General features: G+C 28.8%; 1 protein-coding gene across 2 annotated transcripts; it reads right to left on the reverse strand.

Annotated features, from left to right (window-relative positions):
- Positions 1 to 14,137: 14,137 nt before the first annotated feature.
- LOC100207144 (neuronal acetylcholine receptor subunit alpha-7) lies at positions 14,138 to 49,543 on the reverse strand. Of its 2 annotated transcripts, none has more exons than XM_065816938.1 (9): positions 49,452 to 49,543; positions 42,682 to 42,758; positions 27,543 to 27,682; positions 27,080 to 27,124; positions 26,892 to 27,001; positions 23,765 to 23,997; positions 18,308 to 18,520; positions 14,942 to 15,164; positions 14,138 to 14,833 (listed from the first exon to the last, which is right to left on the reverse strand). In XM_065816938.1, exons 1-9 carry the CDS (start codon positions 49,454 to 49,456, stop codon positions 14,353 to 14,355), a joined length of 1,527 nt encoding a protein of 508 aa, XP_065673010.1. In that variant the 5' UTR covers positions 49,457 to 49,543; the 3' UTR covers positions 14,138 to 14,352. The 2 variants fall into 2 exon arrangements, with proteins under 2 accessions (XP_065673010.1, XP_065673011.1); XM_065816939.1 differs by having other exon boundaries at positions 14,784 to 14,833; positions 15,064 to 15,164; positions 49,452 to 49,533.
- Between the last annotated feature and the right edge of the window lie 22,546 nt (positions 49,544 to 72,089).

A 72,089-nucleotide genomic window follows, 5' to 3' on the forward strand; every position in this document is an offset into this window, starting at 1 on the left:
AGTTTACAACCCCTCAAAAAAAGAAATTATACCTAATTGAAAAACCCCTCAGAGGGTTGTTCAATTAGGTATAATTTCTAAACAAATCATTATTTTTCAATGAAATTTTTGTTACCTTAAAGAAATTTCTACCTAGTTTAGGATATTAGAATTCATATTTCAAAAAATAAATTTCCCCAACGTTTTAGATTTCTAATTTTTAGGGTATTTTTGTTCCCAGGTTCTTTCTAGCGCAAATTTTTGCAAAACATCAAGGTTTGGAATATAGAACTTAACTGGAAGTTATTTAACTCAAACACCAAAAAATTGTGGATCCGCTCCTGAATTAAACGTGTAGTTTTTATTTCTTTTCCTAAGAGTAATTCCATGTCAAAACAACCAGGCCATACAACCCGAAATTCTCTGATTTTTTTTTCAATGTGGTTCTTAAATTATGAAAGTTTTTTTAATGCATATTTTGTTTTATTTTTGCTCCTTGGTTCCTTGTCTTTTCCAATTATCAAAGTTTAATTGCTCAATTCAGATATATTCATCTAATTTAAATGTTGTAAAATTATCAAAATGATTTTATATGATATTGGTAAGTTTGAAGTTAGAATGCCATAAAACCTCATATTCTAGACATAAAGAGATTTTTTTACTACATGACCTAGACACTGATACTCGTCAAAACATTTTATGGAGATCAGAGTTGTGTGCTTGTGAAGAACTATTCAGCATTTGTAATCACCATTTTCACTTCTTTGGAAAAAGATTTGAAAAGAAAAATGTCAATTGTTGTAATGTTTATAAAGTGCATAAAAAAAATAATAAAAGGTAATTTGATTTCAAATATATTTTATGATATTATATTGAAGAAACCCTTCTTTAATTTTCAAATTGTAGAAATTGAATACATCAGAAGAATTGTTTCAAACTCTTCTGATGTATATAGAGGACAGTATAAAAATTTCGAAGTTTCGAAAACATCTATGATATTTAAAAAAACTAGTAACGATATAAATCCAAAATCTATTAATATAACTAAAAAATCGAGTTACCAAAATTTAAGTTTAATTAATTTTGAGCTAATGCAGAAATACAAATATTAGGCATGTACATATGACTCGTTTTGGTGGATTGCAGTAGTCGAAGAAAAAGATGAAGAATATAATGATATAAAAATAAAGTTTATGCATCCACACGGTCCATCTGAACAGTTTTTCTGGCCGAAAAGGGATGATTATTGTTGGATACCAATCACCAATGTAACATCATTAATAAGTGCACCAAAAAAAATATCAGACAAATATGAGCTTTCAAAAAAATATTTAAACAAAATTAATAAGTATGTATTTGTAAATCACTCATTTTTAATGGATGTATTATAAAAAATTGTATATCAATTCAAGTATGCATCATTTTTATATATTTTGAATACTACGATAAGCGATATATGCAATATTTGCTTTTTTTGTAATATTTTTCATTTAATTTTAAAACTATGTATTTGGCAGAAATGATTTTTTCACACAATGTTCTTCAAACATATAATGATCTAATTTGAAATTTTAAACATAAAAAATTTACTGCACACCTAAAAATTTTACTGGGGCAGGTGTCCATTATTTTAACACTTATAATTGATATTTATGTACTTTTTAGTTATAAAATGAGTTTTTTATTTATATATTCAAATTTCTCACCTAGAAATTAACTAAGTCACTTATTTTTAGAACTCACATGTTTATAGACTTGGTTTTATAAGGAGAAATGTAAATTTAAAAATGGCGGAAAATGACCAAAACAATAATAGTAACCAAAATTAAAACAACTATTACTCACGAACCGTTGGGAGTTAGACCTTGAAATTTTGGGATTTATCTTATTTTATAATGTACTAACTATGGTAAAAATATAAAAAAAATCCAAGGACATAGGGTTGCATTTATAAAAAAAATTGGTTGTTTTGACGTGGAGTTACTCATGATGAAGTGGGAACAGTATATGAAAAAAGGTGATTTTTTTTTATTAAGTCTTTAGTTATAAAAGGTTTATTGTTACCTCTTAGGATTTTTGATTTAAGAGGGGCATGAATATTAAGCAAATTGCTGAATATGTTATTAAAAGTACTAATATCATAACAAGATTTTAAGTTGAAACGGAGTATTTTTGCAAAAATCTCACTTGAGAAATTTTTGAACGATCTATAAATAAGTTTTTTAGGTGGTAACTTAAAAAAGTGGATCTTAGCATGGTGTATACTCACACCCGTACCAAAGGTATTTGAATGTTGGAAGCTCAGCTTTCTGTTGGTAAGAATAAGGTCTTTTCTGAAGGTTGTATATTAAAGTCTCCTATTAGAATAAAAGCAAGATATGATTGCAAATAAAAGTCAAGCACTCCTTTAAGGTGATTGATTTAAGTCAAAATTCTGATTTGGGGGTTTATAAGTGACTATTATGAGCCATTTTTGCATTCTTAATTTAATTTCAAAAGTGATAATTTGAATGTCTCTGGGGAAATCCTTTTTAGCTAATCTTTTAGAAATGATATTTTCATTTATGTATACAAGAAGACCTCCACTATGTTGAGAAATATCAAGCCGATAAGGCGTTTTATAACCTGGATATAAAAATTGATTTACTGGAAAGGAGTCATCTAACTTGGTTTCACCTAATATAAGTATATCAACAGTTTTATTTATATAGGTAACAATATCTTAAAATTTATTACGAATTAAATTAATATTTAAAAATGCTAAACTAATATTTTTGGGATATTTGGCTCTTAGATTATCCAAATCAGAATTTAGACTAATTTCTTCAATAGTACTTGGTAAGGTAGATTGGTGATAAGAATCTATAAGGGAATGTCTATCAAATAGACTTTAGATATGCAATAAAGTTCATGGCAAGTCTACCTGATCCTCGTGTGTTTAGGTGAAGACCACGTAGCCCAAGGTGTTCATTAGACAAATTAGAGTTATCAATAATATTAAATTTAGTTAGTTTTAATTTTTCAGCTAAGTGTAGCGACGTTAATTGTGCTTTAGCAATATCGAAACGACGAATTGGTGTAGATAAAATTATTGAACATGAAGGGTTAGATTTTGAAATGAAGGAAACAAGATCTTTTAATTTTGCCAAAGCAGATTCAGACGAATAATTTGTACAATTATTTGTTCCAACATGCAGGATAATATTTGAAGGTTCTTTTTTCAAAAGTGGAACTAGGTTATAATGCATGTCTTCAATGGTAGCACCAACTAAAACCAAATGTCTTTAATGGTAGCACCACTAAATACTCTTACTTTTACTTTTCCAAGCTTATGCATTTTTTTTTCGTTAATCCCCATCAAAGTAGAGTCTCCACATATTAACGTCGTTCCTATTGGCCATTTATATTCATCTGTTTGGTTATTACGAGGATTGATTATTTTAGTGACATTGTTTACTTTTTTTATTTTGATTTTTTGTATTTTTTACATTTCCAACCGCTTTTGTACTAAGGTAACTTGAAGTCGAAACAACACCATTTGACGAAAGATTTTTATACTTTAAAAAGTCTGACTGATAATTTTTCTGACTGAGACGAGTTGATTTGTTACATTTTCAAAATTATTTATTGAATTACGCATTGTTTTATTATTGTTTGAGTTTGAGGATACAGCTAGTTCAGGAATATTATATTTTTTAAAATTTAAATATTTAATGTTTAATTGACGGCGAATATCTGCAAAGTCATTATTTAAACGGTCTTTAATCTCTATACTTTTACTATCAATAATTTTAATACTACATTCTTGTTGCCGGAAGGCGTTAACGGTTTTAGCTTTTGGTGAATTAATTGAGTTTTGGTTTAATGGGGTAATAAAATCAAAATCGTTTAAAAGTTTAAGTTTTGAGTTGATTTTAAAACAGTCACGGTTGATTTGACTTCTAGCTTCTCGATTAAAAGGGCAATAATTTTCCTGAACTCCGATAACTCCTTTTTTAGAAATAAATTTTCATCTTTTAAAATTGAAAGACTAATTTCACTGCTTTTTAAGTTATTTAATTCGTAATTCAAAATTTTAATTTCAGATTCTAAGGTTTTAACTTTTTTGTGATTAATTATACAAAGATCAGGTTCTAATTTTGTTTCAGGAACTATAAGTACTTTATACGACTCCTTTCAATTTTTTATTGCGCAACTTAAAAGGTTTTTTGATACAAGTAAATTAAGAAATTCACTTACATGTAATTTTTCAAGCCGATTTTCAAAATGTTTCAATACTTCTTCGTAAATACTTTCCGTATCTGCTCTTTTTTTTCTTGTATGGATGTTGTTTATGGCATTCATAAAGATTTTTGAGTGTTCCATTCTCAAGTTTACTTGTGGTTCGGCGAAATCTAGTAAAAAGCTTTCAAAATCATTTAGGTAACTAATAGTCTCTGTTTGATTTGCATTATTGTTGTTCTTAGTTTTACTTTCTTGTAATAATAGATCCTCCGTAAATTTAGCTGCCATCTTTTTCAATAAGCTAAAAATTCCAAATTCACCGCAAATGTTGCAAAAGATATTTTTCAACAACCTTTTGGAAAACCGATGGCAAATAATTATACAGAAAGTCAATTACATTATGTCAAAACAAAGGTTTAGTTTTATCTGTAGTCTGTTGTTTTTGAGCCGCAAAGGTTGCGGCTCAAAAACAACAGACTACAGATAAAACTAAACAATCAAAATTTGGATTTAAAGAAAAACTTTCAAATATTGATAATAATTCAAATAGTTTTATTTTAGTTGGCAGAAATAATAAACCTGCCCGCCAAACAATTATTCTACTCTTCGAAAAAAAACTTAAATTATTGGAGCCTATATTTGGAACAAAAACTCCGGGGAATGAAACTATTGCTGGTAATCGAATATTTCGTAATTTTGAAGTTTTTTTAGGTGGTGTAAGCAACTAAATCAACAAAGAACAGCTTCAACGGTATATGAATCAGGTATCACACCTATATCAAATACATTAAACAGAGAAAATGAATTTAATAGATCATATAGAGTTTCTATAAGTATTTCAGAAAAATATAAAATTTTCAACCCTTCATTATGGGATAATAATATCATTATTAAACCGTTTCGAAAAAGGCGCATATTTTCTGATGTAGATCAACATTTTGTATCTAACTTGAACCAGAAAAATAATTCCTAATTAAAATGGCTTTAAATAGCATATTAAAGAAAGAAAATCTTCTAAAAATGTTTAGCTTGTGTACCTTTAATTGTCAGGGACTTAAAATATACTGAGACCCTAATAATTTCTCATGACATTACATTTCTGTGCGAACACTGGGTATCAAAACTCGAATACTCTATAATCAAAATCATCTGTAAAAACTCCCATTCATTATATTTCAGCCAGGCAAATAAACATGAACAGGGACGACCTTTTGGTGAAAATGCCTTTTTCATACGAAAACATCAATTTCAAAACATTATATCTGTTTACGAAGATGATAATATATTTGCAATAAAATTACAACAAGGTTATATCGACATTATTGTAGTTGGCATTTATCTAACCTCTTCACGAAACAATCAAACATCATTGGAAAAATACAAAAGTCAATTAGACAAACTTAAAGGAATTATAAATAGTCATGAGGGTAATGGCGAAGTAATTATACTTGGAGATTTCCAGTCATTTCCGCACGGAATATACGATCTATTAGAAAGAACTAGCTCTAAGAAAAATAATTATTCTTTGATTTTATCTGAATTTATTGAATCAAACGAATTAGAATTAGTCGATGTAAGTAAAGGGTCTGGTCCTGCAATTACTTATCGACATCTTACATTACCAAACTCATCGTATATTGATCATATAGCTATTTCAAAGCATACATCTCTTAATGTATCGTTATTCCTCCTTCAAATTCCTTATTCCTTTCATCCTCATTCCGTCCTTCCTTATTCCTTTCTTATTCCTTCCTTATTCCTTATTCTATTCCTTCTTTCCTTATTCCTTCCTTCCTTATTTCAAAGCATACATCTCTATAAATGTATTGTTATTCCTCCTTCTTTTCAAAATGTAAGTGATCACTTGCCGCTATCGATTTCAATTGGACTTAAAGGTCAATATTATCAAGAAAATATAAATAAAATAACAGAGGATTTTAGCATTCCAAGATATCTCTGGAATAATCTAGACTTTATAAACTTATATAAGGATCACTTAAATACAAGTTTTAATAATCTTAACCTTATTGGTAATTTCGAAAATGAACTTGACCAAATCTATACTACTATTACTAACAGTGGAGCATGGGCTCTTAGAGAACACTTAAAGTCAAAAAAACGATCTGATTATTCAAAATCCTGGTTGACTCCCGAGTTAACTCGAAGTAAAAAATTTCTTTCACATTATTTTCAAAAATGGAGGGAAACGGGATTCGTAAAAGACTCCACCTATTCTATCTTTAGTCGTTACCTCTTTGCTCGAAAGAATTTCCGCAAAGCCGTCAAAGCAGCCCAAAACAATAAACTATATCAACAATACATAAAAAGTGAAAAACTAAAAAACTCTTACCCAAAAAATTTTTGGAATGTTTTTAAGTGTCTAAAAAAAAATTCAAATCCAAAACTTTTTGCTATAAACAATAAAAAGGATAAAGAATTGATTACCGGCGAATTTGCTACTATATTTGAAAACAATTAAACACTGAAAGGTTAAATCATAGTTCTATTTATTGTCAAATTCCACCTTGTGAAAATCCCGATGAAATAGCTATTACTGATGAAAATATAAAAGTCGCTATTTCTTGCCTGAAATTAAATAAATGCCAAGATCATTTCAATATATCTGCAGAACATTGAAAATATGCCCAGTGTGATGCACTAACGCAATGGATAAGAAATTTTTTTCACTTTTCAATTAATCATGGCTGGACCCCTACATCTATGTCAACGTCAACTATTATACCGCTAGTCAAATCGTATAAAAAATCACTTACCGACCCAAATAACTACCGAGGTATCAGTATTATTCCAATATTTACGAAACTTTTAGAATACCTAATTTTACTCATCAGTCCTGAGATAAAAGAAACACATCCCTTCAATTTGGTTTCAATAGTAAGAGTTCGACCTTGCATGCTGAATTGTTATAAGCGAAATAATTAAGCATTACAACAACAATAATTCGCCTATTTATTTATATTCTTTAGATGCTGAAAAAGCTTTTGACAGCTGCAACTGGGACATTCTCTTTGATAAACTTTACTTTGATAAAAACTTACCTCTCCAAATAGTTAACACTATATCTTCTTTATCCCACAAAAGTAGTGCAACTGTCTCTTACCTAGGTTCCAAATCAGTTTCATTTGCTCTTAAGCAAGGAGTGAGACAAGGATTCATTCTGTCCCCCTACCTATATAACATATACACCAAAAAGTTACTCGAAACTATAAAAAATGATAACGCTGTGGGTTCTTCTATACATGGAAACTTCACAGGTGTTGTTGCTTATGCTGACGACATCATTCTTCTTAACTCTATTCTATCTGGTCTTGAAAGGCTGATTACAACGTGTGATATACAATAATATTGTTGCAACTACTGATACAATACAATACAATAATATTGTTGCAACTACTGATCTAGATAAAGCTCATCTATTCAATATTTGTTTTGCTGATACTTTTTCAAACAAAAAAATAACAGCAACACCACCATTTAACCTAACATATAAAAATGTAAATCCACTAACAAACAATATTGATCTAAGTCCGGAAAATATCGAAACATACCTCAAAAGTCTAAACTCATCTAAATCACCAGGCCCTGATGCATTACACCCAATAATATTTAAGAAAACTTGCTTTCAAATGTCTAAACATCTATCTACTATTTTTAACAAAGTACTTGAGAGTGGATCAATACCCCAAATATGGAAAGACGCAACAATTACACCCATATTCAAAAAAGGAGACAGATCAAAAGCACTTAATTATAGACCTATCAGTATAACTTGTACTTTAATAAAAATCTTTGAAAAAATTATAAAAAATCATATTATGACACACCTGATTAAAAATAACTTATTAAGTCCACACCAATATGGATTTCGTCCAGATCATTCCTGCTTAACTAACCTTTTAACTGTAATTAATTATTGGACGTCATCACTTGATAATAATATTCCCATCGACAACATTTATCTTGATTTTGAAAAAGCCTTTGACAAAGTTCCACATAATTTTCTTATTTCGAAACTTAAAGCTTATGGTATAAATGGATCAATACTATATTGGATTAAAAACTTTTTGAAAAACCGTAGACAAAGAGTTGTTGTTAATGGAAATTATTCAAACTGGGTACCCGTTAAAAGTGGAGTTCCCCAAGGCTCCGTCCTTTCAGCTTTACTTTTTATTATATATGTCAACGATATCCCTGAAGTAATCAAATCAAAAGCTGCTCTTTTTGCTGACGATACCAAAATCTTCCGTTCTATTGAAAATACTCAATCTGCGCAAGAATTACAAAATGACATCGACGCTCTTGTTACATGGTCTCAAAAATGGGGAATGAAATTTAACATTGATAAATGTTCTGTAATGCACTTAGGAAACAACAACAAATCCCATACTTATAATATGCATGATCCAGAAAAAAATATAAGAGTAAACATTAAAACCACAAATTGCGAACGAGATTTAGGTGTTCACATAGATTCGAACTTATTATTTTCCAAACACACAACTATTCAAGTCAACAAAGCCACACAAATAATAGGAATAATAAAAAGAACATTTACATCATATCCAGACTTATTATCCTTCAAAAAACTATTTTCAGCACTAGTCCGCCCTCACCTAGAATACTGTGGATCAATCTGTAACCCTGGACTTCTCAAAGACAAACGGCAACTAGAAAATGTGTTAAGAAGAGCTTCGAAACGAATCAATGGATTACAGGATCTACCGTATGAACAAAGATTGTTGGCATTAAATATGACAACTGTAAAATACAGGCTACTTCGTGCAGACCTAATCAACGTCTACAAATGGTGCAAAAACAACAATAGTGACAGAAGTCTTTTTGAAATAGATAGTAAATTTATTACTCGTGGTCATATATATAAATTAAAAAAACAATCTTCACGATTAAATTTACGTATGAATTTTTTTTCTCTAAGAATAATAAATAAATGGAACTCTCTTCCTAATCACATTGTATCAGCGTTATCTTTAAAAACGTTTAAACTGCTTCTAGACAATCATCTAAAAAATGAATGGCTTCTCTATGACTAATCCACATTTTATTTTCTATTAGTTATACAAACTCTGTAATTGTCAAGTATTATATAATTAGGTTGACAGGCAGTTTATGCCTACACAATTTATTGTAAAACCTTAATTTAAAAAAAAAAAAAAAAAAAAAATATATTTACAATAACTTAAACGGTATAAAGCTCAATGCTGTCAAAACGGAACTGTTGCTTTCGGGAAAAAGACAATTAACTAATTGCAAGATAACCCTAGACGACCATCAAATAATACCAAATGAAAAACTTAATTATCTAAGCTTTATTTGGGATACACAAAAATCTATTTTTGCCTCACTCAATAGAACAAATATTAACAATAGGGTATCAAATTTCCAAACAATAGTGCAAACTCTGATTCAATCTGGTATTGGGTTTCTACATCCATCTTCAATTATTTAGTTATATTCATCTTTAGCATTTCCGACGCTAACGCATGGTCTGGAACTCTGTGAAAATAGAGAGTCAACAATGCAAAGACTTAATAAACTTGGAAGAAATGCAGTTAAGTCATTTTTTAATATCTCTAAGTATATCAAAAACTATATAAAATCTCTATTTAAAGTTCGGGAGATATCAACTTACATACAACAAAATAAAATAAAACTATTTATAAATAATAAAGTAACTTTTGAAATCATTAATTCTCAGCTTAACAATTGTTCATCAAAATACTCATTTTTAGATGATATAAAGGAATTATGTAAGATCCATAAAATAAATATGAAAAACTTAATTCAGGATAAAAAGAAAGTGAAAATTAATATTTCAGAAAATATAATTCCTGAAGATACTTATCAAATTTTATTACAGGCAATTCAATGTTGGAATGCAAAGCAACAGCGAACAATTTTCAAAAATACTCTTGAAGAAAACATTCCCAAGTGATATAATTTATTCTTTCTTTACATATCTTAAACTATTTTTATGTATTTTTACCTTGTAAACACATTTACAGAGAGTGTTTAATAAAATAATAATAATAATATCAGAAATTTAATTTTAAATTAGACGCATTGAAAAATCTTAAAATGTTTTAAAATTTTTTTTTTTTTTTATCTCAGAACATTTATTTACATAAAAAGAATAAAAATGCAAAAAATTAGAACTTAATACATAATACTTTTTGAGATTTTTTTGTCAAAATTTTAGCATGTTTTTGACCTAAAACCACCTGTTTTTGCATAAAATTTATTAGAAAAACAAAAAGAATAAAAATAACTTTTTTTAAAAATATTTATCATCTTTGAACTAAAAAATTAATTAAAATATTATCAAATACAAAAATAAATTTTTTAATAGTCTACCCAGTGCCGTGGCTAGTGGGTTGGAGGCCTCCCTGCCCCATAAACCAGCTATTAGGGCCCAAGCGTCCTAAAAAGTTTTTTACTAGGTAATACCAAAAAAAAAACCTAAATTTGGGGGAAAAGGACCATCAATTTCCAAATAGAAATTTGGGTCTTTATGCAAATTTAGGGAGTCTGAGCCTACCACCTTAGTAGGGGAAACGCAGAGGAAATTTAAAAGTTCCTTTTAAACCGACAAACCACGGTTCACTTTGTTGTTTTTTTTGTAACCACTTCATTATCGCATTTTGAAATTTTTAATCGAATCGTCCATAAATTACGCAAATTTTTATCTTAAAATAAAAGTAGCAGATCATTTTCCTTTTTGTTGGTTTTCATTAGGGTTTCTCATTTCCCGTAAATTTGGCATCCCGGGATTCCCGTTGTGCAACTTATTTATTCCGGGATTTCCCGGCATTATTTTTAATATAAAAACAAGCGTCTGACAAATTTATCTTAGCACGCTAATCTATATTACTATTTAAAATAAAATATTGTTTTAAAAAACATAAGCAATCAATTGATTTGTCACTTAATCGTGAACGAATTTTTCCCATAAATTTATAAGCTATCAAATTTTTTTTCTCCGCCAAATCATCCAAGATGAATATCATAACATCTTCTGCGTCAAGTAAAGTAGCACTATCTCTGTCAAGTCTTTTTATTCCAACTTTTATCGGTTGCAGAGAAATTGTTTTGGCGTTCATAATCGCATATTCATCTTTGGAGATATTCAGAACTACTTTTAAATCGATCATTGCTTTTAGTATACATGTTTTTACTTTAAGGAATCTTTCTAGCATTGCAACAAGACTATTCTACCTTGTTTTGACATCTAAAATCAGCTTCAGTTCTTTATGAAACATAGATTTTATGTAGATTTTTCATTTTTAAGAGATGATTTGGGGAACATTCGAACCACTTTTCGAACCTTCTGAATTGTTAAGGCTATATTTACACTATTTTGTAAATCATCAATAAATGTAACGCCTGTTGAGCTGTATGACTCATCATTACAGTCAAAGACATCATCAAACTCATCGTATTCACTCAAATTTTCATCGCAATCTTGCAACTGCGATTCAATATATTTTGCTGAAGAGTCTGACTTTTTGTAAAGAACATAACATACTGCCAAATAAAGTCCGTGGGTATAACACAGATAGATATTTCTTTTGTTATCTCTAAAACCATAGTTTGCTTAGCTAAATCATATTGTTTTTTTAACATACTTATGACATGGGATGGATTTTTTGGTAATAACATGCCTTTTTCAAACAATGATTTTCTAATAAATTCACTTTTTGTTATGGCATTTATTGAGAAACCATTCACCGTTGCTAGCTTTGACACAATTTCCTCAATAGTCTGCTGTTTAACAAACAATGTGATTTTCTTTTGCACAATTTTAATTTCCGAACCAGTATCTTCATGTTGACGCTTCATATTTAAATCCAAATCTTTATGTACGTTTTTTAAATGACGAAGGAGCCCGCTTGTCGAAAATCCTTTGCACATTATCTTTACATTGTACATTTTGCAAATTGCAGATTCGCCAGATTTTTCTTTACAAAAATACTGCCATGCTTTCGATCCATTTACAATTGACATGGCATAACTAAATTGAATCGTAAAACAACTAAAGGTAAAGTTATAAATATTTCTTACATATGTATGTTATCTTACTTAAATACAAATACAAAAATTATTAAATATTTCAACACAGAAAAAGTTTAACTTTTCAATAATTTAGAAGTTTAAAAATCAAACTTACTGTTTTCGTTGCAAGAAATCTTTTTTATATTTTATAATAACGGGAAAAAAGAAAACATCGCGTTACGAATTGCCATGGATTTCTTGAGTTAGTTTAAGATAGTTTCGATAACATTTCTTGGTGTGCTTGGTTTTAATATAAGATATGAACACATAAAAATGTAACTAAATGCAATAATATTTTTCTTGTTTTTGGTTGAATTAGTTCAAACAGTTATCATATGTAAAATAAAATAAAATTTTGTTCCGGGATATAACAGTGATATCCCGGGAAATCCCGTTGCCTTTTTTATCCCCGGAATCCCGGGAAAACGGGATCCCGTTTGAGAAACCCTAGTTTTCATTGAAGTCAATTTTTATTAAAGAATTATTTTAATTTCATTTAAGAGCTTTTTTAATTTTTGGTTTAATAAAAGACTCAGCGAGGAAAAACTTGAAATCTTTTTTGCTTTGCTTTCAACTAAAGTTAAAATTGCGTTATTAAATAAAAATCATAAGTATTCTTTTATAATCGCACTTTCTAATTGTTTCATTCTATTACAAGTTCTTTTAGATCATCCATAAAAATGATGATTCGAAAGAACTTGTAATAGAATAAACCAATTAGAAAGTGCGATTATACAAGAATACTTATTTGCAATTTAACTTCAAATATTTTATCTCAGAAATTAAACTTATAAAAACGTTAAACTGCTATAGTTTTTTTGTTAATACTTTTTTGTGTAAAATATATATGTTTCTCTATTATCGGCAATAAGTATTTTTATTATTCGAATTTTCTATCGTTGATGCATTAACAATCACTTAGTTATGACCGTCGTTATATTTAAGCCAATAGTGGTTCTTGCTGTTTTTTAATAATAGATGTTTCAACTATTATTTTACCGCTTTACATTTGTTTATTTAATACATTTAACGAAATTACTTGTTTTTAAATTAAGCTTTATATTTACGGAAAGTTAGACAGTTTCTAGCACACAAAGTCGATGTTCACTGGCCGCTAAACTTATACTTCAATCCCCAATACGTTGTATCCTAATGTAAGCACTCCTAATGCAGTCACTGCCAACGGTCGTTTACAAATTTTACAACATGATGAGACTGTCAATTTGCATAATAATGTGCCTAGTTTGTTTCAAATTAAAAGTTTTGTAGTTTCAAACGCAACGTGGCTTCTTGCTTTCAAGCAAAAAGTGTAAAAACACGGCCATCATAAAGCAATTAGGGGTCGTCCATAAAATACGTACGCTCATAAGGGAGAGGGGGAAGGGTTCATTAAATATCGTACAAAAGCGTAACAATACTCTATTATCGTTGTCCATAACTCAACAGCTAACCAATAGAAAAGTTTATTTTCTGACTAAAGGTCCTAGTTTGTCAACATAAAAGTATGTATGGTATAGAGGAGTCGAGGGTACAGTCTTCCTCTATACACACACATGCCACCCCTTATATACTGGTCCTGAGTAAGGCGGACTTGTATTTTTGGCAACCCGTTTTTTGACTAATGGGTCGAAGCCCCCTCCCCCCCCTTCCCAAAAAAAAAAAACTGTCATTAGGGCCCAAAGTTCTTAAAAAATTTTCCGCTAGATAATTCTAAAAAAAACTCCTTGGATGGATGGATGGGATTTTTCGGCCGAAATTGTTTATAACTTAAAATTGATTTCTTCGGGTTTCAGTTCTTAAATAAAAATATTGTTATTTTGGATTTTGTAAATTAATTTAAAACTTTGTTATGGCTTTATTAAACGAACTATTAAAAAGTGCATTATTAAACAAATACATTTTTGAACTTATTTAAAATCATGCAATTATCAAATTAATATATTACCGAACGAAAAGTCATGTAATTGGATCCACTGGCACTTCCATTTTTGTTAATTTGCTAGCAAAAATTCTATTTTAATAAATGGTTTATTTATCAGTATAAAGTTTATTATATTACTATGATTTGTAACCTGGTGAAAGCGAAAAACATCCCACTATTGTCAGCACATATAACACCGCAAATCCAAAAAATGCGCATTTATCTAAAGTAATAGCCACAATTTTCCATTCGTTTATAAGTTTAACTTTCAGTTCATTTCTATGAATTTCTTCAGTAAAACAATCCATTTTTGCTAGTGTATTGACTACATTTAAGTAAATTTCTTCTTGAGAAGTCTTTTTACTTACACTACCGTCACTACCGTCACTACCGACACTACCGTCTCGTGTTTTTATTTCATTTCTACTTTCAATTTTTTCAAAACAAAAATCTTCTTGTTTAGAACAACTTGTAAGTGTACAATTTGATTGGTAGATTGAACTATTATAATCTTTGACTAGTTGATTACTTGACTTCGAGTTGTCTCCATTAGGTAAAAGTGAATCTCGATTATTTTTATGTATTTTTAGCAGATTTGCTAACCAATTCAGAATGTACCTTGAATATTGAATTTACAAATTAAAATAAAAATTTGCTTAAATTCTCAAAAAAATTAATGATAATTTGTTATAATTAATTACAATAACTCAATAAACGATGAATTACCTTCGCATCCAGTAAGGCATAGGAGGATCACAAGCAGCTTTATGATGCAGAGTCATTATGTAACACAATATCACAATCATGACAATTATTTCAAAAAATACAGAAAGATAAAATATGCTTACTAATGGCACGGAGTCACTTGTATCAGGAATAATACTGGAAACAATCATAGAATATACAGTCAAAGATAAAAGAAGCGCTATTACCAAAGAAATTCGTTCGCCTAAAAAGTTAAAAAATAAATAAACTTTCATATTTGATTGTGAGGTGCTGAGCTTTGTAACGTGGAGCGTTGTGCTATTTTAGTCGAACTTTTAAGTGCAAACTATGAGTATGGCAAATGAAACTAAGCGTTCTAGACTTTATCAATAATCACGCGCTTATAACATTGTGACAAATACGATAGCGCGCTTTTCACGATAAAAACGAACAAAACATTTTCATTTGAATTGCAATGTTGTTAGTTATAAAGATTTTCATTGTTGTAGTGGTAGCTTTTACTCCTACAACAATCTATTTTTATTTGACAATACTTTTTGCTTTTTTATATACATTCATACATACACACTAGGGTGTCCCAAAATAAAAAAAAAAAATACCTCTCAATTTTTTCCCATACTCTAAGGTCCAAATAGGCTAAAATTACCAAAAAAACACTTTTTGTTCCAGTAAAAATGCTGTAAAATTTCATTTTTCAAAAAAAAAGTGCAATTTTTTTATGAAAAATGAAAGTCTCGGAAAAAAATTTATTTCTAGTTTAAGAAGTTATTCTCTGGCAATCAGTATGAGGTTCTTTATTGTGTTACCCAACAAACTGTCTTTAAGAAAGTTCTGGGCCAATAAGATAATCTTTTCTGCACAGCCATTGGCACATTCAATTATTTTTAAAAACCTTTTAAATATTTAAAATGTCAAACAGTCGTTTCGCTTTATCCGCCATTTCAACTCCCCAACATGAATCTCAGCTATCCTACCAGCTCAATAAGTTCCTACTAGCTCAGTAAGCTCCTGCAAGCATGAATCACAACCTATTGAAACCCCGCTTAGTAAGCTCCATTGACCTGCTAACAACTGGTAGCTTTGGTTTTCCCATATGAAACTGCTCAGACAAATTAAAATGTGACATTTTTATAATCTTTTGCTTTTCCTGATTCATCACCTAGGTTACATTCTTAGTCATCCTATAAGCAAGCAGGAATGAAGCATTTACCTAACACCTTAAGAATGAATTATTATTAATATTTTTTAAAAAACTCTAAAATGTAAAACAACTAGTTCACATAACTTCTTGTAGCCCCCGTTTTAAATATCTCTGTAGTCAATGGCCTCTTGAGGTACTTCAGGACCTCCCTTTTAATGTTGTTTAAAAACAACCTAACTTGTTACCCATTCTAATCAAACCTGATGTGATAAGTCTTATCCACCTCGTCCTGAGTGACCATCCTTTATATAATCTTACATATAGTGCTTTCCTGTGCCATTTTAGTTTCTCATCAATAAGATCCTCCATAAAATAAGAAATGTGTACCTCCAACATGTGTTGCTCGCAGATAAATCAGAACAGGGAAGGTTGTGAAGGTGGTAAAAACTCCATAAAAGAATTTCACTGTTAAAATCAGTGATGTAAAGAATTTTAAAATAGTCGTTTATAAAATTGTATATCTGAGGCTTTCCAATGCTGAGAAGCTGGTTAAAATATTCTATCAATCAGCTGCCCATGACAGCTGGTTGATTGAATACTTTATAGGAAACGGTAGCTTTCTAGTATTAGTGTCTTCCTCTTTTTTTCTATATTTGCGTCTATTTTGACAGGACAACCATTGTTAGCCGCAAAACTGAACTTAAAATTGACCAAAGATGACTTAAATCCGCATGACATATTTTTTTTATAAGAGAATTATACATTTATAAACATATAAGGCTCAGGTTATGTTTAAAAAATAGGCGTATGATAAGCATTTTGTTGTGTGTTACTTTAAATCATGTTTATGAGCAGAATACTGAAATTTTCGTAGGTGTTTATTTGATGCATAAAAACCGATTAATGAAGTTATTGCTTTGCAAAACAAAAATATTTCTATAAAAGTATTGATGATTTTTTTTTTGACCACAAGGTCTTCGAGAATGCACAGCTTAAGAATAATTATTATGAACCTCTTCAAATTATTTAAACAAGCGTAACCAAGTCTGTTACAAAAACCAAATATTCATATAAAATAAAAGCATACATTACACAAATAATAATATTATTCACCTTACTATTCAACAATAAATGTTTAAAAAAATAAAAAATGAGAAAAATGTCCTTAGAAATTGAATAACATTGACAACAAAACAACGTTAATTTTCAAATAATTTAATTTTTTTAAATTTAACAAAAATCACTTTTTGACAATTGATTTTGTTTTTTCGGTTATTAATAGCCTCAGTGGACTTCAGAGAATGGCAAAAACTTGAGAAATGTCCTCAAAAAGGAAAAATAAAAGCTATTTCTGATACACTTTTTTGGTGAGCATAATTTAAAGCTTTTGGAAAAGCTCTAAATTACGCATGTTTTTGAGCACAAATCTAATAATACCGGAATTCTTAAAGGTGTTTACTTGATGTATGAACCCCATTTGATGAAGTTGTTTTTTATTAAAGCAAAATAAAAATATTTATCAAATTCAATGAAAGTTTATTTGTCTTTTCTACAATACTTATGAGAAAGCGCGCATTTTTTTAAGCTTAATTATATTTCTGAGCCTCCCAATACATTTTGCCTAAACATACCCGAGCCCAATTCTTAACACCAAAATATGCTTTTAAAAAGTCATAATAGCACTATTCGATAATTAGGCATCATTATTAACTTTATTAAAAACAAAATAAAAGATAAAAATAAATTTCATTTCATATTATTCCAACATTGATGTAACGGACATTTATTCTCAAAAAAATCAAATTTTTCAAATTTTACAGCTATTACTTCCTGGCTTCAAAATTTTTTTTCTGTTGATTTTTAGCTTTAGTGGACTTCAGAGAATGGCAAAAAAATGAGTGGTATCCTGAAGAAAAAAAATATGTTTTTGGGACACCCAATACACACAGAAAAATTTCTCAGACCAAAATTAACTTTCTAATATTAAAAAAAATTGTTTAAATTCTAAGCACTGTTTATAAGATCTGTTAGATTCATCAAAATTTGCTCAACTCGCCTCGCTCGGCCACACTTGTATGCTTTAACTAAACATTTAAATTTTTTTTTTACTATGATAAAAATATTTTTTCTAAAAAACTTTATATTTATTTAAAGATGAAATAATGCTTTTGTATATTTTATACATTCTTTGTTAGGAAGTAGATTTAAAAAATTACAAAACAAACCTGAATCAGAGGGTAAAACAAATGATAGGATAGGAAGCAAGCTTATAATAATTAGCGGAAATATAAGATTGCAAACATAAAACAACGACCTTCTTCGTAATTCTATGGTATATGTAACGTCAGGATAAACTTCTGGGCAGCATATATAAATTTCTTCTCTTCTGATAGCCTTTGCACTAACCAGGTACCACTCTGTGTGGTTTGCAAACTTATCTAAACATTTAAGCAAAATAACGAAGACACCTGAACAGATGCCTAAAAACATTTTTACATTTAAAGTTTGAAAATAGTTAAAAAAACGCAATCAAAAAATTATTTAAAGTTTCAAAATAATAAAAAATTATAAAAAAGAAAACGTTTAAAAGTAATAAAACGTTGAACTTTTGAAAAGAATTAAATAGTTAATTAGCAGCTTTGATTTCTTGACAAAAAATTTAAGTATATATAAATGACTAATAATAATAAGCTATAAATAATTAAAATGGATTATTTAAGTATGATTTAAAAAAATAACAGTTTTAAGTATGTTGAACACGCTATGTCTTGTTGCATTTATTTTAATGGATAACAAAGGTTTAAAAAATTATTCAATAATTTATGTAATTATTATATAACATAATTTATCATAAAAATAAATATAATAATAAAGCTATAGTTTATACAATAATTGTAAAAACATAATAATTTTTTTTATCAATGAACAAATAGTTTTACAAGGTTATATATATATATATATATATATATATATATATATATATATATATATATATATATATATATATATATATATATATATATATATATATATATATATATATATACAGGTTGTTAGCCAGGAAAAAAATTCTTACAGCGTTTTAGCGAAATTGGGAATTTAGGTGCCGCCAAAAAAAAAAAAAAGGTCATTACATTCTGACATTTAAAAAAGTAGATACAATTTTTTAGAAACAATTAAGTTTCAATAAAAACTTTCTATTTTTACTGGGTTATTCATAGGAATATTTTTATATTTTATAAATGTTTAATTCTAATTATTCAACTTGTTTCATTTTGAGCAATCTTCGTCAGTTTTCATTTTTAAATATTATCTCCTTTGTTTAATATTGTAGAGAGAAAACAAGAACAAAAGACAATTGTTTGCAATTTTTTAAATAAATGAATTAATAAATTTATTCATTTGAAACTTAGATCTATTTTAATTGCGTACATCGCTTTTAAACACAGTTTTAAAAGGTTTAAACGATTAGTTACATATATTGTCTTCTGTTATTTTTATTTTCATTTTTAAATTATAAATGTAAAAAAAATGCTAAATAGTATTATATTTTTAACAAAACATTTTTGAAGATTTCCAAGATCCTCTTGTAATTTTTTAACTTGCTAAAACAACTTTTTAATTAACGACAGTCAATAAAAAACACGTTTTATAGGTAGGAATGCCAGAATTTTACGGCTTTTACAAAGGAAAACACTAAAAAAAAAATTGTTACAGGTTTTTAAAATCCGTAAAATTTTAATTTTCGTAAAATCCAGACGTTGGCAAGCCTAATTATATGGAAAAGTTTTGAATGTTTTAGTTTTTAAATACTTTAGCATTTTAAAACTCAAAATTTTAAAATACTTAAAAAAATTTTCTTAACTTTCTTACATAGGTAATCGTATTATTGTTCATCATATTTTATATTACAATTTTTATCATAGATACATTCAAAAGTTAGAAAACTTATTTAAATCGATAGCTTTTAAATGAAAGTTAAATTAAAGTTTCCAAAATTTTGATAACTTTTAATTGAAAAACTTGGTTGGCTCGCCAAATTATTATTGGTTGGCGATTTATAAATTATTCGAACTTATTTATTTGAAACTAGCATGATTTTATAAGCGTATTATGTCCAAACAAAAGCTTTAGTTTTTTTTCGCTTCAGGTTTTTTTAACATTTAAAGAAACTTTTCTCTTTTTTATATAATTTTCTAATCCTTTTTACTACCCATAATAATGAATTTAAAGAATACCATTTCCAAGTCTTTAGATCACTTTCGCTCGTCGGCGTTAACTAAATTTATAACAAAATACAGTATTTTTTATCAATTTTTACAAAAACTACAAGAATTCCGACCAAAAAAGAACTTGCAACCAAGAACAAGCGCCAATAAACGATCGGAACAGATCAAATTTTTAATCTATGGTGTTCATTTTACCTAAAAATCGTGTTTATTTAGAATCTTATTCGAATTTGGACAAGCGATTGGTATTTTAAAAAGATTTAAAAAAAAAAGAATCTACGGTCTGGGTTTTTTCGCTTTAAACATTTATATTTTATGATAACGCAAAATTTATCATTTATTTTTTTCGTCTTTTCATGATTCACAGACCTGATCATTTAACGGAAATATGTCGTAGTCAACAAAATATCATACAGACGCTAAAGTATTTTAAAATGAGGGCATCAACTAAATTTAATCGGCATATTTAAATATCTAGTAAATTAGGTATTTAAGTAAAAAAATATATTTAAATGCAAAAACTAATTTTTTATTTATTTTTTTTTTCAATTTACAGATATACATTAAATATCTACTTAAATTTTGTATTTGTAAACTTAAAAAAAAAAAAATTTTTGTAATTATTGTAAATATTGTTAAAAAAATAATTTTTTAAATTATCTTCGTTTATGTTTTACGCAAATATAAAATATATAATACGCTTCATTGCATGTTTTATTTTTGATTTTTTTGTTGTTAATTTCGGTTTACTTTACCAGCTAACTTATTTTACCGAAATTAAAAATAAATCTTTTAATATAAAAACGTTATTAACTTATTTTAAATTATAATATTTATTATTATTTAAATTTTATTTGCAACTTTCCTTACTTAAGATAAACAACAAGAATGTAAATAAAGATTTTTTGAATAACAAAAATAAATTAATGAAATAATTTATTAAACGTTTTGAACAATTTTAACTGGAGAATAACGACCTCAATTAAAAATTAAAAATAATTTTTTTTTCAACTTTTGAATGAATGATCTTGCTTGTTAATGATGACACGTTTTTTCATATTAAAAAATTGATCTTAATTCTTAATTCATTAATATAATTCATTTCCTTGTCGTGCGTACTAATTGCGTTTTTTACTCGTCTAGCGCAACACTTTAAATCTGAAACGGATTTAATTTTTTTTTTACCATGATCTTAAAAACCTTTGGGAATTTTAAACCAAGTGGAAAACCGCGTTATACGCTGTGCCATCAGGCTGGCTAACACCCTGATATATATATATATATATATATATATATATATATATATATATATATATATATATATATATATATATATTTGTATATTGAGCTGAAAATAATCAAATTACAATGAAACTTTTTTTTTCTCCTTATCCTGAACTTGGTATGGAAGCAGTGAATTCTTCCATACTAAGTTCAGTAAAATTAACGCACTCTGTGAAATTAATAAAGAAGATTCATTATTACCCATGAGAACAGATGATAGCTGTTTGCCTATAGACATTGGGACATTTGTGAAAACTCGTGTTACTAAACAAGTTAACCACAGAATATTGGTTTTCTAGTTAATTAATAATGACTTCAGAATGCCTTTATGGAGTTTTTTTTAAGTATTGCTTTTTTTTTCAAAACTCGGTGAAATACACAGACAAGTACCATTATTCAAGCTAGTCAATTTACCTTTGAAAAGCTATCAAAACTGTTGGAAAAGCTGATGGAGATTTAAAATTACATGGTTACCATACGTATCACAAAGTTGCTATGTGAACAGCATCAGATAAAATTACAGAAGATCCTAACAAACGCGATAAAAAGTCTTAACCATGCTTTAAAATTATTAACTTTCAAATGTCCGTTTGTACCAGCAGTAAAAAATACAATTTGCACAATGAAAAAAGTAATATCATTTTTTTAAACTTCACCAAAGCGGTGAATAATAACGTGCTTAAATATATAAATTAGGTAATGCTTACAAACTTATATGAAACGAGATGAACATGTATATATATATATATATATATATATATATATATATATATATATATATATATATATATATATATATATATTTATATATATATATATATATATATATATATATATATATATATATATATATATATATATATATATATATATGTGTGTGTGTGAGCAATTTATGGAATTTCAATTAATCGGATTTACTCATGACCGAGGCAATAATGCTGTTGTTTATTATTACCGTCAATTAAAGTTGGTCAGTAATAATGAAAAAATAAATTATATAGTTGGTATTTCCATCGATGCAACTGAAACCGAAATTCCACCATGTATTCACCATTATCTTTAAGTCTATACAGCAGTTGGTGTTTAGATGGTCCGTCAAACGCTGAATATACAACTTCACCATCAGAATAAACAATTTATGCAATGGCTGAATAAATTATTTATAACAAAAATTAAAAAAAAATCCAGGTACTCATGTTAGAATTGGATGGTCAAAACATACAACATATCAAGTTGCACTAACGTGCATTGAGAAAATAACAAGTTAACATGTTTACCAGCTCCCTCGTTCAATCATTAGATGGTGAAGTATAATGTCATGTCAAAAAAGTTTGGCAAAAATTATAACAACAGCATTATGCAAGCACATTATGCAGCAGTTTATTAAAAAAAAGTTCTGTTCGGCTTCAAGCCAACCTTTTTAATAGTGGCAATTTAAACGATTATTGATAATTAGAGGATTTGAAAATACTGGTTTATTTCCACTTGATATAAACAAAATTAATAAATCTAAATTACATATTGCTAAAACATTTGAACCAACTAAATAAACATTTCTGAGCAGCAAAAAAAAATGCAAAATAGTGCCATCTAATGTCCATTTTGTTTCAAATAAAATCAATTAAACTTCAGTTAAATTGATTGCTGAGTGACGTTTTTTTTTTTTTATCAGTAGCAAGTAGTCGTTCAATATTGTAGTTGTATACGTGGCTTGAAGGTGCCTTAGGATACACTTAAACTTATTTATTTATATATTTCATTGTAAATTTTAATATACGGCAAATAATAATAGTAAAAAAACAAAACAAAAAAAAAAACATATTGAGTAATTCACAATACTTAAATTGTTCATAATTAAATGCGATAATGAATTATTTATAGTTCTTTTATTTATTTCTTATCTTATTGTAATCTTATACCCAGCTTTTTAACGTAAACACACTACTTTGGGCTAAAGTCAAAATAACACCGAAAGCGTTGGGTCATAGTTGTTCCGACGTTAGCCCAACGTGCTGTTCTAACTTGGTAATAAAGTTGTATGAACTTTTCTACTAATCTATTTAACAATAAAAATTTTTTTTTTATGTTTTCTATAAAATTTTACGTTTATAATCAAACTTATTAACAAAAAAAGTATTTAAGGAAATTTTCTTTTTACTATTTACATACCTAGAATTGCAGAATCTCGATCATTTATAATGTTTAAGCGATGCTTATTATGTGTCCAACTCCCAAATTTAAGCGGGCATTTTTGGGTATCAAATGGAAAGTATTTTAAGTTCATGTCACAATTGCTTGATAAAATAAGTGGTGTTAACCATGTTGTGTATCCTGTGTTATCGACAATGACGCGACTTTTCAAAGTTCCAAAATTTTCAGCAAATAGCCTGTCTTCAGCAACGCTAAAAGTATGTAAAAAAATGTATCATATACAAAAATAACTTAAAAGAAGCAGAAGATGTGCATTGGAACTTGCTGTAAGATTTTACAACACACCCCTAGAAATAACTTTATTTAGTTTATACCCACAAAACTCTTCCTCATTCCAAAAATGTGAAAAGCACAAAAAACTTTTTAAGATAAGTAACTAAAAGTCATGTGGCATACCAAAATTTGACGTTAATATTAGTACTTAATGAGGATGTCTAGCATAAAGCTTAGATAATTGGAGCTAATCCAACCTTGTCCAACCATAAATTTTTATTTCATAAATTAGGTCAAAATTTATTGACAAATTAAAAGTTTTATCAATAAATCTTGTTTTGTTTAAAATAAAGAATCATGTGAAATTTAAAACTTTTTCTCATTTACCTCCTGAAATGACTTTAAATGGTCGTAATATTTAAACAAGAGATTATTTTTTGACTTAATATGAAATATGTTGGTGAATTTCAATCTATATATATAGTATTTTACTTTTTACAAGCTACCTTCAAACAAAAGCTGCTTGAAATGTGTTTGTAATTGCAAACAACAACCACATTTTCAAGTGATCTAATATAGCTTAGACTGTGGTCACCAAATTTTTTTGCTCGCCTAATACAGTTTGAGATCGTAATAAATAGATTTAAGAGCTAGTTTAATTCAATAACATAAGGTAAGATAACATAACAATAACAAAAGCACACAGAAAATTTTATGAACAAAAGTAATTCAAGTTTGCTTAATGAGACATAATTTATGTAAGTTTATAATTTGTCTGTTGTATTAGAAGAATTTAATCAATACAATTAATTGTTTATCTAGTTTTAAATTATTTCTAAAAAATTCTAAAAGGATTTATATTACCAAAGACTCCACCTTCCATTTCGATAAATTCTTTAAAATGTTTCTCAATTTGTGTACCTTTAAAAGAGTTATAGCCCGTAGATTTTTATAGATTGTAGAGAACTGCTCTAAATCTTTGAAAAAAGTAGTGCTTCATAATTTTCGAAAACAGCCATGAACTATTTCACAATCTCTAAGCTTTTTAATTATTAGACAGCGGGAACCGTAATAAAAGACTTCGGAAAAAAATGTAATTTATGTTTTTGAGAAACTTATTCAAGCATTAGGTCAGACTTGGACATAGTCTGGAACCTTGACGATAAATAATAGACCCTAAAAAGTAAACGTTTCTAAACTTTAATATCTTATTTTTTAATTCAATTGATAATTAGACTAGTTTAATTTTGAATTACTCAGTAATGCAAATAATTTTTATTTAATAAATAAAATAAACAATATTGTAAAAATAGTGTAGTTGTTATGTGTTAAATAACGTTAATAGTTGTATCATGCTTTTAATTGGATGAATAAAGTTGCTTATATCATGCTTTAATTTGGACTGGTAACTAATTAATAATTAGTCTATTAAGTCAATAATAAATTATGAGTTATTTATATGTTTCTATGTGGAGTTATAACATTATTATTTATTTACAACATGTTTAAATTTCCAAAATATATTTTACTTTATTTTAATAATTTTATAATTTTTTAACTTCATTATCGTTTAACTTGTTTATAAATATATCTTTTAATATATATAATTCTTTGGTTCAAAATAAAGTACGTCATACATTTTAATAAACTAAAAATAACATTTTTCTGAAAAAAAATGAAATCCCGAAAGTTTTTAGTGTTTAGGGCCTCACTCTTTCTTAATCTGGCATTGCTTCCAACCATCGTAACATACTCTGCAGTTATTTAACAAAAATTTACAGATGTCGGTTGATACACTGTAACCAACACACCATACACATATTAATAATACACCTGAAATACTGAAAATGGTAATTTGCACCATTTTCAACACTGTCAAATATCTACGTATTTCTCATTATACCCATTTATTTAAAAAAGATTTTATACTCTCAATACTATAATACTCTTTCATAATAATTTTGTAATAAACTAATAATACTCTGAGTAAACTAATAATACTTTGAGTATATGACAAGTGTTAACAATATATTTTATTAATAACTTTCTTCCATTTAATAGAAACTTAAAATATTTTTATTTGAGTATATGACAGGTATTAACAATATATTTTATTGTTATTGCTTTAACTGCTACTGTATCAACAAAACTATTATTATTTTCATTCTATAGAATTATTTTTAACTTTGTTACTAATATCATTTTCAATTTATGTTTTAGCTGCCCGAAAAAGACCAAACAGCCTTGTCACAGAGCATTTCGAAAGAGTATTTAACTAGGAAGTTCACGTCTCCTTCTGGGCGTGAAATACGTCCAGAGCTCGCTTTAAACCCTGGAATTCTTGCTTTTAAAGCGATTGGTTTAAAAGAAACGGAGGTAGCTTGTAAAAGCGCTTGCAATAACCACTGCGCCTCTGTCGCTTTTTACTAATTTATCTTTGTTTAGCCTTATTAATATTTAGCCTTATTATTATTATTATTATTATTAGCAATATTAAAAGCTAATTGTTATTGTTATAATTACTTTTGTAACTTTTATTTAGTTTTTTTTCTTTGTCTTCTAAATTTTAGTGTAAACAAATTTGAGTAAATACGTTTAAGATATAGGTAGATATAGATATATTTAGGTAACTAAATGTAATTGTTGTGTGTGGTAGCCTAGACACAGCTCTGTTCCCACATTTTAGTAACCGATCTTAAACAAGGAAAATCCCTATTTTTTTATTTTTTATTTGATTTTTAAAATAACAAAGAGTTTTCTGATAAGAAACAAAAAAAAAACTTTTTGTGGTGTGTTGCAAAATCTTAGACCATATTTGCATCTTGAAAGGAGAACAAGAAAAAAAAAAGAAGCATAAATATAAAACACACACTTATTATATAGCACAATGTCTGGTTTCCAAACTTTCCCAGGATCAACACGTATCTCAGTAATATTGCTATATTTTTCAGGGTCCCACGTTAAATAAGGATTTTTCCATTTCTGAAAATCGATTTCAAATTATAGCTTTGATTTAAATGTTTTCAAGTAAGACAGTTAAACAGTAGTACAATAACTTACCTGATTGATCACAGTACTGATTACAAGTAACTGGTTTCTTTCTTGCTAAATAAATTTTGATTTGTTTATAAAGAATTAAGCGTATAATAAAAATAAGGAGGTTGATTGTTATTATTTATGCAAAAAAAATATATCAAATTAAAAAAAAAAAATTATTAAATTAATTTTAACGTCTATTTTTAGAAATCTAAACTTTTCGACTTTATAACCATATTATTTGATATAAAATTATTGATTATAACCTTATTATTAAAAATAAAATTATTGATTGTAAATGCTGATACATTCTCTTTTTTTATGGTTATATACATGTTCACAAATCAACTTTTTATTGTCATAAAATGTTTAAAAGTTTCAAATTTAATATAAATAAGTAGGTAAATAATTTTTAATGTAAAAATTGGTTGTCATTCATTTTTTATTTTAAAAAATTCTAGGAAAATAGAGGACAAAAGTTGTTTACCACATCAACAAGCTGACACAACATCAATCCAAAAGTAACATTAACAGTATCATTATCATTAACAACGGGCCGTACTGCTGGATTATAGTTTGCAAATAAATCTTGATGGAGCTTTTCTTCATTTTTATGGCAAAAAACAACTAAATATATATAAAAAAGAAATTATATGTATTACTGTTAAAAAATTATATTGCGTCCCTGGTAATGTTGCTTTAACTTACGATGTGGGTTTGCAGGGGTGATTGTACGAGATGGTTTGGGGTGGTATTATATTTGAGGAAGGTGGGGGAGGTGTCACCCCCTTCTCAAAGAAGGCGATTTTTAAGCGATTGTTAGTTTTTGAGGCATATAGTCTGTTATTCAGGCATTTGACACATTTTTTTTTTTAATGCAGTAGGTACTTTTTAAGAATTCACTTCCTCCCCCTCATTTTATTCCTACACCCTGTAGTCTTGCCTCTTATAGTTTTTATTTTGAAGTTTTTTTAGTCTTTGCAGAAGATTTAATCAAAAAGTAAATGAAGATAGTTCTAGCTAAGTTTTTTCTTCCTCAATTCAAACCTTTACTTTACATTAAGTGTTTTACATCCTCACCAATATACCTTTACTCTACATTAAGTGTTTTACATCCTCACCAATATACCTTTACTCTGCATTAAGTGTTTTACATCCTCACCAATATACCTTTACTCTGCATTAAGTGTTTTACATCCTCACCAATATACCTTTACTTTACATTAAGTGTTTTACATCCTCACCAATATTACTTTATTCCAATATGACAAGAAGTATTATATTATTTTTGTAGCCCACACTCAAAGTTTTTCATGATATATAAAGTTTAAAGAAAAATCATTTTTCAACTCCAATAAACTTATTCATTAACGCTCAATATAAAATATGTTTTAGTAAACTTGGAGACATAATAGTTACTTACAAAATGATCAATTCATTTGTACAAAAAATACTTAAGCTATTGAACATTCCTAGGAGGGCTTAAGACGCGGTTTTTGAAGTCTAGGATGGGGACGCAATTGTCAATTTCTAAAGAAAGATCTTCGGTATGTAAAAGTTTCTGACAAAAAAAGACCTTTTTTAAAAAAATTCGGAGGAGTATGAGTCTTCCCCAACCTCCCCCTTCCTCCATTCCTTTTTAACCATTTATTTGCCTTCAATAAAAAATTACAATCACAAAATAGCTTTATTACAAATATAATTGGCAGAAATTCCAGGAGATTATACAATATTATTATGACAATTTAACAATATCAAATATAATATGAATAAAAAAATCAAATTAACCAATAAAAATTAATCAACGTAAACTATATAATAGTGCATTTTAAATATAAATATACCGGACAAATATATGAAACAAAAGAACAAAAAAAGAGAAAAAATGTTTTCTTTTGAAAAGATAATTTCATTTAATTTTTGTTTGTCAGAAATGTTCTCGGAGATTTTTTTGATTACGAAGATTGTATTTGTTAATCGGTTTTACATTATAACGCTTAGTTTTATATTATTAGTTTATTATTGTTATTATTATTATATTATTAGTTTATTATTATTATTATTATTATATTATTATTTAATTACTTTTATATATACAATTCCTATGCTTTTGGCAACTTTCATGGAGATGGTACCGATTTGTTGTTTCCAGAATATGTATTCTTCAACAAGAACTCTAATAAGTCTTGAAATTTTTTCCCTTTTTTAATATTTTATTATCAATAGAGAGGTCAGGCATTGTATTTGGCCGGCATTTTTTTCAGGATATTGGATATCTATATATAGTGTCCATTTTGCTTTATCAATATTGACGAACAACCTGTTTGTTTTAAACCAATATGAGATTTTATTTAATTCTTGTGTCATATTATTAAAAAGTGTATTTATGTTTTCATGAGATCGGAATAGGTTTGTGTCATCAGCAATATTGTCTCTTATCAACCATGAATTCAACATTAATGGTATAAAAAAAGTTAACTAAAAAATGACATCTTGTAAAAATCTTATAAAAAATATAAAAAGTTTCTTTTTTCTTTCATTTGTCAAAAATAGAAAAAATTATTATTCTCAATTCATCTTTAATACAAATTTGAAATCTCTATGGAATGCTAGTTTGAAATCTCTATGAGATGGTAGTTTAAAATCTCTATGTGATGGTAATTTGAAATCTCTATGGGATAGTAACTTAAAATCTCTATGAGATGGCAATATGAATCTCTATGAGATGGCAGTATGAATCTCTATGGGATGGTAATATGAACCTCTATGGGATGGTAATATGAATCTCTACGAGATGGGAATATGAATCTTGTAAATAAAATTTTGAGTTAACTCAAAATCTTCCCGCTTTTTTTCTAACAATTTTATTGTATTTCATACTTAAAAACCTCGCAATTTTATAATTCATTTTTTGTTCCAAAAAAACTACAAAAAAATATCCACTCATTAAAAAGTCCTAACCTTAAATCAATATACGTAAAACCTATAAACAAAGAAAAATTGGGTCTGTCATTCTTTCTTTTATTGAAAGCAAGGCTTGCAGAACTTTCATTATATCAGTCTTATTCTTAAACTTTTTTCAAATGATAATTCTTCTATACTTTCTGAACTATTTAATCTCTCATTTGTTACTGGTATACTCTCTTATGTTTTAAAAATTGCTTCGTTTTAAAAATCTGTTATACTCTAAAAAAATAACTACAGATCAACTTTATCTTTATTTAACCAAACTTCAACCCTATGACAACAAACCTTAGAATAACTTAAGTTTTTCTGATCGAGTATAGAAAACCTTTAGAATAGTTTCAGTATTTTTGATCATACGTCATCAAATCTTTAGAATAATTTAAGTATTTCTGATCAAATGTCAGCAAACCTTTGGAATAATATAAGTATTTTTCTATTTACCACTGCTTAAACGATTCTGTATGCTTGTATTATTGACAATTTATTTTAATACAATTTGTTGTTTTTTGTTATTATTTTTTTCATAATACTGTTAATATTATTAATATAACCAATTTTTTTTTCATTTATTTAGTAGCAGGTTTTGATTAAAATGTTCTTATTACCTTAAGCTTATTAGCATTACTAAAATAATTTGTGGTGCAATGGACAGTGGTTCTTTTGGTATTTTATTTACTTATTTTAATTTTTTTTTTTTTCGTGTTACACAATGATTCAGAAACACTTAAAATTTGACCAAAATACAGTTTCTTTTTTTATTTCAATATTGTTATTAACTAAATTTTTTACAGTTTCTTACGATTTTAACTGCATAAAAAATTAAATAATGAAATAATAGATTTAAATGTTTATATATGTTTGAATTTGAGTGAAACGGATTTTTTTATCAATAAATTTTACCATTATAAAAACTTAATTTTCTCACTATATACAATTCATTTTATTTTTATAACATTCAAAGATAATAGATAACTCTATTTTAGTTTATAAAATATTTTGAATATGTATTTATATAAGCTGCGAGAAATGTATTTAAAAAATGCAACTTTAACGATTTTAAACAGATTTATATGGAGCTAGGACTTTTTACCTTTGACTTCCTTTGCAAAGCCAATTTTTTTTTAAAGAGAGCTTGTATCATTCTATAAGAAACCAAAAATGTTAGCTGCCCCAACTTTCCCCATTTGGAAATAACGTAGTTTTAAAAAGCTCATTTTACAGAAAAAATTAGCGACCTAAAAGCTGATACGTCGTAATTAACTTCAACTTCATGTTTTGAGAGTTTTTTCTGACAAATCTGAACAAAACATTTTAATTTAAATTTTGTATTATGCAAGTAGCTGTGACCAGCCGTGGCGCAGTGGTAGCGCACTTGCCTCAGAAACAAAGGATCCGTTGTTCAAACCCTACCTCTGGGCAAGTTTTGCAACATCGGTTAGGAAGGAGGCGTAAACTTCCTATTAAATGCGTGATAAGACTGTAAGAACTTCTAGGGGCACCTAGATAAAATTAAAAAAAAAAAAGTACATAGCTTATGTAGTTATCTATGCATTGTGGACCAGAAGGCATATTAGGTTTGATGGAGTGTCACCTGGGATTTTTTACTGATTATGTATTTTTTTCATTATACTAACATGGTTTAATCATATTTAAAATTAGTTTCACTTGCTAAGAGTGAAAAAATCACAAAACTATACCCCCCCCCCCCAAACAACAAAAATGAGGGGGTTGGTTATTTTACATGGCCACAACTCTTGAATGCCAAAGTATTTGTTGATGAAATTTGAAATCTATTGATTAATTTTGATTTAATTTATGTCAGTAAAAAAGTTTTTATTGAAAACCTATTTAACACAGGTGGGCATGGGATGTCTAAAATTGTGGGTTATATTTGTCCCTTTGCTCCAATCCCACAACATATTCTAAGGCAGCTTTATTTTACAATATAATAAAATTGAAAAATTTTACAAAGCATAATTTCTATAACTATAAAATATTATAATCTTTTAATTCCAAAATCAACAACAGCAGTTTTTAATCTCCATAATCTTTATGATCTATATTACGCTTATATCTTTGTCACGTAGGCTTAAACTTTGCATGAATCGCCTCACCACATTGTTCTGCATACTTTGACAAGCCGCATCCTGCATGCTTTACAAAAGGAAAAACATGGCAGCATATAATATGGATTTCCAATGACACTGTTAGTGTCTTTCCGAGTGAAGAAGCTGTCTCTTGTAGGCATAAAAAAGCATCTTTAAACAACGCTATTTTGTGTTCTGAGTCAGGATCGAGATTTCTTCCAAAACAAGCTTCTTTTACAGATTTAAAAGCTCTTAAGCTTTGGATTACAGGAAGTAGATAAGGTACTTTAAGTTGCACTTCATGTTGAAGTTCATCAATCAATTTTAAAATTTTATTTGCATTATTACCATCCCAACCAACTCCATGATATCCTCTTTTAATTATATAGTGTTTTTTCAACCACAACTCAAGACCATCCCACTCAGTTAAAAGAAACCCTGCTATTTTATCTACTGCTCCAATGAGAAGATGCAGCTCAGATGGAGCAACTAAATTTTCTAGAAAAGTATTTTTATCAGTGTTAAGATATATTAGGCGTTTGTTCACAATGTTATCAAATTCCTTCATGGACGATCTATTATCTTTGAATCATCATAAAATCAGCATAAAATTTTGAATTATTTGAGATGATTTCATTAAAATTGTTAATGAAAATGATAGATACCTGGATCATGGTTTTGTATACGTGATTCAAATAAGAACCATTTATGGTTGAGCGAAGTTGCGTTTGTGTACCAATATTTTATCGAATCATACTGATATTTTTGTAACTGGATATTGGAGAGCTCAAAATTATTGGCATTTGTAACATTAACTTCTATAGTATTCTGATTTAATATACTTTGGTTATCACTTTCAAATAAAAAATTAAAAAGATTGATTAACTTCAATTAAGGATTGTAAATACACAATCTATTTATTTCAAAAATGGACAATGTATTTGCATTTATTGCTCTTGAGTTTTTTTTAACTTAACAAACTTATTGGATCCAAAATCATAGTAAAAATCTTCATTAAAATACGATTTAAAAATAGTTATTATTTCATTTTATCACAAAGCCTTTGATGTTTCTTATCTGTTCAATACTAAATATACTAAACAACTTAGCAATTGGATCCAATACCATAGTAAAAATCTGGATAACTTTTGCTGCTATTTTCATTTTTGCACTTATCCCTAAATTGCTTTTGTAAAATCCTCCGTGCATCTGTTAAATCTGGATTAATGAGTATGTTTTGAAAATCAATACTTCCCTTTAGTTTTCTTGCATTCATTAAAATAAGATTGCATGTTTCTCGACAAACTCAGCAATAACCGGTGGTGGTTTGCTTAAATCTTTAGATCTTAATCGTATGATTCTGTAAGTTTGAATACTAGTCAAACTCAAATCTTTGATAATTTTACTTATTTTACTTTTATCATCTTCATATTTATCATGTATATCCGTTTTAGATTACAACGGTATACCAAAAATAATTACGTTTTTTTCCTTTCTGGATATGTCAAACAATTCTTGATAAATCGTATTTATCAAATTAAGATACTCTGTTGATTTAGGTTTAACACGTGTAACAACACTTGACCATTTATTACCAGCGCTAACAATACCATTATTTGAACTATTTACCAAACTTCGTGATTTAGCAATTTCGTTTTCTAGACCATCAATGATTTTGTTTTTCTCATCATTTTGTTTTTTTAAAATGCACAACCTTTTTATCATATCATTGAAATCTTTGGATGAAACTGTTCTCATTTGACATTAAGATTGTTCTATAATATTTATTTTAGTCGTCAAACAATCAATTATTTGTTTGAGAGTAGATAATGTACTAATTTTAATTCTCTTGTTAAAGCTTTTATTTGTTATCGTTTTTCTTACGAAAAAAAAAACGCCCGCCATCTTTAAAAACGGCGCGTGTAATAAAAAAATTTTATTCAAAATTTTTAAAAAGAAACTTTATAATCATAATTGACAACGTGATCGCTTTGAAAATAAAGAAGCAAGTTGGCTTGATTCATATCTAGTTTTTCTAGAAAAATTAGAAGAATATTCCATCAAAACAACTTTTAATAACATTACATATCAAAGTGAAAAGAAAACACCTGGTAGAAAATGTCTTGAATGGGAACAATCAAGTAACAGAACAAAAAGAACAAAGAGTGAAATAATGAGAATAAAGCATATTTGTGATGAGTTGATTTTATCTGCTATCGTAAGTTCAAGAAGTGAATGCTCTAGTCTGGTTTTTCTTTAAACCAAAGTAAAACACAGACTTTGGTTTCTTCTTCCAGTCAACCAATAGAGTAGCTAATATTATTAAAAATGAGTCGTATATTATAAAATTATCTCTAAAAAAAATTTGGCCTTGATGATTTCAGCTGATTTGTCACAAAGAGCTTATTAGAAAATAAAGATTGCAGCTAACGAAAGAAACGTTAACATATATTCTTTGAATAGTGATATTTTATACAATAACTTGTTTTTTCGAATGATTCAGTTCTAACTCAAATTATGCAACTAGAGAATGGCGATAAAACAAAAGGAATATTAAGTTGTAAATGGGGGTTTGATAGCGCAGCTAGTCAAAGTGAATAAAACAAAAGTTTGCCAATGATAGTTTGAAAAACTCTAATTTATTTAGTACCACTTTTGTTCCTTTAGATCTTTCATTTGGAAATATTTCTCTTTGGATAAATCCTAAACCATCGTCAAATCGATTTTATCGACCAATACAGTTCAATATCTAAAGGAATCAGAAGTTATTTTGGAATTTGAAAAATAATTCAAAATCAAATATATTTGCTAGAGGATTCAGTCTTTGAGTTGATAAATGTTTAGAAGTAATTGTAACTAAAGTTAGATTTAATTTAAAACTAACAATTATTGACGGCTGCCTATGCAATATGCTTAATTTTTCACAGAATTTTTGCAATATATGTTCAGCTTCTCCAAAAAAATGAATTCTATTGCATCTGGCTCAATACCAACTTCAACTTTCTAATTTAGATAAGATTGAGTTAGGTTTTTCACCATTGCATATTCGGATATGGCGTTTTGAGTGTTTGTTACACATTTCTTACAGACTTAAAATAAAAAAATGGCAAATTCGTTGTAATGATGACAATGAAGTTTGCGACAAAAAAAATGAATCATTCAAAATAAATTTTTTGAAAAGTTAAGCTTAAAAGTAAATTTTCCTAGGCAAGGTGGTTCTGGAACTTCAAATGATAGTAACACAGCCAGACTAGCATTTGAACCTTTTCATTTATTTTGTTTTATTACTGGCATAGATACAGAAATAACAGAACGTTTAGCAATGATTTTGACCATAATTAATTCAAGTTCTGAGGTAGATATAATAAAATTCAGCAAATTATCCACTAAAACAGCAAAGCTTTGAGAAAAATACATGTGGTTTTATATTCCTGTATCCATGCATAATTTATTGCTTCACAGTTCTTAAATAATTTCAAAGTTCTTGTTGCCATTTGGATTGTATTCAGAGGAAGCTCAAGAATCTAGAAAAAAAGATAATAAACAATTCAGACTTCACCATTCAAGAAAAGAAAAAAGACTCCATACAATTATGGACCAACTGCATTATCTTCTTATTTCAAGTGATCTAACAATATCAATTATACTAATTTCACAATATAGAAGTAAATGTTAACCTTTTTTAAATAATTTCAATTTCTTTCCTTGTCTACTTTATCTACATCAGAGCATTCAGCAATTTTGAATAAATATTTTTGACAAAATTAATTTTGACCTAATTTTAAGTTATTCATGATCACTGTGTGGCTTGTGAACTTTTATGTTAAACACGGTTTAAAACGAAACGTTTTCTGAGCGCCCTTTACGCCCTTCAATCTCTATTACTAGTTTATGCTAAAATGCTGCGTCATCAAAATAGCTTTTTTGCTTCTTTTGTTCTTTGCATCTTAATTTCATCAAGATGCTGCGTGCTTTTATTTGCTTTTTAATTTCATTTTATCAGGGTATTTTCTTATTGGTTTAAATTTTTTTTAAAACTATAAATTTTCTTATTGGTAAAAAATTTATTAAAACTATAAATGAAATTTAATTTCATATTTAAGTTGTTGCATCTCAACACTATTGCGATTAATACTATAAAAATAATTGTATTTAAAATAATTTCAAACTTTAAAAATTTCAATACTATATTAAAATTGTTAAAGTTTGATAAACATTGAAGTAGTTTAAATCCAGAATTAGATTGTATTATTTAATGATGTATTAATCAGGGTTTGTAAATTTACCAAATTTTTTCATTCATGATATACTTTTTTTTCTTTCGTTTTTTTCAATTCTTAAGGTGATCACAGAAGCCCTTACGGTTTTATAACAGAGCACCGCGGAAGAGCATTTAACTAGGCAGTTCAGGCCTCCTTCCTTAACAAGGTTAAGGTTAACAAGGAGAGCCGGCGTTGAACCTCGGACCTCTTAGTTCCGAGCCAGAACTCTAACCACTGCAACACCGCTGCAATTTAAATAACTTCTTTTAAGACTAAATCATCCAATGTCTTATTTTCTAATTGAGTTCTAAGTTTTGCGCACAATAGCTTAGCTCTTCAAAATACTCTTTCAGGTTCAACGGTTGTTGAACAAATGGTAAACAAATTACTAAAAACTATTTGAATGTACTTAACTTCCATATTTTCTTATCAAAAGTGTTGCGCCATGACGCGTACATAGCTAAAGCCTAAAGACTTCTTCTTTTTTCTTTATATATTTACGCAAAGCATGTATCTCTCTATCTTCTCTTGCCGCCTCGTGCTATTTCATTTAGGCGTACTCGTTTGTCTTTCCTTGTCTATTTTGTACCACTTTAATTGAGTTATAATAAAACGTATATATTATGAATTGTTATTTAGTATATTAAAGAAGAACACTGATTACGCAAGGTGTTATTAAAGTATAAACTAGAATAAGTTGTACTTAAGTAAAACTACAGAAAGTACTCTAATTCCTATTTTATTAATTCTTACGTATTTTAAGTGTTCTATTCTTCTAGAACTGACGTTTTTTAAATAAGAACAACGAGCGATAATATTGCTGGAGGGAGATAAAAGTACGCCATTTTTCAAGGAGCATGTTTTGTAGTAACATAATTTTTAATAAAATATTATAACTGTATCATAATATAAAGTAAATTAACTAAAATATTTATCATAATTTAAAGTTAACTAATCACCAGATAAAAATATGTAGCCTTAGGCCCATTTGGCCTTAATCTGGTCCTGAGTAAGTTAGGCATGAAACATTATTATATATTATTATAACATTATAAATTAGGTGTTGAATAGAATAAACATGAAAAGTTTTTATTAAAAGTTAAATAAACTTATTATGTTTTTTGGTGTTTTTTTTGTTGTTGATAAGATTGCATGCAGAAATATTGCAAAGATAATTATTTTAACTTTGTTTGTTGGACTAGTTTTCTGAAACTTTTAGTTCAGCGGTGAAATGCATTGCATTGTTATATTTGTGTGTTGAGTTGACAAAGCAAAAGCTAAATGGGGTTAAATGCAATGTGTATGAAATACTGCTTTCGTTTATTTATTGAAATCTTTGTCTATTTAACACGATAGCTATTTTTGATTCTTTACTAGCAAAGTAAACTAAACTTAAAAAGCAACAAATTGAACTATTTCACTTGATAACTGAGGTTCAAGATCTTCGTGGTACATTTTCACTAAATGCGCGGTTTTGGCTCGCAAATCATAAGATGTTCAAGTACTACCTTGAAAATCAAATCTATCATCAATAACACTGTATGCAAAGATTGAGATGTATAGGTACTTTAGACATTTCCAATGACCTCGATCTGCGTTCAACATCATTTGCTTTTGCATCACAATATACTCAATTTATGTTTCGTCTAATTAGTCTTAATGCTCTTGCTGATACGTATCGTTTTAATACAGAATTTTGGATTTCCGCTTTATTTCACTGAATTGAGAACAAAACCTTTGAACAAACGTTTTAAGGATTCCAACATTTTTTTAGTCTTATTTAAATTTAGTTTTGGATCTTGAAGAAATTTAGTTATTTTTTCAAATCTTTCTAAAATCATTGACCATACCCAGGGCCGCCGAGAATACCTGGACCATTAGTCATTAGAGCAGCAGCGGTGCAGTGGTAGCGCATTTGCCTCAGAAACAAAGGACCCGTGGTTCAAACTCCACCTCTGGGCAAGTTTTGCGACATCGGTTAGGAAGGAGGCGTGAACTTCCAATTAAATGCTCAATCGCGGTGCTAAGACCGTTATGACTTCTTTGAACACCTAAATAAAATTTAAAAAACAAAAAACAAAAAAAAGTCATGTCTCAAACTTACATATACTTACAAAAAGTCTCATGCGTGTCAGCCTTTTTCGGTTTTTGGTTCAAACATACTGACGAGAATCTGCTGAGTTGCTTATATCCTTTCTGCATTGTATTAATTGCATCATAGTAAGCAGACCAACGAGCATCCGAAAGTTGTTTTAATGTTAGAATTTTTTATGGAGTAAAGCAAGTTAAAAGCAGATTTCATTGGAGTGTTGAAGCAGAAAAAAACACAAACATTTTTTAAACGAAATCAAAAAATAAAATGCAACAAGATTTAGAGAGATTTAGCTTGCTTTTGCATATCTAATTATAAGGTTAACTGGTCTTAATGTGAAACATTCCATGTTGAGTCTACTAAGACAAAATAGTATTGTACATATTTTATTTCTTGCAAGACTTGCCTCATTAACAAATCAAGTATAACACAATGTAACAAAAAAAAAAAAAATTTCTGTTTATCAAAGTTTTTTGATGTTTCTTAATTAATTTGAGTATGCTGAGTCTGAATATGACATTGGATTTTTTATTGCATCAATCGTTTGGTCGTAAAAAAAAAAAAAATCAATTAAACATATAATTAATATAAATCGTTTTGCATTAGATTCTACTTTAGTCAATATAAAACATTTACTAATTCAAAAGTGTTATGTTATGTTACAAAACTTCATGTTACATCATGTTTCTTACATATATTACATAATGTTACATTATATTGTATTGTAACAGTCTCTCACAATCTCAAAAAACACTAAAAGTGAACAGTAGAACGAGGTTTTCTTTTATGAAGTTTCTCGTCATCGCGTATCAAACACCAGATGTAGTCACCCATCATAGCTGCATTCCATCTGCCCTGGTATCTTTTCTCCATTGCAAGAATATCCTGATGGAAACGTTCCCCGTGCTCTTCACTCACATCACCCAAATTTGGTCTGAAAAATTCCAAGTGTGAATGCAGGTAATGCAGCTTTATTGACATTCTGCATTTCATATCTGCGTACCGTACAATTAAGTTTTCCACTATCTCTTTGTAGTTATCACTCTTATTGTTGCCTAAAAAGCTATGAACAACATGTCTAAATGCAGTCCATGCTTCTTTTTCAACAGCAGACATTTTGTCCTCAAGCTCCTTACATGCCAACATAACTTTAATCTGTGGACCAACGAATATACCTGCTGAAATTTTTGCATCTGACACCTTTGGAAACATCTGCCGAATATGCTGGAATGCTGCACTATCTGGGTTTAATGCTTTGACAAATTGTTTGATAAGACCAAGTTTAATGTGAAGGGGTGGTAGTAAGATCTTTTCAACAGGTATCAGAGATTGATTAATAACATTGTGCAAACCAGGCTGTAAATGTTCTCTCACTGGCCACTCACGTCTTGTGAAGTGCTGGTTTGCAGCCCTGCTATCCCATAAACAAAGAAAACACGAGTACTTTGTGTATCCTCCTTGCAGACCGAGAAGAAATGCTAGCATCTTAAAGTCTCCACATACATCCCACTTGTAACTGTCGTAGTTGATTTTCTCAAGCAACAACTTCACGTTCTTATAGTCTTCCTTTAGATGAACGGAATGAGCTACTGGAATCGAAGGAAATCGGTTTCCGTTATGGAGCAAAACTGCCTTTAGACTTCTTGTTGAGCTGTCAATGAATAATCTCCACTCTTCAGGATTGTGAACAATGCCAATGTCATTGAAAAGACCACGAACGTCATGACAATAGCACAGTGATTCTGATACTACATAAAAGTATGCGAATGTTTCATGTCTTTTTCGGTATTTCGAGGTTCTGCAGCTTGGATCTAATAAATTCCATTCTTTCAAACGTGATGTCAGAAGTTCTGCATTTGATTTAGTGAGACCTAAATCTCGTACTAAGTCATCAAGTTCTTGTTGGATAGGGAAATGAGGTGAATCATTCGGTTCCCTGAAATCACAGTCATCATTGAGTTCATCCGGTGAGTCTACTTCAGAATGATATGCAGCTGCTTCTTCGGATTGAGGTGGAGTAGGAACAGGCAATTCATCACTGTGTGGAACTGGTCCAATAGAAGATGGTGTACTTGGATAAACTAGAGTCAGCCTATCTTTCGGTTTTTTATACTTTGAAATGTCAACAATGCAGAAAAAGCAGTCATCATGATGGTTCGTCGGTTCTCTCCATATTCTCGGAATCGCAAAGGGCATTGACTTTCGGATTCTACGCAGCCATCCTTCCAGAGTTGATCTGCAGCTACCACAACTGTAGTGTGGTGCCCACGATTTGTCCTGATCTCCCATAGCCATGCCAAAATAAGCATGATATGCAGTAAAGAATTTTGTACCACTGACAATCTTATGTTTAGCTTGTGTTGGACTAATATAGTAACCACAAACATAACAGAATGAGTCAGGACAAAGCTTGCAGGATCTACTAGACATATTCACCACTTCATGTAACAGTTGTAATTAGTTAAACTGAAAATAAACACACGAATATAGTTAAAATCAGCATATATATATAATGTTTTAATTGCATTACACATATACGAAAACTCCGAAATATACTTTATGCTTTTTCTCAGGAAATCTTGATGATAGAGAAAAACCAATGGTACCACTGAAATCAGCATACAAAAATTATGTAAGAGACATTAAAAAATTAACATAAACAAAAATGTTGTTACATGGTGTAATTAAATAAATTTGTCACAAGTTGTTGATGAAGAATATGATGTGTGGCCTCAACCTTTTTTAGCACGTTATTAGATACATTCTGCAAGAAATGGATTATACTCTGAAACTCCAAACATTCTAAAAAATTTGTCATTGTTCATAGATCTAATAAACTTGCCATTTCCATTTCAAAAAGTATTTTTATGATTAACTACTTAAAGTCAAATAGTATGAAATAGGTATCATAGTATTCGTAATTTTAGTAGCTATTTTATTTGTATAATGTTTGTATCGTTTATAGTTTGTTTTAATGGGAACAAAGTAACTTATATCAAAATTATTACCTTCTTCTTGTTAGAAAACATTAGGATTTAAAGTTTTGTAGAATCCTGCAATTATATTATTTAATTTTAACTTCTCTGCGCTAGTACTTTACAATACAGGCTTATTACAACTTACAACTTATTTTTTAAAATGTCTGTACAAATGCTCTTTTCTAGTTTAAATGTATTAAATGATTTAGGCTGTTTTGATTGACTGGTTGTTTTGTAAGCCTATGAGTTCAATGAAATGTTAAACAAAACATTAAATGATGAATTATTTAGTTTCATCTTTAAAATGCATAAATAACTGTAAAATAGATTTTAAATTGTAATATGTATTTTAAAAGGCGAGTAAAAAACTTATTGGTCAATATTTTACAATTAAACCTAGAATTGCAATTCAAAAAAACCAAAGCGCCATGACACAGGACTCCCCACAAACTAAAGTTAAAAAAATAGACTTGTAATTTATTATTGGCGACTTGATTAGAAATACACAGACTTTATCTGAACAAAAAAATTGATTTTAGAATTTTTTTTAAAGAAAATTCAAGCACGACTTTATATAGGAAAACAAATGTTTTTTTTCTATAAACTTCTTTTCCTTTACCAAAATAGCGCTATAACTCGCAAATTTCAATTTCTAAAATATAATTTCTTGAAGTCACAGCCTAGAACCTTCCAATACTATGGGAGAATTGGATTCCACATAGAACAGGGACCCTACCAGGGTAAGTCCGACTATGGATTAACAAATGACAGAGCATTAAAATTAGCTTTTATTTCCCATAATTTAGAAATCGCAATTCAATAGAGTCAAGCAGTTTAATGTATAACTCAAAGTCAAAGCAAAGAAATTAATCTGAACAATTTTACTGTACATAGTAACTGAGTCGACCTTATGAAGCCATCATAAACCTGACCTTATTAAGCATGAAAGTTAGGATACAGAACCTGTTGTCAAATAAATTAAAAACTATAAGTCAAAAACTTTTAAAAAATAAATAAACTTAAAACTTATATTTGTTAAAACTATGATAAATTATATAGAACATGTAATAAGTTTTTTTAATTTAAAAAATCAATCATTCAAAAAAAGTTAATAAATAATTTAAAAAAAAAATTAGAAAATATTAAAAAAAAATAATGCTATGGTAATTATTTAGTATCTCTATTTAATTAATGTAGTTACATTATTTTATTTTAAGTAAAAAAATACTAATTTTCTTACCAACAAAAACAAAAAAGCTGACAAAAACAACTTCACACAAATGGTTATAAGCACCACTGCAAAAATTGATAAATATTCTGCAAAGTAAAATTTGACATTAAATTCAAATTATTGATTTTTTTTTTACTATTTAGACTGCTATGAAATATTATTTTCAATACACAATTCAACTACCCTAAAAAAATGCTCCATTTGATTTCAAAGAAATCAACTCAAAGATAATTATAAAATTACATAATTTATTTATAGGAGTTTACACAAGTTTAATTTTTATAAAAACTGCAATCTGGTGTTTTAAAAATTCGTCGAGTTATAAACATTTATGCTGCGAAGGCAAAAGATTTTAGCATTTAACTCAAAAAATACGTTAAAGTTATCATAATTTATTGCTAATACTTGGAGTTTTAGCTTTGGAGCAGTATTTCAGTCTTGGAGCAGTAGTCAGAGCTCCGTTTTTAGAATAAATAGGTTCAAGGCTTGTTGCCCATTAATGCTATTGATGCCATTTAAGTGATATTGATAAGAAAGATGTATTCAAAAATTTTTTTCAGATTAACTTTTTGAATAGTTTTCAAAAATCATTGCAAAATAACGTTGCGCCATAAGATCTTATTTAAGGTAAGAAACAGATGAGATGATCTGGTAACATGTAATCCAGTGCATCTTACTACGTGTCTTACTGCTTCCAAGTACTCACTTTTCTAGGCAAAGGCCAGGAGAAGCCACGTCTGGCTTAAAATAAACTTTTATCACATAGTTTAGCTGAGGCTAAAAGGGTTTTCTTGATAAAAATATTTAATTTCCGCAGATTTCAACTCTACTCGATTTTAGGAGTAAGCCAAAAATGTTTCTAAGCCAGTCTATTACCCCTTCTTTGTTTAATAGGCCAGCGTAGGTATTAACCTGTGTTACATTGTTTTCTGGCCAGAATAAAGAACGTCAAATCTTATTAATTAGTTTGTCTTTTGAATTTAATTACTGCATTTTTAATACCATTTTAGAGAAACAGTATTAATCCATATGATCACTTAGAAACAGTATTAATCTGTTGTCAGAGATTCCAATCACCCAGGCTCCCGTCGCCAAAGTTCTCACCACCCCAAAAACATCTCCGTCACAGTCTCAGAGAAGCGTTCCCAAAACAAGTGCCCAACCACACCTCGTTTTCCTGTTTGCCGAAAAATTACATCAGGGGTATAAAGTTTGAAGAAATCTAGGAATCACTCTGACCCTTCTAAACAATCATCAAATCTTTTCACTAATCAAGGTCTTTAAGTCTTTATTTAACAAAAATTTAATACTTCATCAACTCACTCTCTGACAACTAACACAGATTTCAATAAAAAACTGAGTTATAAATCTGTGAGTCTGCTTATAATATATGAAAGTCATAATAAAAAGTTTAACATTTTTTAACAAAAGTTTTTTTTATAAGCTCTCTTTATTCAGTGGGTGAGATTTTTGATGATTTTTGAAATTATTAAATCATGAAATTTTTTTAACACACTTTTAAAGTTACCGTTAATTGACAATAATTTCTTTATTTTCCACTAACTTTTGGGGTTCCAAAAGATAATATCTTTGTGTTGTTTCTTATTTGTAATTTTAATCTTCTTAAAATTCTTACTGTTAAGGTGGCATTTTTCCTAATTACTAAATACTCCAGTCTAGGCAAAAAGTCATCATTTTTAATTGGTTAGAACTGTCAATTATGAATGTGATTTGTGAAATCTTGAAGCATGCAGTTTTTGGTGAATCTTAACACAAATTCAAATAACCAAAAAGTTGTTTATTTGTAAAATTTATTGCAATATTGTTTATTCTTTTATATTGATGAATTGCAACACTTAGATTTAGGTTGCGTTTTACTTCTTCTTGAATAGTTCTAACTTCTAATCTCTCATGGAAACCATATACAGAATTCATTGGAAAGTTAGGAACTGCAAAGGTTGTCTAACTTTAGCGTGAGAAGGTTGTCTAACTTTAGCGATTTTGTTCTCTTCGTTTCTAAATACCTTTTTTAAATTTGTATTGAATTCTTTTATCTACAAATAACTATATTCAATACAAATTATTAGTATTAAAATAAAAACATATTTACAACATATTTATTTAAATAAATGTAATTTACTTATAGTAAAATGTAAGCATATCTAGTTTTTACTAGAATACTGTTATCATTTTGTGTTTCTTTTTCAATGATGCTCATACGCTTATTTGATCTGTTTTAGTTGTCAAGTTTGAACCTCTATCCTATCCTAGTTTAAATACTACCACAGTTGCATGCTCAATTATTTTTCTAATTTTTCTTTTCTTTGAAAACCAGTGCTTTTTTTCAAATCTCACAACAATTTATTTTCTTAACTCATGCAATTTATAGTTTTTAATTTTTCTTTGCTTTCTAATTTTCTAAACATTTCTAAACTAAAAGTCTTTGGTACCAGGTTTTATATATATATAGTTTAAAAAGTCAAAATAAATATATATTTATATATTTAATAACTGTTTTAGGTGCCCCAAGAAGATCTAAAGCTCTTGTCACAGAGTAAGAGCATTTAATTAGGACGTTCACGACTCCTTCTTTACCAATGGCGTGAAATTTGCAAAGAGTTAGCTTCAAACCCTAGGTTTCTCGCTTCTAAAGCAAGCACTCTAACTACTACGCAGCGGCGACTCGTATGTGATTATATGATTGTATGATTTTCATTGAACTAATATATAATTTTAATTCTTGTCAGATCAGGTTATCCTGCTACTGGTAACATGTAACCCAGTACAATCTGCTTCATGTCCTGCTGCCTTGTAGGATACGCCTTTTTAGGCAAAGGCTAGGAGATGCCTACTCCGATTTAAAACACCCCCTGCCTTGGGGCTCTTGGTTGAGTAAAGGCTAGAGATGGTGTCTCGATAAAAATACTCATCTTGGGCAGATGTTAAATGCACCCAGCTACTGTCTTGTAGAAGGCCTCGTAGGCAAAGACTTAAGGGGTAAACAGATTCTATCTGTTGACCAGCCTCGCACCCCTTCTTCATCTATTAGGCTGGCGCAGATGTATTTTTAATACATTGTTTCCAGTTTAGGATGTTGAATGCTGGATCTTCTTGACTCAATGCATGGGTTTGCTTGTGTCACTGTTTTTATGACTAGGCAACTCATTCTATTATCTCCTTATGAGGGTACAGCTCTAAAACTCAGTTTTATGGTTCTAAGGCCGGCTGGTAGTCAGGTTTCCCGAACTCTGTGGTAGCTCTCAGAGAGGCTGATTCCACCAACAGCTGAAAAATATCAAAGTATTAACAGTGCCATGTTGCGCATGGATGGTGTCCCTGTTTGTACTTTTGGTGTGCATTGCGGAGGCCACATTTGGAGCCCTTTGTTACGGCTTAGGGTTTATTAGTAGTAATGAGGCAATTGCTTGGGCTATTAAACGGTGTTCTGAGTACTATCTATGCTTTGAGTCAAGTTCTTCAATCTAATTTAATAATGAATAAAGTACCAAAAACTCTAAAACACAAAAAACCATCATCATCACCAAGTTCTCTAAACCTATTATTCACTAATGTTCGTGGTCTTCGAAGTAACTTTTCTTCTGTTGAGTCTTATCTCTTGCAAAGTTCACCAGACCTACTTGCTCTTTGTGAGACTAATTTGAGTTCGGCTGTCTCATCTTGTGATCTTAGTGTTGATGGTTATCTTCCTCTGATTCGTAAAGACTCCAATAGTCACATGCTTGGCCTGGGCATTTACATTCGTAAGAATTCACCTGTTTGTCGTGAAACTAGGTTTGAACCCACAGACTATTCTTTCATGTGCTTTCGTTTAGCACCACTTCACTCTATTGCCTTTCTCTTTGTTCTATATCGCTCTCCTTCATCTCAAGACTGCACTCTTTTTGATGTTATTTCTGATCATATTGACCAAGCCCTCTCTCTTTATCCATCAGCTAATATAGTTGTTGTCGGTGACTTTAATGCTCACAACTCTGAATGGCTTGGCTCTAGTGTCAGTGACTCTGCAGGCATTAAAGCCCACAACTTTTGCCTTTCTCAATCCCTAACTCAAATAGTCAACTTTCCAACTCGCTTTCCTGACAACCCTAATCATTTACCTTCTCTACTCGACTTATGTCTTGTTTCTGATCCTAGTCAGTGCTCAGTTTCTCCACATTCACCCTTAGGTGCTTCTGATTACAGTTTGATCTCTTTAAAACTAATATCTCATTCTTCTTCATCACCTGAATACCCCTATTATCGAACCTCTTACAACTACAGTAAAGCTGACTAGGATTCTTTCCGTGATTTTCTTCGTGATGACCCTTGGGTAGAAATCTTTCAACTTCCTGTCGACAAATGTGCTTCTTACATAACTTCGTGGATTCAGGCTGGCATGGAATCTTTTATTCCCTCTCGACGATTCCAGGTCAAGCATCACTCTCCTCTATGGTTTTCCTCACACTGTGCTGCTGCGATTGCCAATCGAAACCGTTACTTCCATATTTATCAGCAAAACAATTCTCCAGAAAACAGACGTCTGTTTATTACTGCTAGAAACAACTGTAAAAAGGTTTTGTCTAACGCCAAAACCCGCTATTCTCAGGTCATGAAATCTCGTATCTCATCTCAAAAATTAGGCTCTCGTGACTTCTGGAGAATCTTTAATAATATCAATAACAAGGGCAAATCTATAATTCCACCTCTCTTGTATGGTTCAGACTTTGTCACCTCACCTAAAGACAAAGCCAAACTGTTTGCTAAAAACTTTTCATCAATATCATCTCTTGATTCCACTAATTGCATTCTACTTGATTTTGCCAACAAACAGGTTGATCCATTGCTTGACATTCATATCACTCCAGCATCTGTTTCTAAAGTGATTTCCTGCCTAGACTCTTCTACAGCTTGTGGCTTAGACAACATACCTGTTATTGTCTTGCAGAAGTGTTCTCCGGAGCTGTCGTCTATACTCTCAAAACTATTCAACAAGTGCTTATCAGAGTCTTGTTTTCCAGCCTGCTGGAAAGCCGCATCTGTTTTCCCTATCTTCAAAAATTCTGGGGAGCGTTCTGATTTGTCTAACTACCGTCCCATAAGTCTTCTTCCTATCATAAGCAAGGTTTTTGAATCTTTAATTAACAAACACTTAATTTCTCATCTTGAATCTAGTAACTTACTTTCTGACCATCAATATGGATTTCGATCTTCTCGTTCTACAGCTGATTTGCTAACAGTAATAACTGACAAGTTTTATCGTGCATTAGATGAAGGTGGAGAGGTTAAGGCCATCGCTCTTGAGATTTCAAAAGCGTTTGATGAAGTTTAGCATGCTGGTCTTCTCCATAAGCTTTCTTCTTATGGTGTATCCGGCAACATCTTTAAGATCATTGAATCCTTCCTTTCCAATCGTAGCATAAAAGTTGTCCTCGATGGACAACACTCTTCTTCTTATTCTGTAACTTCAGGGGTTCCTCAAGGTTCTATCCTAGGCCCTATACTCTTTTTAATTTACATTAACGATCTTCCAGATATTCTCACATCTAAGGTGGCATTGTTTGCTGATGATACTACCATTTATTCTTGTCGTGATAAGAAACCAACTCCCTCTGATTGCTTGGAGGGGGCATTTGAGCTTGAAAAGGATCTCACTTCTGCTACAGCATGGGGCTCACAGTGGCTGGTGAACTTTAATTCAGATAAAACTCAATTTTTTTCAGCCAATCGTTATCGCAATAATTTAGATCTTCCTATATTTATGAACGGTGATGTACTCGATGAGTCACCTACTCTTCATCTTCTAGGATTAACTCTTACTTCCAATCTTTCTTGAAAACCATATATCAAATCGGTTGCAAAATTAGCATCTGCTAAGGTTGCATCTCTTTATCGAGCTCGCCACTTTCTTACTCTGGATTCTATTCTCTATCTCTATAAATCTCAAATCCGGCCTTGTATGGAATACTGTTGCCATATCTGGGGCGGATCTTCTAATGATGCCCTTTCTCTTTTAGACAAGGTGCAAAAACGCATTGTAAACATAGTTGGACCTGCTCTTGCAGCCAACCTTCAACCATTATCACATCGTCATAATGTTGCTTCTCTTTCTCTTTTCTACAAATACTATAATGGGCACTGCTCTAAAGAGCTAGCGTCTCTTGTGCCATCTACTAAAATTCATTCTCGTGTTACTCGTAATTTAATTAAGTGTCATCCTTTTTCTGTGACTGTTCCTAAGTGCTCCAAAAACGCTTATTCGTCTAGTTTTTTTCCTCGAACATCAGTTCTTTGGAATTCGCTTCCTTCATCTTGCTTTCCTGATTCATATAATTTGCAATCTTTTAAATCGTCCGTCAATCGTTATCTTGCTCTACAATCTTCATCTTTTCTCTTACAGTAACTTCCAACTTTAATTAGTGGCTGCTTGCAGCCTTGTTGGAAGCGAAGATGTTTAAAAGAAAAAAAGAAAAGAATTCAAATATGTCATGATGAGTGGTCAAAGTTAGCATGAGCATGGTCAAAAATGCCGAAAAATTTCACTCAGTTTTTATAAAAAATTAAAAAAAAAAATTGACTTTATTAATCATTCTGAGCGTAATTTTTTTTTTATTTGTAAAAGATTAATTGTAGATAATAAAAAGTTAAGTTTTGTTAAACCGTTTTGATTGAACTTTTTTTAAACTGATATTGTATCCATGGATATCCATAAGATTATGGTTGCACAGATACATGCCTACATATAATAGCAAAAGTTAAAATAAAGAATAATAAATACTCACAACATCGTCGTAAGTAGTATCTTTACATTAAAATAAAAATTTTACTACAAATTATTTCACAACAATATCGACCTCAACTTTCACTAAAATGCAATTTGTAAAATTAAAGATTCTTTAGATATAAAAGCGGAAATTTATTATTATTTAATAAAAAGAATAAATATGTTAAGTGTTTGAAAGTTTAATAAGCAGTCCATTGTTCAGAGGGTGGAAGAGGAGGATGTATTAGAAATTTATAAATAATACTTGGAACGAAAATTTGTGCAAAAATATTTTTAAAAAATAGAATCTTTTATCTTTTCAGTAAAAAAAAGGAGGCCAGATAAATTTTTCGCATAGTTAAGGAAAAAAATCATTAAAGAAGTAATACTATATTTTTAAGCAACTTCCCCGTAGTGTAGATCCTACATGATGTTTAGTGTATTCAGTAGATTAACGTCGTCACATGAGGTCGTTGCAAATTGACATCAGGTTTTGAGGTGGGTTAGTGGGCTCTCTCGAAATGTGATGTAGATGGGTGATAGGTTGTAATATTTCTTGTGAAGCAAATGAATTCAAATTTTTTTTGTTCAAAATTGTTGTGGTGAACTGTTGCTATTTGTTGTTTTACTTTTTTTTAACTCTTTTCTCAAATTAAATATAATTAAATGCATAACTATTCGATAGAAGATAATTGTTTGTTTTTTAAAACCGTTTGTTTTTGATTTTGTTGCGAACTTATTTTGTGGCGCCGTTAGTTTCAAGCTTGAAAGAAAATGTTCAAGAAAAGTAAAGCTTCATATATTCTAAAACTGTATTGGTTTTTATTTGTTATTTGGTTATTAAAGTATTTAAAGGAGTCGTTACAGTCTTGTCACAGAGCACCGTGAAGCATATAAAACTTAGAAACTCATGTTTCTTTTCATACTGATGTTGCAAATATGGCATTGAAACGTGGACCTCTCGATTTTGAACTAACTCTCTGACCACATTCACACTCACACAAATATAACCAAAAATTTTGTTTATATTTGTGAAAAAAAAAGTTTGTTTAAACTTTTTTTTTAATTTTTATCTTATAAGATTACAAAAACAAATTTTTAAATAAATAATGAATGCTAGCCAAAAAATATAAATTGATTTCGTAAGTTCAGGGTTTTTAACTACAGATGACCACATTTTTGATGGAGGCGCGTGTGGTCAAAGCACATTTTATCAAATACTTGCGATCATAGCACAGGCAGAGCTGTCTTAAGACAATAGGGAGCCTAGGCTAGACTTAAATTGGGGGCCCCTATTTTTCTAATCTTTCCTGCAACTTAGTAGATTAGAGCTCATTTTAGATCAGTTTTAGTTTTGAAAATGATTGCTCACCAGTGCATTTTATGACCATCATTGATAGAAAATTTCTCAAAGAAATTTCATTATAAGGAAAGGTTGATTGCAAGCGGTCTTTCTTTATTGTGTAGCAAAATATTGTGAATGAATGCTCATCTCTTGAAAGATAATGCTTAAATTTCTGGCACTCAAAAAAAAGTTTTTATTTTAGTTTTTCTTACAAATTTGCGCTATATTAGAAAATATTAAAAAATATTAGAACAGCAACCAATTGGCCATTGTTTCAATGTTTACAAGAAACTTAAAATTGTCATTGATCTTCTCATATGCAATTAATCTTTTTTATAAATTGGATTTCAGTGAATCAATAACAAGAAGGTATGTTTAAATCTGGAATTTAAGACTTTCTTGGAATTCCATTTCTTCAGATTCGCCATCAAAAAAGGCCATACGTCATACGTGATATGTCTGCTTCTTTTTTTTATTTTTTTTAAGCATCTTTGTATTTAGTGTTTAGAAGCATCATTTTGGCTTTTTCTTCATATTCCCCAAACTGACTTATTAAATCTTTGATAAAATTTAATAATGACTTTAGAATACGAACATTCAGGTTTAAATTATTGTTCTGCAAAATCATTGACATCGAGTGTTTTTCTACAAAATTGTCAAAAAAACTCTGAATGAATCTTAAAGGTGTTTATTTTTTTTTGAAGATATTTTGGACATCATTTTGGGTTTTTTTGTCTGACTTCTGTCTTTGATCAAAGATTCTAGAGCGTTTTTAATCTCGTCATAGTTCTCATGCAAACAAGTAACAACATCTGCACGTGCTTACCATTGAGTTCCGGAATGCTGTTTGATAATTTTATTTCCACTGCTAGTAAATGACCAAAGCACTTGCCAACGACAAATTAATGCAGAGAAAATGTTGTAGCATCATTAAACAAAATCAAAAAAAATAATTGCTTGTCAGCAACATCCAACAGCACTGTTGTTAACAACATATGGAACTGTAAATGTTAACTGATCGACATGAGACAAGTCTAGATTTGAGTCAACACTGATGGAGTAGTATTTTGCTTTTTTTAGTTTTAAAATTTTTTTAACCAATACTTTATTTCCCATTAGGCATATGGGTGAGATGTATGAAGTATAACCTTTTCCAAAGTTTCCATGTTTTTTGATGTGGTCATCTAGGCAAGGATAAATAGGCTCAGTTATTGAGCCTGTTTATCCTTGCCTAGATGACCACATCAAAAAACATGGAACCAGGGTTCCCAAATAATTTTCATTTTACTCTTATCCAACGGTTTAATTGTTTACAAAAAATGGCAACCCTTTTGATAACAAAAACTTTGCAATTGCAGCAATTCTTTTCAGCACATTCTTCCAATACGATTGCGCATTGTAGAACTGTTTTGATAAAACATAGTCGAACGGACCACTTATTCTTTTTACCGACTGGAGTATGTGAGCATACTTTTGTGATGTTTTAGAGCAATTTTCATGTCCAGACATAAATTTCAAGACATTTTTCCAATTATTATAATCAGTTGAGGAAAAATTAGAATGTGTACTTGCAAATAATGTGCAGACAATGCAAAAAACGGATCCTTTAGATGGTGAATATAACAGCCATTCTCGGTTGACAAATTCCCAATTGCGTAATTTGCGTCTAAAGCAAGATTTTGATAAGTAACTTTTTTGTCCATAACTTGATTTTTCCGAATTCTTGAGGCTTCCATCATTTTTTTGGCGCGTGGATAGACCATTAGATTTCCAAAATGCTTGAGCTTCTTGGGAGAACTTAAGCTAAAATGCTAAATCAGTTTCTCGGTGTTTCTTTGTTTTTGTTGCGGTGTTGGAATCAGTTTAATTTGATTCTGGCTCCTGTTCTGATTCCTATTTTGGCTCCAGCTCTTGGTCTGAGTCTAATTCTACTTGAATTACTAGATTTTCATTTGGCAATGAGGCACTTTCGTTATATTTGTCCGAGCAGATGAAACTTGTAGATGGACAATGAAAAACGTCCTCCAAAAAACAGGCTTCGACTTTTGCACCAAAAGAAATGACTTCAAAGTAAGAAATTTAGACATGTCTTTTTTTGCTTTAGAGGCTTCTTTACTCTTTGCAGCATCACTTTGATAAGTACGGTTAGGCATTTTAAGGGCTTTCTTTACAGATATATTACTTGATGACAGCAAATTTAAATTCAAAATTATGATTAGCTTACGGATTGCATATGCAAAAAAACGCGGCGGAGGAGTCCTTATATATGTGAATGAAAATATTATTTATTACTAGGGATTTACTAGGAATGTTTTTTTTTACAATCCTGGCTAAAAATTATTTTGTTTGCGTTCTCGCACTCTTCAAAATAGTAAATAACCTTTTCTCGTTTTTTCTGTTTATTTTTCTCTTGGTTTTGTGATGAATTGGTCAATCTAAAATAACTTTGAAAAAAGTTTTGACCAAAATTTGGTCCTTCAGCTTCAATTTTAAAATTAAGTTAAAACCTGGTTAATCCTCTCCTCTTCTTCCTTTCAGTTTGTCTTAATATTATTTCAAAAAAAAAAGTTTATTACTTTACTATTAAATTTATTGATTTTATTATTTGTATAAAATTAGCTCCAGTATAATGAATGAAAAGCTCCAGTATAATGAATGAAAAGCTCCAGTATAATGAATGAAAAGCTCCAGTATAATGAATGAAAAGCTCCAGTATAATGAATGAAAAGCTCCAGTATAATGAATGAAAAGCTCCAGTATAATGAATGAAAAGCTCCAGTATAATGAATGAAAAGCTCCAGTATAACAAATGAGTTATATGATTAAGTATCTATCCTTGAATGATAAATGTTTGGTGCGGTGTGTTCGAATGGTGTGCTCAAATTTCAGAAGCCAATTCCCAAATTTGTTTTCAGTAACTGTAAATTTGAGCATGTACAACAAAATCAAAATTGAAGTAGAAAAATTTAAATTGTAAAAAAAAAATAAAAGAAAGAAGTATATGTAATCTGACGTCCTTTAAACCGCGATGATCGAAGAAAGACATATAAATTATTGCATGCAGGTAAAGATTTGACAATCGAGAAAGAAAAAAGCAAGGAAATAAAAGAAATAAAAGATTACTATAATCAAGTTGGTACAAACCTTAATAAAACAGTTAAACTTTTGTTAGGCATGCTTAAAAAAATCGAGATTCGAAAAGCAGTAGTTTTGAAAATATTTTTACATTCAATACTGCAGAATTAGGTGCCAATAGATTGATAAAAATTGCATGTAAAGCTTTTCATGTTACTAAGATTGTTAGCGGAAAATTTAAAATATTATATTATAACGTTGCAACTTTGTATTCAAAAGATATTTTAGAGTTTCTTCAAAATTGTCTAAATCTAAATAATTATTTACAAGCAATTAAAGAAGATATTTACAACAAACTGTATTTAGCAGCAGTGCGGGCATGAACTCATTTTTGCTAACCTTTAAAATGTAACTCTTAGACTTATGTAAAAGTGCATCATTGATTATTGATTATGATTGTGCGGCCGTGGCGCAGTGGTTAGAACGCTTGCTTTATAAGCAGGAGATCCAGGTTCGAAACGAGCTTTGGACATATTTTCGCGTCACGGTAAGGAAGGAGGCGTGAACTTCCTGGTTAAATGCACTTCCGCGGTGCTCTGTGACAAGACCGTAAGGACTTCTTGGGGCACCAAAAAAAAAAAAAAAAAAATCTCGAAAACACCTATATTCCGTCAAAGTGATGTTAATATTTAAAAGATATTTTTTATGTTAAATTTTTTGAAGAGACTACTGAAACTGATTTAAACATTTTAACATTGTAGACAATAAAAGGAATTTGTCATTCTTTAATAGTTACTCTGAAAAGACAATCTGATGATCAACTTTCTGGAAGAATATATTGACGTCCTTCTTATAATACAAGTAAAATGTACCACCAACAAATAAAACGTTAGAAAGTGACTTTGCTGAATTGGATCTTTTAATTTGTACAAAACCTAATGCCAAAGTGCAAACTATATAAGCTTATACTACGTGATATAAAAACAAAAAATTAGGTAGGTTGGATAAAAAGACTTTAGATAAGTGTAACTCATTGCTTAAAAGAACCTTAAGAAACTTTTATAAAATAAAAAATAAGTATGAACAACGTCATTTAGAATTAAAGTTGAAAATGATTCAAAGAATGTCTAAAATATAAAGAAAATATTAAGAGCATATTAATAGACTTAACAAACTATGAGTTTTTCAGTAATTTGCAATAAATTATAAGAACAACCCCTAATTTAAAGAAAAATTACTTTGATGTGGTCAAGAAAATCAAGGACTTTTCCATTGGTTGTTGGCCTAAAAAAAGAAAAGGTTATCGTATTGTAAAAGTTTATTTTACAATGTATTTAATTGTAAAAAAATTGTTAGCTAGGGAAGACCGGAGCTAGTTGGCTCGGTTTTTGCTCTATGAGCTCTGAAGCCCTAACATTACATTTTTTTAAAAATATTAAAGTGTGGTCTTAAAGAGTATGGACTAGGGTAAGTTATAAAACTTGCATTCATTTACAAAAAAAAATTCTTGGGGCCTTTCTAGGCCCTCAAAAAAAAAAAAAAAATTTGCGCCAAACTACCCCACCACGGGCAAAATTATTAGAAATATTTTTACTATTAAGTTTTGCAATAATTTCAACCCAAAATTTAATATTACTTTTAGCTGGTACCAACTATTAGTCCGTATAAAAGCCAAACAGTAGCCCAATTTTTATCCGTGAAAAAAAAAAACTAAAAAAAAATTTTTTTTAATTTTTTTGTAAGAATAAATTTTTTCAATATTGTTAAAAATTAAAAAAAAAAATAATAATAATTTTATAAAAATATTTTTTTTTCCATAGTAAATGCTATGAGCCAACTTACCCCGTGAAAAATTTGTCAACTTACCCGGAAAGCTTTTTTTTTAATAAACAGTCTATAGATCCTGAAAAAGGCAGCTTTGAAAAAAAAGTCTGACTGGATATAGTAAACCAATTGTGACTGGAACTTTTACAATAATTTTTTTTTATACGACTAGCTATTTTCTTTGTAAAGTAAAAAGGAAGCGATGTTCTAAAAGTTACGTTTTTGTCCAAAAAACGCATAAATCCTAATATTTCCCATACGCATGCGCAAATTCTGACAGTACTATAGTGAATGATGAAATAGTCAATAAGGAAGTTTCTGTGTAACTTTTATCACTTTCTGATGAAAGACTCTGAAGATAAACGCAGTTCGTCAACTTACCCCTGCGGCCAACTAGCCCCGGTCTCATCTATATATTAAGTATAATATTCGAAAAAGTTTTAAATTTGTCAACCTTGTGTTTTACTATACTGTTCACATTGTTAACAATTTAATGTTCTTATTTTTCAATAGAGTAAAATCAGGACTATAAATATATTGTACTATATTAATTTGTATAATTTCTTCTTCTATTTTAAAGTTTAGTTAGTTTTGAACTGTAAGTTGTTTTATTTGTTTATTATTGTTTAAAAGTTTATGCATGAAAAATAACAGATAGATTATTACCTAAAATTGTTGCTTAAAATTTTTATGCTGATATCATTTACAATAATGACAAAAAGGTGGAGAGGTTAAGGCCATCGCTCTTGACATTTCTAAAGCTTTTGATAAAGTTTGGCATACTTGTCTTTTCCATAAGCTTCCTTCTTACGGTGTATCAGGTAACATCTTTAGGATTATTGAATCCTTCCAATCGTATTATAAAAGTTGTTCTCAATTGACAACAGTCTTCTTCATATTCTATAACTTCAGGGGTTCCTCAAATTTCTATCCTTGGCCCTATATTCTTTTTAATTTATATTAACGATCTTCAGATATTTTCGCATCAAAGATGGCATTGTTTGCTGATGATACTAACATTTATTCTTGTCTTGATAAGAAGCAAACACTCTCTGATTGCTTAGAGGGGACATTTGAGCTTGAAAAAGATCCCACTTCTGCTACAGCATGGAGCTCATAGTGGCTTGTGAACTTTAATTCAGATAAATCCCAATTTTTTAGCCAATCTTTATCGCAACAAGTTAGATTTTCCTATATTTATGAAGGGTAATGTACTTGATGAGTCATTTACCCTTTATTTTCTATAGTTAACTCTTATTTCCGCTCTTTTATGGAAACCATATATCAAATCCATTACAAAATTAGTATCTGCTAAAGGCGTATCTCTTTATCGTGCTCAACACCTTCATACTCCGGATTCTATTCTTTATCTCTATAAATCTTAAATCAGTCCTTGTATGGAATTCTGTTCCTACATCTGGGGAGAATCTTCCAATGATGCTCTTTCTTTTCTAGACAAGGTGCAAAAACGCATTGTAAACATAGTTTGACCTGCTCCTGCAGCCAACCTCCAATCATTATCACATCGTCGTAACGTTGCTTCTCTTTCTCTTTTCTACAAATACTATAATGAGCACTACTCTAAAGAGCTAGCGTCTCTTGTGCCATCTACTAAAATTCATTCTCGTGTTACTCGTCATTTATTTAAGTTTCATCCTTTTTTGTGACAGTTCCTAAGTGCTCCAAAAACTCTTATTCGTCTAATTTTTTTCCTCAAACATCAGTTCTTTGGAATTCTCTTACTTCATCTTGCTTTCCTGAGTCATATAATTTTCAATCCTTTAAGTCGTCTGTCAATTGTTATCTTGCTCTTCAGCCTTCAACTTTTCTCTTTCAGTAACTTCTAACTCTAATAGCGGTTGTTTGCAGCCTTTTGAAAGCAAAGATGTTTAAAAAAATTTTTGAATGCTTCTGATGGCGATAAAGAAATTTTGACTATTGAAATAATGAATAATCAATCAAAACACATTTTGTTAAGTTGTTGGTATCGATCACCTGACGGCCTGAGCGAGAACTTGAGTATTTTTTTGAACAAAATATTTATTGAAAAATAAGGTATTAAAAAAAACAAAATGAACTTTATTGGGGACCAAGATACGAAAAATAAAAGTTGCTAAAGTTACACAAAAATACATAAAGACACATTTTGGGGGCCTTAGGCTGCAGCCTACTTTGCCTATGCGTTAAGACGACACTGAGAACAGACATGTGCATTTATTAATGATAAATAATTTAAAAGTTTCCAACTTTACTAAAATTATTTTTATTTACAAAACTACAATGTAATTTTAATTGAAGTTGTTAAAATAATATAATTAACTGTATGTAGTTTACATTCAATTAATTTTACGTAATTATTGCATGATTGGAAAATCTTCACTGTCCGGTGGTTGACCTTTGATAATTCTTTAAATATTTTTAAAAAAACTCTACTTGCATAAAGCCTTAGAGATGATATTAGAAATAAATATATGCTCAGCAAAATAATTAAAAGAGGTTTTAGAAGGTTCCATTAATCGATAAGTTTTACAACTTTCAAATCAATTTGAATTTTTGAAGATCGAATATGGCTTGTAGTCAAATTTTCATGCTTTTTATTTTTATTCAAAGTATAAAATCTTCTTATTGCTAATCATAGAAAATGATTCGGAAAACTAATAACTTGTCTTCAGTGTATAAAAACTCCTGAATTTAACAAACCTAATCATGTGAGCTATTTACTTGATATCTTTAAATTTGAGTTTAGAATGAAAACAAACAACTTCACTTTGCCCTTCTTTTATTTAAGCATTTTTTTTTGCATAGAATTTTCAGTGCCTTTTGCTTGCACTCTTGAAATTTACTTTTTTCTACTAAAACTATGAGCTCTAATTTTATTCCCTTTTTAATTACAAAAAATATTTGGCGTTGCTAGAATTGTCAATATTTCTTTAAGAGTTGAGCCCTTTGCCTGCAAATACTTCTGTGTAAAAATGTGTAACACGTGCTAAACTGAAAACATATGGCAAAAGATCTTGTTCTGGACCACTTGTATCCAAAACTTCATATAAATAACTAATAAATTGAGAAATACTAACGATTAGAGTATAGCAGTTGATAGCCATTTGATAGTACATGTTATATATATTAGGGGTGTCTCGGATAAGTCATGTCGGCCAGGATAAAAGTATTATTCGGTATCCGATATCGGGCCGGATATTAACTTTATCCAATTTTTTATATACCGGATATTTCATTTAAAAATTGAAAGAAATCTAGAAATGTTATATTTTGAAATAATAATCTAATGTTAATGGTTTCAATATTATTATTATTAAACTACTACTAAAACTATATACAAATAATTAATACTTCAGTTTATCACTCATTTATATTTCTTTTACCTTCTTTTATTTCCAACGTGGAGAACTTAACATTTCTCCACGTTGAGGTAGCCTTGATCACTTTTTTCTCATAAATAATGAAAACAATCTTCCAAAAATGCAGAGGATGCAAGTGATGCTTGTAGCTTAAGTGCTAACTCTTTTAGCAGTGGAAACTTCTCTTCATGATTCCAATAATTTAAAACATCATTATTTTTTTCTATATTCGAATGATTAAAGAAACATGAGCTTTCTTGAGCGAAAGGAAACTTGATTAGAATTCAATATGTTTTGAACTTCCTTGTACAGCTGAAAAAGATTCAATATTAATTTTTTTTTTCTTTTTATAAACTTTACAATAATATTTTTTTTGCGTGATTATGCAGTGGAGTTATGCAAAATTTCTTCTAATCAGATTTATTACATCCCCTGATTATCTTCTTTTCGCATGAAATGAATATTGCTGTGAAATCACAGCTATCATTAATTTTAAAAAGTTTTTAAACAAAACTCGGCATTTTGAAGGTCATATTTTGTCATTATGAAATATATATTTTATGATTTTAACTGAATATCCGACCGGATATCCGGTTAAATAATTTTTTAGTATCCGGAAATTCGAAATCCGGCTGGATTGTAACAAAATGTTATCCGGGACTTGGGTTGTTCGCTGATAAACAAATCTTACGAAAATTTTGCAATATTATCTTTCGTAAATAAAATTGCTTTTACGGAAGTTGAACATGTGCAAATTTACCTTCCGTAACGGATTACACGAAAAAAATAATTGTAATTCCGTAATAACGCTTTACGAAAAGAAACTTAAAAAAATCATTTTGAAAGAATACTTGCAAAACAGTTCCTTACGAAATGAGCATTTCGGAATGCGCACTTACGGAAAAGACTCACAAGCATTCATTAAACTGTTATATTAAAAAAAAGGTTATTATTTATATACACACATATATATATATATGTGTGTATATATATATATATATATATACACACATATATATATATACATATATATATATATATATATATATATATATATTTTTTTTGCTGCAAAATCTTGCAATTAATTTTTTAGTACCCTCCAAAAAAGGTTGAGCTTTAAAACTTTCAGCAGTTGTATAGTCCTAATAACGTTGGGATGTTGCGTCTTAAAACATTTTAAAATCAAGGGGGAACAAGTGCACTTTCAACCCTCCTACCCTCACTTTTTTTTTTTTATAAAAGAAAATATTTTAGAAAATAACTTTAAAAAGCATGTCTTGAAATTTTTTTTGAATTAACTGGTTGTTATTAAGGTAATAAAAGCAAAAGCTCATATAACAGAGCACCTAAAAAATAAAAAAAATGAAACTGACTAAGCATAAAATCGTTCTATTTGAAAACAAGTGAGAGCTATTTTTAGGCTTTTTAATTTATAATTAAGTTTTAGCATTACCATAGCATTATCCATTACTTAAATTAGGTTGTTTTTTCTATTTCAACCATTGCATTGTTTCCCAATTACGCAATTGTATTCTTTATGTTAACGTTGTTCAAATTATCTTCATTATTTAATTCCTATTTATTAAATGATATTTTGAAAAGTTTATTATATGAAAGTCTTAGCTTATATATAAAAGTTTACAATTGAAACTTAATAATATTATTTAATAATTAGTATTTTAGTTACTTAGTTAATTATGTGTATTTGATTCATAAAACGTAATTGAATATATTTATTATGCCGCGTTTCGTAAGTTTTTTCCCGTTAAAAACTATTTCGCAAGTTGCGTTGCGAAATAGTTTTGTTTCGAATGAAATATGGTTTTTTATCTTAATTTCAAAAATTAAACCTTCAAATGTTAACATGTTCCAATACTGAAAATAAAGTTTCATTATAAACATTTTGGTATATGAAATTTTTATTTTTTACAATTATATCCATTTAGCCAACAAACTTTCTTTATATTGACTTCAAAACTTCGTTTAGCGAAAAATCTCGTTTCGCAAATGCGACTTCCGTAAGCGCTACTAATATATATTGACATCCAAAAGGCGATTGATTCCGCATCTCATTTAAAGTTATTAATTAAACTTTCATCATACAATATACGTGTTAACTTTTATAGTGGCAGTTCACCTCTTCATTTCTGAAAGGCAAATCTCAACAAGTTAAAATTGATAACTTTTTATCCGATCTAATTTATTTTAAATAACTATTAACTGCTAATAACTATCAACTGCTAATATATCATTTTTTCATCACTTTACTATTTTCTGTGGTTTAATGTAAGCTGGCTCACTCAAAAGCTTTGAAACTCGCTATTAAACAGGGAAATAAAAACCAATGCCAATACAATATTCCAATACAAATTATAATAGATTGCAAAAAAAAATTATTAAACGTTCCCAGTGGGCAGGCGTTGTCCGAGAGATGCCCGTCAGTTGTCTCTCGGACGTCTCCCAGACGACGCATGCCCACTGGGTTCTGCGATAATACGATAATTTAATATAAGATAACGAGCAACTCAAAAATGTCATCAAACATAGTACTATGCAGAAATCGTACTTTTTAAAAGGTGACAAGGTATATCAGTGCAGTAAAAGATTATAAAGATAATTACAAAGAATATATAACAAGTGTCAACGAACAATGCGAAATTACACCATACCTTTTAAAAAGTTGCAATCCCAGTAGGCACGCAACGTCTTATTGACGTTTCAATCACGTGTATTTTAGGTGACTTCGTCCAGGTTACTATTTTACGTGAAAGTTACGTGCCAAAATATCGCGTCTTTCGGAACTTTTTTTATTCTCAATAAAAATCTGGCATAAGAAATGTGAAATAATATTTTTAGTTATAGTAATTATTTTTTTATAGTATAGTTTTTGTATTCAATATAAAGTTATAATTATTTACTGTTATGATAATATAATTAATTTTTATTGTAGTATTATCATAATTAAAAAAAAAAATTGGTCTATATAATATCTTATAACGCAATGCATTTAAAACAGAACTAAAAAGTACAAAATATTTTAAGTTGTAATATTAAATTAAGTTAAATAAATTAGTACCAAGCGTCCCTATTTGCCACACAAATAAGATTAAACTCAAATACAAGGTATGATTTTTTTCTACTTTATGATATAATATTTTAGACTGGCGAATTTGTCCATTTTGCTTACTTAAGTTAGTACAAAATAAGTTATGACATATTTAATATCAAATTAAAATATAATTTGTCCATGTAGCTTATTTAATTATTAAATAAGATACATGGACAAATTATAAGTTCTACCAGAACTTATTCTTGATTCTTGAGCAATAATAATGTCCCTAGAACTTCTGCATACTTTATTGCTCAAGAGTCGTTTAGGTAAAAACCAAGAATAAATTGTCTTTCTTTATTTGGTTTTTATCAACAAGGTTAAAAAATTTATCCAAGACAATATCAATAAATAAATGTGTTATGTTATTTATTATTAATATATGTATATATTATTGTTAAATACTTTATCTTTTTGTAATATATGACATCTTGATCTGGTGCTGTACTTGTTTAAAAAGGTTAATACTTATTTATTTCATTTTTTTATATTATTTAAATATTATATGATTAATATATATATTTGAATTATATGAAATTATTTTTATATATATATTATATGACTTTTATTACTATTGTTATTATGTACAATATAAAACAGGTTATTTACGCAGATTTGTTCGATGTTTTCCCCACAAAAAGATGATTATGATGCTATTGTATTTGAAACTGCATTATACTTATCTTTCAATGTTGACAACCTTCCAATATGTAAAGCAAGTTTCTCTCAAGTATAGCATTGTTTTTTTTAAAAATTGTTTCATGATTTAGATCAAAGAAATAGCAGCACCAGAAAATCTTGTTGCCTAAACAGTTGATGACTCACCATGTAAGATTTGTGTTATAAATTTGTGATTTAAGATGATTATTTAATAATCATATTATTATTTAAGTTTTTATATGTTTCTTTTTAGCTAAATTTGGTGTCGCGAGCTATTATTGGAGAAAATATTGACTTATTCATTAGATAAAGTTTGGTGCGTGCTCTTAGCTAGTTTCCTTCTTCACGTTTCAATCATGTATATTTTAGGTGACCTTGTCCAGGTGACAATTTTACTTGATTGAAACGTGAAGGTTACGTTGCCAAAATATTGTGTATTTTGGAACTTTTTTTATTCACAATAAAAACCTGTGATTAGAAACTTGGAAAGATATTCTTTATTTTATTTACTATTTTTTTATAATTTAGTTTCAGAGATTATCTTATTTGGGATATTCCCGGAATACCGCATATTTTTTTTTTTATACAAAAATTAAAAAAAGTTTTTTAAAAATTGAGAACTTGACTGAATGCAAAATTGAGGGAAAAATGAGGGGAAAAATATTCTTAATTTTTTCAGGATATTTTCCGCAAACAATTTTCCGGATTTTTTGAATATAATGATCATATGAAATATGTAGTTTATATATTCATTATTGTAGTTACTTTTTATTTTACTTTTATAATAATATAATTATTTTGCATTGTAGTTTTATAATAATTAATAAAAAAAGTATTAGGGTATAAGATATCTTATAACGTCGCAATGCATTTTTGACAAAAATAAAATCTCACATATATAATATTTTATCTAAACATATTATATTATCTTATATCTAAGTTTTATCAATTTAGGTTTAATAAATATATTACAAAGTTTAGTTCAAAATCGTGTAAAGTTATCGCAGATAATTCTCATATTGCAACACGCAAAAGATCAAACCCTAGTACAAGGTATACTTTTTTTTCTACCCTATTATTTATTATATTATTTTAAACTGTCAAATTTGCCGATGAAATTAATTTAATAATAAATAAGTTATTATAACTTATTTAATATTAAATTTATTAGGCTACATGACAAATCATAAGTTCTGCATAAAATATTATTGACTTGGAAGACCCAATGGTATTGTTATGTTATTGCCTAGGAATATCATTCTGTAGTAAGACCCAATAACCTTTTAACTTTTAAAGTTTGAGAAAATTCACTTTTCCCTCTCTTCGTCTTCTTTTGTGATCGCACCCTGTAGCAAGAATTTAATTTAGTTCATATCTTGTTGGAGAATGCAACTTGATTCTGAGTTGAATTTTCAGCACTCGGTATTTATTGGTAACCTAATTTGACAATACTTTATTATACATACTTTTAGTTTTATACTTTTTTTATATAATATATAATTAGGGGTAGATGAGACTCCTTAGCCGTGGTGAATTTTTCCTCAGCTAAAGGAGCCTCAAGGTGAAAATCTCACCATGAGTAAGGAAAATCATCATATAAAATCCCCACTATAACGTTGTGTGGTTATGTGGTAACTATTACATTTTTAAAAACTGTTTTAATTTTTCTGTGTGCATTCTAAAATGACATTTAATGTTGTTCAAAACTTTGTAGATTACTCATTTAAAGCAACTTCGCTTTCACCTTTGCATCTAGTGAGTTAATGTATGAACAAGGTAATGCAGAAACAGATGCAAATATAAGAAGATGGAAAACAAAGAAAACAAATTATTTAATTAGATGTTATCACCTAAGGTGAGTACAGGTCTATTTCTAATCACGCGCATCAGTTATTAACTATATATATATATAGATATAGATATATCTATAGATAGATATTAGATATATATAAATATATATATATATAGATAAATAATATTTTTTCAAACTTGTATTTTTTATTTTGTGCTTCATTTTTTTAATTTTCTGTCGACTTTTTTGTTATATCTTTTTTTATTAAATCTTTATTTATTTTATAGCAATCAGAGTATAAAATGTTTATTTTTATTTTTCTACATTGTATGTAGTATTGTTTCCTTAAAATTATTTAATGATTTAGATAAAAGAAAACAAATAACAACACTAGAAAATTTGTTGCCAAAATAGTTGGCAACTCACCAAGTAAGATTTGTTTTAAAAGTTTGTGATTTAAGATAATTATTAAATAATCATATTATTATTTTAGATTTTATTCGTTTCTTTTCAGCTAAATCTGATTCATTAGATAAAGTTTGATGCGTGCTCTTATTGGAGAAAATATCGAGTGATTCGTTAGATTATGTTTGAAGCGTGCTTTTATGGAGAATATATCGACTGATTCGTTAGATTAAGTTTGAAGTCTGCTCTTTGTGGATTGAAACGTGCTCTTCATAAGTTGCAGATCTATGACTTTGTACTTAGCACTTATTGGATATAAGGAGGATATTTTAACAAAAGTGCAGCTTTTATTACAAATTCAAAATGTTTATGTCAAGAACTAATATACTGACTAATAAAACCATGTAATTTACTACGTATTAAATATTTCCTCGAAGATGAGTCTTTTTTCTTTACACGAATCCAAACACTTCGTTTTTATAAAGCATAATTATTTCTTAAATATTACGTGCCAAAATTAACGTAAAAAGCACGTCTTTTGGACAGTTCTTGGGGACCAAAAAGTCACCTAAATACCACGTGCCAAAAGTAACGTGAAAAACACGTCCATAAATCACGTGAATTGGTCATTTCATGGGGACCAAAAAGTCACCTAATTGTCACGTGCCAAAATAACGTGAAATTCACCTTCAATTGTTCATAAGGGCAAGAAATTTACATAGGTAAGAATTCTGATATTAAGGCGCAGTGTTTCTCGCTTATAAATAGCAATGAATGCATTATTAAACATAGAATTGTACAAGATTATGCTTTCAACAACAAATAGATATTCTTTTCAACAGCAAGTTTACAGATACTTTGGGCGCGACGATATTCAAAATTACAGTTATCAAAAAAGAAAAAAAAGAACTGATTTCACAACAAATAAAAGAACTGATGCATATATAAATCCCCAACCCAAAACATGTAATTCAAATAGTGTCTTGTTGTAAAAGGGATTTTTTAAATACATGAATTTACTTGGTAGACACAAGCATGTTGCAAGAATGTTTTTAAAGTATTTTAAACATTTACTTATTACATTTCAGTAATTTATTTTGCAATTTTTAGGTGTAATTTATTTGTAGTTATTAAGTGTAATTTATTTGTAATAATACTTTTTAAGCACGAAACATTTTTCAAAATCAAGGAGAGAAAATAAAAATTATAAACAAAAAAATAATTTTCAAATTTGTTTTATAACCATGTAATAAATAAAATTCATTTAAGATAATATAAAAACTATATATAAGTTTTATATAAACTATATAAAACTTAATATAATATATATATATATATATATATATATATATATATATATATATATATATATATACTTTATATATATATATATATACTTTATATATATATATATATTGTTTTAAGCTTATTGTTATTGTTTTGTTACAATCATTTCCTGAATCATCAATCTTCATCGTCAAATGATAACTTAAATTTTTTTGATTTGATTATCACCTTTCTCAACATTTAATAAATCTTATAAAATTATACGCATAGATGAAAAATTATTAAAACATATACCAAGTTTTATATTTAATTATATTATAAGCTACAGATATAAAAGTTAATAATAATATTTATTATTTTATAATATTAATCATAGTATTATATTTCAGTACTTTTGAATTATAACAATTGTTTTTAAAGTAAACAAAACTTTATGTTATATTTTTATAAAGTATTATTAATTAAATGTCAGTTTACTATTAGTTATTTTACATATTACATATATACACGCCCATACACTATGTTCATAACATGCTCATATATACAGGCCCATACACTATGTTCATAACATGCTCATATATACACGCCCATACACCTATACACCGCAAAAAAAGAAATAACAACTAAAATAAAAAGAAACTATTTGTGTTTTGTTATAAAATGCTCTTAAACAAACTAAAAAAGTTCTAAAATTTAAGTAGAGCAAAACTACTATAATTATTATGAAGTAATTATAGGTAATTTTTAAATAAATGTGGTGTGTATGTCGTTTATATTGTTTATATTTCTTATTATTATTATTAACATTTTGATTTATTTTTTTACATGCTAGTGAAATGCATAAAAAATTTCTATGTTTTTTTTTCTTTTCAGGAACATTAGTATCACATACTGCAAAATTCGATTTGGTCGATAAGTTGATAGGCAATCGTTTGAAGAGAGCTCTTAATAAAATAGCATAAAAATTACTTTATTATGTTTTTGTTTAAATTGTAAACACAAAAATGTTTAATTTTTTAGTTATTTATCCGGATGTTAGACTTAAATTTTCATTTGTGAAATAAATTGTTATTGTTATTATTATTATTATTGGTAATAACTTAATTGCAAATTAACTGACAATTAACTGTCAATTAAAAGTTGTTTAGTCATTAATACGAGTTGTTTAGTCATTAATAAATATTTTCTATATTTTAATAATAATATAACATTAATAGATATTTTCTATATGTTATATTAGATCTGATGATAGTTATTAGTTCTGATGATTTATCAAATGAATTAAACTATTAAAGTTTAAATCATAATTTTTAACAAAAACAATAACAATATGGTTTTTTTTAAATAATAACAAAAACAATATATGTTATAAACCATATATATAAAATATATAATATAGTTTCTTGTATATATATATATATTATATTATATAAATATAGTATTTTAAACTTCAATAACTACTAAAATAAAATTACTAAAATAAAGTTAAATAATGTTTACCATTTTATTGAAAAAATTAAAAAACGACCAAGTAGGGCCAAGTTGATGGGTTGGGTATTAACAGATGCAGACCTGGATCCAGATTGGGTTTATATATATAGGTCTGGCAGAGGCGGATCTAGCATTTTTTGATCTTTGAGATAACTAACATCCAGACATGGAGTTAACTCTAAACATTTATATGTTTATATTAAAGTTTTAACCCCCCTCAATTTGAGGGGGTTGTGATTTTTATATGGTCATAATTTAGGAACGCTGAGAGATAATACAATGAAACTTAAAAGTTATCAATGAATATTAGTCTAATTGAGAAAAGTACAAAAAATATTTTATCAACTTGTTGTTTTCACGTTTGGGGCAGGTGTTGCAAAAATTTTGGGGCTTTTTTGTTTCCAGCCTCCAATCATTGCAATTTTTTGCAAACCCTCATTATTTGACATAAGTATAAACATAAAAATGTCTGGAAGTTAACTATCTCAAAGATCAAAAATGCTGGCTCCGCCACTGTCTAGATTTGGGTCAGGTATCAACAAAACCTACCCGGATCCATACCCGATTTACGGGTCTTGAGCCCCAGTCATGCTAAAACAAGAACTAAAATGTCGCAAATATGGTCAGAGCAGGAATAGAATCTCTAACCCTTTGATTTTAAGCCTCTTACCATTAAAAGCATCGTTTGTTTTTATCACCATATACAGTAGCATCCAAAAGTTTGCTGAATAAATTAGCATGATATGTTAGCATAAGTTAGCATGATATAGATTATAGATATAGCGTGATGTTATAGATATTACATATATGATATTAAAGATATTTAATATCATATATGTAATATCTATAACATCAAATACATATATATATATATATATATATATATATATGTATATATATATATATATATATATATATATATATATATATATATTTATATATATATATATATATATATATTTATATATATATATATATATATATATATATATATATATATATATATATATATATATATATATATATATATATGATAAATAATTATAGATACAGCATGATATAGTATAAATTAGCATGATATGCTGATTTGACTGTCAACATAAATAATAAATGACATATTATCTCAAATAAGCCAGTTGATTGGGATATCAACCTCAAAACATAAACATTACTCTATTTTAGAATTCGTGAACCGATTTACCTGTGTGTTTGGGTTCGTTTTCCTGATGGTATATCTATCTGTGAAGCATTTTATCCTTTGCATGAGGTGCCAAAATGATATTACATATATTTGTTTTTGTATATTTATTGACTCGACTAAAACATCTCAAAATCATTAAATTACCTCTTCCTTGTTTTACGGTTAGTAGTTGGGATTTAAGATCATATTTTATACCTACTAGACCTCGAACGTACCTGATTCCATCTGATATTCAAACTTCATAAACTTGTTTTCGTCACTAAAAGAATCTTTAATCAATGTTGACTACTCCACCTAGGTGCTGTGATGTTAAATCTTTTCGGGCATTTAGTTTTTTAAAAATATCAATTTCTTTTAGACTTGACGTCTTCCAAATACATTGACATGATGTAAACAACGTTTTGTTGTAGAAATTAGAGATTGGAATCGAACCCTTCTTTTATTGTTCGGGTCCGGTTCGGTTATATAAATTTTTTTTTTTTTAATTTTATTTTGCTATTTAATAATATATGCAGTTTAGAAGCATATAAATAAAAATAAATATTGGCGGGGCAAGGAGAAGTCTTATTAATCCTTATCACCGAGCCCCATTCTCACGTATTTACAAAAACCATTACATTTAAATATTTATAGTTAACAAACTGTTTGTTAAGTAAAATAGATAACAATTCGTTGTCATTTAAAGAAAAATTTAAAAGTCAAACTTTAAGGAAAGAGTAAGATCAAATTAGTTTTGAATTATATTATTTTGGGACAAAAAAGCTGTTATTTGAAATTTTTGTTGGATATTTATGAAACATTTTGTCAAAGTAGGATTAAAATATTTTAGAAGATAATCCTGAATTTGTTTTATACATGAACATTAAAACTTGGTGTAAGTTGATTTTATATGTATTTAATGCGCCAAGTGTACGCAGAAGAGGCTCAAAGGTACAGTTCTATCAGCTCAAAAAATCGTTTTGCACGCGTGTTTTTGTTTACAGTACAATTTTTTAATTTTGTATGGTTTGTACTTGCCCATGCATTATTGCAATAAATTAAATAACAATGAATAAAAGAGAAATATACATTTTTTAAAGAATTGTTGTTTTAAAATGGTTTAGTCCTATATATCATTAAATTTTTTGGTATTTTATTTTCAATACTTTTTATATGTTAACTCCAACGTAAATGTTCATCTAATATTACGCCTAGAAAGTTTACTGAGTTTTCTCTTTTAATGTTAGTGTTATTGGTTATTAGGCAATTTGATGGGAATATTTTTTGATTTATTAACTTTGTGGAACAAAATAAATTTGGTTTTATACACATTTAGAGAAAGTTTATTACTTATAAACCACTCATAAACTTTCGATAATTGTTTGTTTGTTGTTTCAAATAGTGTATTAATATCTCTGAGGGAATAAAAAAGAGTCATCTGCAAAAAAATACTGTTTAATAAGTCTGTTGCTGAACAACAGTGGTCCTAAAATAGAGCCCTGGGAAACCCCAAAAATTACGGCAGACGGGATTGTTTGTTTTTGTTCATACGCTATAAATTGTTTTCTATCGGTCAAATAATTTTTGAACCAAAGTAAATTGTTATTTTTTACTCCATAGTGTTCAAGTTTTTATTAATATATTATGATGAACGGTATCGAAAGCTTTTGGCAGATCAATGAAAACTCTTAAGGTGAAGTAGTTACTATTGAATGCACTTGATAAATATTTGACTATTTCATCCACTGCATGTTCCGTTAAATTTTTTTTTTTTTTGAAACTAAATTGTTTTGAATACAACATGTCGTTTTCTGATAAGTGATCAAAAAGCCTACTGTACATTATTCTCTCAAGTAATTTTGAAAAACAAGGTAAAATAGATTTAGGCCTATAATTAGAGATATTTGAGTCATCTCCGGACGTAAATATCGGCGTTATTCTTGGAGTTTTTAGCTTTTCAGGGACAATACCTGATTTAAATGAAAGATTAAATATGTGAAATAACGAGAGTTTTATTATATTATATACTGATTTTACAACATTAACGTTAATTTTATCAAATCCAGCACTTTTGTTAGTTTTTCAGCAATAGTTGATTTATCATAAATTGTGTTTTTATTAATTGTTATTTTTTTTGGCAGAATGTTTCTTGCATAATTATTTTTTTCGATTATTTCTTTAATTACACTCCATGTTTTTTTACTGTTTCCGGTGGCTTTACTTAATAGTTTTTCATGATAAAGTATTTTTGAGTTCCTTTTTGTTTTTTTAAATAAATTTTTATAATTTTTATATGACATTTCGTTTTTATAAGTTTTTTTTTCAAGTACTTATCATATAACTTTTATTATCTTTTTAAAGATTTTAGTAACCCGTAAGACATCCACGGCGTTAAAACAGTTTTTGGTTTTTACAATAATTTTTTTTCAGGATATATATCTAATGTTCGAGTTCAGATCGGCTCGGTCTTAACGGCAGTTCAGTTGGGTTCGGTACGGTAACAACTTAAGTTCGGGTTCGGTTCAGTTTGGTGTTAACACCATTTTTTTTTTTATATTAGTTTTATTAGTTACATTCACAATGACAAAACACAAATAAATTAAAGTAATATTAAGTAGTTAAAGCATTGCAAATTATTTGAAATAATTTGCAATTTAGCTATTACAACTTTAAAAGTTAAAAAAACTAAACGCTGTACTTAGAGTGCATAAAAGCAGTAATTTTTCAAAAACATAAAAAATTTTCTGAGCACAAATAGCGGTAGCTTAGTAGCTAACTGTCAGTAATCAGGATAAATATATAAATGTTATATTTGAGAAATATCAGCATCTCTAATGTTTCTGGGTTCGAGCCCTGCGATTACTCATCGTCACCCCACACACTGAAAAGAATCTTTCACTGGCAGTACTTATAGCATGAATAGCCAACAATGCTCTAGCAATCAATACCATTGTTGGAAGCTTATGCTCACTGTCGTTGTCGAGAATTGCAATGTATCACACACTGTCAGGGGAAGTGCCAAGTATTTTTTCTACCATACTACGCATCTCTGGATAAACAAAACTGCGATCTTCTGCATTGACAAAAGACAAGTATTTGTAAGAAGGAACAATAAGTGTCGATAGCTTGT

Source organism: Hydra vulgaris, chromosome 13, assembly GCF_038396675.1.
Source record: "Hydra vulgaris chromosome 13, alternate assembly HydraT2T_AEP".
NCBI lineage: Eukaryota > Metazoa > Cnidaria > Hydrozoa > Anthoathecata > Hydridae > Hydra > Hydra vulgaris.

Bases quoted from the DNA above. Each gene is read 5' to 3' on its own strand.
- LOC100207144 (XM_065816938.1), bottom strand. The intron at 15,165-18,307 runs GTTTGTTTTGTA...TTAACTTTTTAG, and splicing joins TGTTTTACCCTCTGATTCAG to GCGAACGAATTTCTTTGGTA. The intron at 14,834-14,941 runs GTAATTCATCGT...TCAATATTCAAG, and splicing joins ATGCCTTACTGGATGCGAAG to GTACATTCTGAATTGGTTAG.